Source organism: Indicator indicator, chromosome 16, assembly GCF_027791375.1.
Source record: "Indicator indicator isolate 239-I01 chromosome 16, UM_Iind_1.1, whole genome shotgun sequence".
Lineage (NCBI taxonomy): Eukaryota > Metazoa > Chordata > Aves > Piciformes > Indicatoridae > Indicator > Indicator indicator.
The window spans coordinates 17,643,966-17,703,512 of record NC_072025.1 but is presented as its reverse complement, the minus strand read 5'-3'; the positions used below and the strand labels follow the sequence as shown (position 1 = coordinate 17,703,512).

The 59,547-nt window shown below is 47.2% G+C and overlaps 1 protein-coding gene across 1 annotated transcript; it reads left to right on the top strand.

The window, feature by feature from the left end:
• The first annotated feature begins 4,564 nt into the window (after positions 1–4,564).
• CEMIP (cell migration inducing hyaluronidase 1) lies at positions 4,565–57,467 on the top strand. The gene is made up of 28 exons (XM_054387861.1): positions 4,565–4,640; positions 7,451–7,603; positions 8,280–8,418; positions 9,176–9,412; positions 9,766–9,945; positions 14,013–14,083; positions 15,162–15,257; positions 15,889–16,010; positions 18,180–18,321; positions 19,086–19,277; positions 28,152–28,327; positions 28,904–29,113; positions 34,427–34,632; positions 38,035–38,104; positions 38,865–38,993; positions 39,659–39,744; positions 41,691–41,822; positions 44,136–44,171; positions 44,262–44,417; positions 46,393–46,573; positions 48,771–48,986; positions 49,897–50,108; positions 50,580–50,765; positions 51,897–52,101; positions 52,738–52,824; positions 53,535–53,692; positions 56,496–56,596; positions 57,340–57,467. The coding sequence occupies exons 1-28, from the start codon at positions 4,565–4,567 to the stop codon at positions 57,465–57,467; spliced, it is 4,083 nt and encodes a 1,360-aa protein (XP_054243836.1).
• Positions 57,468–59,547: the final 2,080 nt, after the last annotated feature.

Sequence of the window (59,547 nt, the reverse complement as noted above, 5' to 3'; positions counted from 1 at the left end):
CATTGTTAAGATTTGCTTTAACTTCTGCTCCTTGTTCAGACTCTGGTTTTTCAAACAGCAGGAATCAGGGAGCTTGCAGTGATGTTTGTATGTGGAATATGTCAGCAGAACCTTCTTCCTTGTAGGGAAAGATATTAAGCTACACTTAAAAGAAACCAAGGTTCACTGGGGAAAAAAAAAAAAAAGTCAGAGTGCTTCTTTGGACTCCAGCATGGATCTCACTGTAAAATCTGTTCCTGAGTTTAATCCTCCTCTACTTGCAGCAGAAAAGAGCAGCTAATGGCTGGGTGGCAAGCATGAGGGCAAGATGAAGAGCAGAGGCAGCTATGCTGCTTCGTGAGCTGGGACTGGCAAAGCATTTTCATTAGTGATCCCTAGAAGTAATTTGTTTATTTGTAAAGCTTTAGCTGTGCCTTTGGCTCAGTGTGCAGAGGCTCCCCCTGCACAGGAATGTCACTGTAGCAAGAGCTGGCATGTCCTCAGGTCAGAAAGGCAAATATGCTTCTCAAATTCATCTTCCCAGCTGGGGCTAGAATGCAGAATTCCCTGAGCAGGGTGAGAGGGCAGGCAGTGCCGTGCAGTGTCAGCAGCAAGGTGGCAGAGGTGCTAATTAAACAGCTCCTCCCTCCCTCAGAAATCAGCTTCCAAACTCGTGATGTTGGGTTTTTGCATATGAATGAAGAAACCTGCAGCAAGGCTTCAGACCTATCCACCAAACCACGCAAACCTCAGCATCAGCTGTGGCAGTGGGAGAGCCCAGGTTTGACCACCTGGAGCATGAGGGGTGCACCACAGCCCTGGCACTGACCCTGCAGGGGCTCCTGGAGCACCTCACCTTGCAGAGGTGATCCCTGGGGAACACAGATATTACTCTAAGGTCATCTCAAGTTCCTGTACAAATTAGTGTCTGCCAAGAATCCACTTCCCACTAGGCTGAAAGGTGCCTTTTCCATGGGAGCTTTTCTTGTTCTCTGGGGATACCTCTGGTTCCCTGCTTTGGCCCCCTGTGGTCTCTCTTGCTGGGCAGCAGCAGCAGTAGGAGCTGTCAGGCTTCTTGTTGCTGTTTGACATCTTGAAGACCAGGCGGCTGCTGCTTTTTTCCTGTCCTTTCCCTTTTTGCAATGGATGGTTAATGCTCCCGTTACACCCTGCTTGACATACCAGAGAGCAGATGCTGAAGGTACATCCTCCAAAGGCTCCTGAGCCAGTCTTAAACAGCACTTTCAAATACCCAGTACTGGGAGCTGCCTTTTTAGTGTGGTGGTGTCAGGCTGAGTGGTTAGCCCAGAGTCATGTGAGGTGGGAGCCTTGTGTGTGTTTCTGAATGGTTGGAAATGCTGCTCTGGAGGGCTCTGCTCTGCTGTGCTCTGTTCTGCTCTGCTGCAGGGGTTTGGGGTGCCTGTCTACCCCACCATGATGCCTGTGACAATGCAGGTTCCTCAGAGCATCCCTTCACCTTGCTGCTCTCAGCACTGCCTGCTCTGTGCTGCCTGCAGCATTAGGGCCCCGGGCAGGGCAGTGCCCTGGGATTCCTGCCTGTGCATCACTGCTGACACCCAAGGTAGCACCCAGCTGAGGACTGATGGTTTCCTGTGCCTACTTTTAGCATTGCCTGCTGCTGTTGTTCACTTTTGGAAAGATCCAGCAGCTGGGAATCGTTTCAGGAAGCCTGCCTTGCCAGATCTAGCAATGCAAGTCCCACTTGTCATTGGCAGGCAGCTTTTAATGGCCAGATGAAAAAAGCTTTTCTCACCCAAGAGAGGAGTCCCAGATGGTATTTAAGAACCGCTGGAGGTGTTTGACTTAGGAGGACACTTGTGTGGCTCTATGCTCTCAGAGTGCCTGAATCTGCAGGGAGGTTTGTTGGGTTGCTGGTTACATCAGGGCTGGAGTCAGCCATGTGGCACCTGTTCAAGAGAGCTGTCGCCTGCGCTGCGTCCCTGCAGGGCTCTGAGCCAACGGCAGGGCTGCCAGGGGCTGCCTGCTCCTTAGGGAGAAGGGTCGCTGCTTCTGCCTGCTCTTGTGTTTAGCAGTAAAAACTGAGGTGCCACTGTTTGTGTCTAATCTTTGGGAATGATGCTTAACTGGGAGCCTTTGAAGGAAAGTTCCTGACCTTCTCCTCGGAGCAGCGCGTTAGTCAGAGCTGAATCGGAGCACTCGGAACCTCTTGGCCCTCTGGGCTCTCTGCCTCCCCAACCCCAGTGCCAGTTAACACTGCAGTGAACTCAGGCTTGCTGCATGCCCAGTCAGACAGCCCAGTTCTGCAACAAAACAAGCAGGATATTCTCTGGACTGTGGCAGATCAGACAGGACAAAAACACTGGAGCCTGGCACACAGCCGAGGCCTCCAGAAGCAGTGTGGCTCTGCAGTGTCTGATGCCTTGTTTGGATCTCTGCTGATGAAGATGGATGTGAGCAGGGAAGCAGCCCCTGGTCAGCAATGGGGATTTAGAAAACCAGAAGCTGTTTTGCACAGCCTGATGGTAAGTACTGTGCAGCTCTTGGTTCTAAAGAAAGCAAAGGCTCTGCAATTTCTTAGACTAATTTCCTACCCTTTTGCTACAGGTTACTGTCACAAAGAAGATCATGAGCTAGATGAGCAGAGATGCTCCTCTGAGCTTTTCATGGGCCAGAACATGCTACCTACAAAGCTACAGGAAAGCAACTGCATGCCATTACTGTCAAAAAAAGCAAACCCTTATTTTTGTTCCTGTGAACTCTTCTATCATCTGAGTGTGTTTTATGACCACCACCTTAGCAGCTGGATTCTGGCTTTCTGCAGCACTAGCACACAGCTGTGCCCACGCTGGAAGAGGCATTGCTCATCTGCAAGCACCATCCTGTGGTATTACCACTGGTTTAGTTTTTCCTCTCTCATTACAGCAGAGTGTAGTGACTGGGTTTGCAGGTTAGGCTGTGTAACAGTCACTAGTAAATCCTGACATTGTAATGGTGACTGCTGTGCTTTGATAATAATTTTAATAATGATAATAATGTTCCTGGCTTAAGCCCTGGCTTGCCAAAGGGTGATGGTGAATGCTGTTAAAATGTCAGCCACCTGCAGCCTGGTTGTGGTACAAATTCCATGGTGCCAGTGTTGCTCTCTGATGATGTGTACCATTCAAAGTCACACTTACTAAGTGCATTCCTCTTCTCTGAAGTTCTGGAACAGCATTTCAGCACCTGATGGACTGCAGCAAGCCCTGAGCCTAGGCTGTCTCAGAGCTCACGGCTGTCAAATACCCTGCACCAAAGCAAGCCAACACTTTCCTGCTGGAGTATGTCCTGACAAATCTATTCCAATGCTGTTTTCAATACACTCATTGAAGGAGGTGTGGTTTGTACACATCATTGTACTTGGAGCTCTATCTATCACTTGATGGGAAGTGTTCTGCATACCTACACAGTAAAATTTGCTCCAGACTGAATGCTGGCTTCTCGTGTGCCTTTTTTTCTTGTTTATCTTTGGTTTCCCTTAACAAGGGTTAGAAAGCTGAGGTGGGTTTGCCATAAAGAAGTAGGACACCCACCCTGGAGGATTTTTCTCTTGCTGTTTCTGTGCCTGGCTGAGCTGTTGAGCTGTGTGCGGTTGTCCTCTGCCACTGTGGTGAGGTGACACGACAGCTACCAAGAGATTCCTTCCATAGTGCTCAGATGCTGGCTGACATGATCAAACCTAATGGCTCCAAGGCCTAGCAGGGAATTGTAAGCAGTGCCTCATGAATACAGAGTGGGTGTCCTTGCCTCGGTGTCAGTACCTGTGTCAATAACTTGTCGTGAGCAGGGGGCACAGCTGCGGAATCGATCACTGGCGGCTAGGCAGGATCACACGAGTGCTGACTTTGACTTTCAGGATGCTGCCTGTTTGTGTTTGTTTTGTTTTGTTTTTTTTTTTTCTGGGGACTGGACTGGCTACTGAAAAAGGAAACAGTAGACAGACTGGTTTCAAAAGCAGGTTTTGGGTTTGCAAGAACATTCTAGGCTGGTGCAGTAAATGGACCATCTTGGGTCTGAAACCTCAGAAACTGCACAGTTCAGATTTGGAGTGCAGCTTCACCAGTGCCACCAGCAAGGTGTGGGTAGTGTGGGGGGACAGAGCTGCCAGGGGAAGGTCACTTTGTGAAACCTTGTCACTGTGCAGAGACCTTTTCTGTCGTCTTTCGTTACTTTTGTGCACGTTTGGATATGCAGCCCTGGAGAGCAGTGACGCTGGATGTGTTTGTGCTGCATTCCTAAGGAGGTTTTAGTTACATCTGGTGGTTGCTTTCTGAGCATCTATTGGAATTCCCAAGTGGGTTTGTCCTAAACCAAACAGAGGGTGAGGAGCTGCCAGTGGTTTCTTGCTCGACTCAGGCTGGTCCTGAAGCCTGTGAAGGTGTTCTCAGCCACAGAGCTGACTGAGAGGGGAAGTGCTCTGTCAGAAAGCTGGATATCACTTTTTTCCCTGCAGTGAATGTTTTCTGCATGAGCTGGAAGGAAAAGAAAAGGGAAAAAAAATAGAGTGACATTTGCTTGATGTTCTTTCTTCACAGGAAACCATCCAGAGAATTAAAAATCCTGAAGAATGGCTCTGCCTGCCTCCAAGTATCTGGCTGGAAATGTCATTTGTCTTCTGTTTGTAATCTCTTCTGTCAGCACAGGTAGGTTTTCCTGCTGTGGGGGGAAAAGGGCCTGGTTTGTCCCACTGTTTGCAAATAAAGGCATTGCTGGGTTAGATTGAGCAGCTTTTTAGTCCTCTTCATAGAGGAAGAGTCAAAGATAGAGTGAGAAATTCGGGAGAGAAGCAGTTCTCTGATGTGCCAAAGACTGGAATTGATGAGCAGGTGCAAGCACCCTCAGGAATCCCTCAGGCTCTGCCATGCCTTCTTAGAGCAAACCCACAGCCAACAAAGTGCCACAAAGAGCCAACAAAGGAGAGAGCTGTGGGTGTGGGTGGTGAAGTTGAGCGTTTATGCTGCATTGCCCAGATGTGGATAGCAAAAAAGCTTTGGAGTGGGACATGCCTGCCCTTTGGGTTTTGTCTCTTCCAAGCAGCCCTTTTCCCAAGCAGCTAGGGAGGGGGGGAAAAGGGAGTCTGGACATACACATTCTAAATCCAGCTAATTTAGGGCTTGTGTTTGTTTCAAACCAAGAGACCATATGTCTTTAGCCCACACACTGCAGTTGTGTGGAGCAACCGTTGGTTGCCATGCTCAGTCCCGTTTTGGTGAAGAAGCAAAGCATTCAGTTAATTCCTTGTGCTGGGTACAACTTGCACTCTTATTTAAAAAATTACAATGAGAGTAACAATCCAAGCTGGTAAAGGAGCCTGGACCAGCTGGCAGAAGATGCTCAGCCCTCTGGTGCCCTTGGTATGGCAGATGCAGTTGATGTGCATGGTTCCTGCTCTCTGGTACAAAGCAATTAATGAGATTGGGAATTGGGGTCCTTTGTTCTGGATTGTGCTGGCTTTGGCTGGTTGGCATCCCAAACATCAGAATGCATTCCTCCTGATTTCCCCTTAGGCTTCACTCTCTCCTTCTCTAAGTAATGAATTTGAGGGACACAAGTCATCTTTTGAGACTGCAGGAAGATCTTCTGGGCACTAGCATAATAAAGTGGATGGAAAAATGAGCAAGGTTTTATCTTGGCCACTTAATTTACCTGATAAAATGAAACCTCTGCATTTGAATTGATTCTTTTGATTTTATTAAGCTCCTTAATAGGAGCAAATTTTTCTGTTATCCTCGCTCCACTGGAAAGAACAGCTCATTTTTAGCAGTGTGTTGTCAGTGTGTCTATTGGAACATCTCTTTACAATGCAAATCCCATCTCCTGCCTGAAAGAGTTACTGTTTTGCAACTCCTAGCAATGCTCTCTGTCTTCTGGTAGGAACCCAGGAGCTCCTTGTTCTCCTCAATTACTGTAAACCAGAAAAAGTGCCTCTGATGTTACTGCCACGCTTCCAGTGGCACAGGTGGTACCAAAATCAGGTCCTGGGTGTTTATCAGTGTCTCAGTTGTTCTCGGGTGGATTATTACCCCCTCTGGATATGGAAAAGGTTTACAGAGAGCCAGAGCCCCTTGCTTACCTTGGATGGCTGGTATTGAATGAGCCCCTGGAGACATTAAGGCCCTGCCTGGTCCAGTTCTATTGTTCTAAAGACATGAAGCTGGTAGAGGAATCTGAGAGAAAACTGCATGCAGATGGAAAGATTTTGTTTCTGTTGTTGTGGAATGACAGATATCTCTCAAGTTTCTCAGGGCCAGCACACAACAGCTTGCAGTGAACTGCACCACTGCTGGGACGTGGCTCTGTGCATGGATTCCCACCATTGTCCTTTCCACTAACTGCATGCATTAGTAGTTGTGGGGCAAAACCTGCCCTGCTTTGCTGTAAGTGCGTGCCAGAGACACAGCCATGCTGAAGTCAAGGTGTTTAGCCCATGTCCTATTGATTTGTGGATCCTGTAGTTTTCCTATGGTGGTTTTGTTTTAATGGATACAAATTAGGCACCTGGTGAGAGCTCCCAACCCATTCTGATGGCAAAAAGCTCATTGTCCAAAATTCCACTGACCTCAGCTTCCTAGGATTAGAAAGGTTTCTACCCTCAGAAAATATGCATCACACATGGAGTTCTCTTACAGTTTTGCTGATTAGAGCAAGATGTGAGGCTCACATATCGAAAGAGATTCCATCAGGGAAATATTTTATCTTAAGTAAATACCTACAACATGAGACTCTGGGACCTGGCGTGAGAGCCCTTTAGGCTACCATGGCATGGCAGTCAGAAATTAAATCTGTGTGTGAAACCTGGTGATGTGTGAACCCAAAGGGAATGAATCCCTCTTGTTTTTGCCTGGAAATGTCAGGAGCCCAGAGTCTCCCTCTTGTGATATTCCTGTACTCCCCCTGTTACTGAGTGGACTGGGAATTCCTTGGTGCTGGCTGTTTTTGTGGTTGGTTGGGGCCTCTCACTTTCCATCTCCAGTGCAAACGCAGTGTGCAAACATAGTTTTAGAGCAGACAAAGCTTTTCAATCCTCATAAGTATTTGGGGGTCATTTCTAAAGGTAGCAGTTGTTTGATCCTTTCATCACCATCCTCCCTGGGCTTGTGCAAGGCTTTGTGTGGATGGTAGGAAGGGAGCTGGGTGTCCCTGCAGGAAGGGCTCGGTCACAGCCTCTTCTCGGTAGCTTTCTGCACTCTGCATCCCTCGCAAGGCTCCTTTGCATCAGGCTGCACTGTGTTTTTCCATGCCTCCAGAAAACAGAACCCCACACAGCTCAAACTCTTGTTTGTTTTCTTTTGGTCATGACCCACATGTACCCTGCTGCTCTGAGATCTTGCTGTGTTCCAGGAAGTCAGCAAAGGGGAGTGCTGAGAACGATACTGTAAAGATGCCCAGATATGGAGCTTTTTGTTTTGCACCAAAGAAGCACTGATTGTCTTCACTCTTCATCTCTAACCAGCAGAAGCAGCACTTGCATGTCCTGACAAGGATCCAGAGTTAGAAGACTGGAACCCAGGTCACAATGAAGAAAACCACATTGAAATTCGTAATAGCAGGAAGCTCCTCCTGTCTTCTTCTGCGACTGTCCACTCCATCCACATCACTGATGGAGGTAAAACGTGCTGGTGGCAAGGCTGGGTGGAGTGTCCTTTCCACTGGGTCTGTTTAAATCTCTTCATCTCGTGCTGGGAGAGCTTCCTGCTTCTTGCTGAGAACTGGATGGCTACTGGACTAGCACAGCTTTAATTCAGTACAAGTGTGGGTGGGAGCTGAGATGCTATCAGTACCTCAGCCATTAGAAACAAACTATTTGGTGTGCTTTCAGGAGAATTCACAAAAGCAGCTCAGTGTACTCATGAGTTCTCCTTCTGTGATGTGCTTCAAAAACATTTCTTTACAAAGTCATTGTCCTGATAACATTCTGCTGCAGTTGCTGTGTTCTCAGGATCTCAGGACAGGGCAGATGCATATGTGCCTCTGTCCCTAAGGACAGAGTCATGGTGCTGCTGGTGGCTGCTAGCATGAAGAGCTTTTATTCATCTTACCTCTGAGCTTCTGTCTCAGTTTGTAAGAAATTCTCTTCCACACAACCCTTAATCACGTTCTTCAGGAACTGTGCTGAATAAACCACGCAATGCCTCAGGACTTACACTGAGCTGCTTTGGGGTGAGCAGGCAGGACTTTTCAAAAGCTGAGATGAGAGCCCAGCACTGGCTCAGCACAGTGGCATCACAACCCCTGCTGAGCTGCTGTGTGTCAAACCAAGTGTCACAACCCTTCCTGCCTAGGCAAACTGGTCCTGAAGGATGCTGTGCAGCCGCTCGTCCTGCGCACCAGGCACATCCTCATCGAGGACGGCGGAGAGCTGCACATCGGCAGCGAGACCTGCCCCTACCGAGGCCATGTGGCTATCATCCTCTATGGGAGGTACGTCTGCATGATGAAATACTGTCTCAGAACTGCTCAGGATCCCTCTTCCACAACAGGGAACAAAAATGCTCCTTCCAGTGAGATTTTTCGAAGATACACTTGTCAGCAGTACTCGGTGCAAAGTTCAGTGGCTTTGGAAGCAATTTAAATGGCCCACCAAAAACTCATGTAGTTTTCGTCATGGTTTTCAGATCCTCCTGGGAGATGAACACTGGGTTGTTTGGGCATGCACCTTGCCACCATTCAGGCTGATTTTCCAGAACAGACTTAAAACCTGAGGAATTCTTCTATTCTGAAACTTCTCCTCCCTAAACACCACTTCTTTCTGCCTGAGAGTGGTGAGCCAAAGGACAATACATTTGTGTCTTGCAGACCGCTACAGGACCTCTTAGAATTTCAAGGGTGCCAAACTGATATTTAACAACCACTAGACCTCCTGGTTAGGGTCCTGACTTGCTCTAGAACTCAAAACCACAAAGGTGCCATTCTGCCTTTCCTTCTTTCCTCCTCTGGCTTGATGATAATGAGCAGACCACAGCTGATCTATGCTCAGTTGCTGCTGGTCTTCAGCAGTTACTTTAGATCATCTCTTTTCTGTACAATGAGGGCAGCTGCTGGCTCTTAAGTTACTTGAGAGAAGAGCATTGCAAATCATGACACTTGTCTCATTTGGCCATGGCAGAACAAGGAGAGAGGCTCCTTGAGTGCCAGATACAAACCCTAAACTGGTTCCTTTCCTCCCTCCCTGCTGCAGAGCGGATGACGGCAGCCAGCCCAATCCCTACTTTGGGCAAAAGTATCTTGGAGTAAGTAAGGGTGGCACTCTTGAGATCCACGGAAAGAAAAAGCTGTCCTGGACTTTCTTAAACAAGACTCTTCATCCTGGTGGCATGGAAGAAGGCGGATATTACTTTGAAAGGAGCTGGGGCCATCGAGGTGTCATTGTCCATGTGATTGACCCAAAGACAGGAGCCGTTGTCCATTCCGATCGGTGAGTGACTGCAGCTCTCTGGATGTGAGCACCTTTGGGACCATGCTGGGGACAGCAGCTGAGCAAGCTCAGAAACACATTTTAGCATCCTCTTCAAACGTACAATTCTTCCTAGATCACCAAAGAGTGAGTAACGTCACTGCCTTGCTGTGCTGTCAGCTGGAGTTTAACCAGTCTGGCTTGACAGACCTCCCGCCCCCGATACACCCTGCTAGAGAAGTGCTTTTTGGCACGGCATAGCATCATTAAACGATACAGGAGAGTCATTGCTTTGAGCACTGGCTCTTCAGAGCCTGCAGCTGCAGTCAATGGTCACTGAAGTCAATGGTTGTGGGGGGTTTTTCTCCCTCTAGGTTTGATACCTACCGAGCAAAGGAGGAGAGCATGCGCCTCGCCCAGTACTTGGGCAGAGTTGCTAGCGGCATGATCCTGGCGGTTGCAGTGAACGATGAAGGATCTAGAAATTTGGATGACTCGGCCAGGAAAGCAATGACCAAACTGGGCAGCAAGCATTTCCTCCACCTTGGCTTTAGGTATGTGCCAGTCCTGCCAGTTCTCCCAGCACAGAGGCTTTATTATGCTTCTGAGATGTCCAAATAATTCCGCTCTTTCAAAGGCACAAAGCTCTTTCACATGGGAAAAAGGGAGGAAAAAAAAAAAAAAAGAGGGAAACTTCTCCATGTGAAGTTTCAGCAGTTAATTAGATAGATTCAGATGCACTCAGTGCCTATATTGGGTATTTTTATTAGCAGATTGAGAAACAGCACATGATTCACATTAGAAAAAGATGGTTTCCCAAGATACTGTTCCCACAAGTTATTTATACCAATTTGTTTTGAAGCCATCCCCCAAAGATTTAAGCAGCACATCTCCACACACAGAGTGGATCCAATGGGCTGAGCACTAAGGAGGGCACAGCAATAGCTGTGTGGCCCTGGCTGAATCCATCTGGACACAGACATTGTACTCTGCAGCTTCTCCACTAGGTACTCAGGGACTTGTGCAGCACAGAACTTAGCAATCATGAATTTCTGCTGTGGACTGTAAATACTTCTGTGGCCAATACAGTGTCTATGTTGGCACATGCCCTGCTGAAAATATTTGCTATTTACCCAACTGCAGCCATTATATTTTTTTGCGTTTATCTGAATTTATGGAGGCTTTTTTTGAAGAGGCACCAGGAGGGTCACTACAGAACACACACAGAAAATAAATGTGTGGTGAGAAGTGATTCAATGCAGCAGTCTGTGGGAACAGGCAAGTGTCAGCTGGATACATTCAGATGGAGTAAGGTGTGGGGTGGTTGATCCTACAGGTGGCTGGAGAGGGACTTCTCGTAAGGGTGTCTAGATACAGGACAAGAGGGAATGGTTTGAAGCTGAGGGAGTGCAGGGTTAGACTGGGTCTGAGGAAGAAGTTCTTCAGTAGGAGGGTGGTGAGACTCTGGAATAGAGAGGCTCTGGCTGCCTCCCCCCTGGGGGTGTCCAAGGCCAGGCTGGGTGAGGCATTGAGCAGCTGAGTCTAGTTGAGAAGTGTCCCTGCCCATGGTGAGGAGGTTGGAGTAGGTGATCTCTGAGGTTCCTTTCAAACTGAGCCATTCTATGACGAAGAGATTGTGTCAAATATTAGAGTCTCTTGTGCACCAGGTAATGCATTTGAAGGAATCAACCAAGGCTGCAGAAAGAGTCTCCAAACCCAGACTGTCTCCATCAGTGTAGAGCTTGCTTTCAATACCCACACCCCATGTTAAACCTCAGTATCCTGCTGGGTTTCTTTTCACAGACTGAAACTAGGGAAACAGAAAAAGAGTTTTGAGCCTTCTGCTTCTTTTTCCAGTTGTGCAACAGGAAGGGTTTGATGGGTTTTGCATATGTTTATGAAAGTAAATTGCACTTAATGTTTTTAGGCTGCTGTGGTGTTTTAATGTGAGTTTCTCATCTTTGCCATAAATGCTTTTAATGGAAGTACCACAGAAATTCATCCATGAAGTATGACTTTAACCACTGCCATTGTTTGCAGTCACAAAGCTAATCCTTGCTGTGCTGTGCTCTGAAATCTCACAATGTTTTATTTACAAATATATTTAGAAATGTATTAGTTTATAGTAAAAGGGACTCTGTGGGTACCATGAAGTGGCAGCAGTTGGTCAATATTGCCTCCCACCAGCACAGTGCTGTGGAAAACACCTGCATTTTGGGGTGTTTTTAGGAATGCTCTCAGCATTAAAGTTCATCACCTTTCAGAAAACCCCCACTGCCTGGATGTCTGGGATCAGCTTCACAGAGGCAGTGAGAGGGCAGAATGGAAGGCAGCAGCTTTGTCAGGTGCCTCCAAGCTTTTATCCTTATGCAACCCAAAGTGGTGCTTGGCTCTAGTGTAATAAGACTTAGACCCCCTGGGTTACACTTCAGACATGTCTGCAGCTGTGCCTGGGGATACACCTGGCAGGTACAAACCCTGCTTGGAGGGGTTTGGGGAGATCTTGCAAAAAATCTCTTCAGAATGAGAAAATGACACACAGAGGTCTGGGCTCTAACCTGCGTGACAGAGGGAGGCTCTGACAGAGGAGAGATTTTTCTTTCCATCACACCCACGGCTGTGCTCTCCCTGTGGTGGGTTAGATATGGACAAACCCCTGACTGTCTCCAGCTGCTCCATATTCAACCAGATCAAAAAACTGTGCAGCTGCCCTTGCTGCAGCAAAGCTGATGAGCAATGCTGATTTACCCTGTGCTCCTGGCATCTCTTTCAGTTGCCTGTTTGCTGAGTCCAGAAGGTTAGGAATGAGTGGAAAGTCTTGCATTCCTCCTCTATTGTTGGCCTTTTGAAAAGGGAGCTTACTCTTTAAGTGAGAGCTTTTATTATTTTTTTCCCCCCCTTCTACTAATAAATGAAAAGAAAGCCTTTCTGCACTCGATGACATGGTGATTCTCTTTGGAATTCCACCCAAATATCACTGGTTTGGCTCTGGACTTCCTGGTCCCTTCATTTCGTATAGCCCAAACAGATTGCATGTGTCCTTAGGTGTCAGGCTTGGCTGACTTGAACACTATTTTTAGAGAGTAAAATAACTGGGAGAAACAAATACTTTAACATATTAAATGGGGCCAAGCCTTGAGTTGCAGAATTAGCTGCTTATTCTTGAGGTTATTTTTGCAATTATTTTTGGTCCATCCTCTTTTTTTTTTTTTTTTTTTGTCATTTGCTTTGAATTTGCTGACCAAAAATTAAAAGTCTATCTTGCCTGCTGAGTGATCAAGTGTCCTTCCTGCCCCCATCCCCTGCTCTCCCTGGATGGAGATCACAGCCCAGCAGTGCCTTCAGCAGTTGGCACCCAGGCAAGTTTTCCAGCAGGAGCATCTGGCTCCCTGGCAGGCTCCCCAGGCAGTTGTGCTGGCAGCTCCTGCTGAGCCCAGCCTATGCTTGAGCTGAGGACGTGCCAGTGGGACTGGCCTCCCTCTGAGGATTCATGTCCAGTGTGTACATAGGGCCTTGGCATGGCATGGCACACACCAGTGCTCACCCAGCTCCTCTGCTGCCACCCCCAAAGCCCATGCTGTGAGCCCCAGCAAGCCCAGCTCTGGCAGCAGTGACCTGTGTGTGTTTCAGAGGCTGTCTGCTCACGCTTGCTTTGGAGCTCCAGCAGTGCTTTACAACCAACTTACATCAGCAGATGGCAAACGTCTGGTGACCTGCAAGGCTCAAGGGTGAATCCTGATGCAGTCGAAATCCCTGGGTATTTATACCTGTAGACATGGTTTCACCTATGGGACAGTTTGCTGACTTCAGGTGACAGTCTGCCCACCACCCTAAAAGGATGTTTTATTGTGCTGTTAGTCATTAAGAGCAGATATGTCTGGAATTCTACTCTGGAGATCAAACTCCTCCCTCCTGAGCCCTGCTAATCCGATTCGCTTCCAAGGCTGGGAGGCACTTCAGTCTGCCTCCATCCCTTACTCACTCATGGGGTCCTTCTCCAGTGTTGCTGATAGATATTCAATGTACTCCACCCATAGCCATCAGGCTATAATGAAATTGCCTCTGACACAGGATCACATTTGAATAGTTTGGGCTCAGAAACCTTTGTCCCTGTTCAGTGTTCACACTGAGGAACCTGGGCATGCAGAGACTACCTAGCATTTGTTATTGTCCATTGCCATCCAGTCTGTCATGAGAAATTCTCCTGGGTCTCTCCAAAGACAGTTGTGACACAGGAGGTGTCAGCAGGAGTCGATTTGTTTAAGCAGGAGTGGTTGCTTTCCATGTCTTTTGGTGCATGTGCACACTCACAACCAAAAGCAAGACTTTCAGGCTCCCCCAGGAGCTGCCAGTGCTCCTAGGCTCTGGCACACAAACCTCTTTAAACACTCATTTAAAAGAGAAATAGAGGTGTCTCGAGTGGGGATTTGTCTTTGGATTTCTTTCTCTTGTGATATATTTATTGAAGCACTGCAGACTGGTAGTTTTGATTTTAGCTGAGGTGCCCGTCACACTGATCAGACTGTTGGAGTGTGGTGCCTCTGAGAGGTGCAAGAACGTTGGGCTGTGCAGAATATCCATCTCATACAGGACATGAGCATTTCTCATTTTCATTTTCCAGGCACCCCTGGAGTTTTATTACTGTTAAAGGAAATCCCTCCTCTTCTGTTGAAGACCACATTGAATATCAAGGTAATCCATGCACAAAATGCTGGCTTGACTTTAGCTCTGGAAGCTAGTGGAGTTATGGCTGAGATTAACTTGGTCAGTGGTGTTTCCAGCTGACTCTGCATCTCATTGAAGCTTTGAGCAGCAGATGGTTAGATGTATTTAATTGAATTCTCTCTCTAGATATTACTTCTTTCCTGAAGAAGCTAAGTGGAATACAACCTCTAGGTTATCCAAACCCTGAGATAACTGGTGAGAGACCCTGCACCAGTGTAAATCCATTGAACTCCATGAGCTCAGATACTGCCTCTCTTAGACACAAAGCTATGGAACAAATCCAGTCCACACCAGCTGAAACTGTAATCAGTGTAGCCTGCATTGATAGCCTCAAACACTCCTGCAAAACCATTTTCTTGCAAGCTGAAGGCTTTTGAGCTTGTGTGTTTTCATGCCATTTTCAAGAACCACTAACAACATGGCAATGTCAAAGGAGAATGGATTACACACCACTGGGAGTTTTCTCCCTCCCCTCCTTGTTCTGAAGATTTTCCCTCCTGATTGTCCAAGCAGTTATAAAAATGCCTGAAGCCTTATTCCAAGACCAGTACATTTTTCTGGAAGCTGTGCAGGGCTTTTAGCAGACATGCAAACACACACACACATGGACCAGTACCTTTTCAGTTCTGAGTTCTATCAGCTGAGAGGGGATCTCATCAATGTGTACAAACATCTGAGGGGTGGCTGTGGAGTGGAGGGGGCCAGGCTCTTTTCAGTGGTGTGCAGTAATAAGACAAGAAACAACAGGTACAAGCTTGAACATAGAAGATTTCACCTCAACATGAGGGGAAACTTCTTTACAGGGAGGGTGACAGAGCCCTGGAACAGGCTGCCCAGAGAGGTTGTGGAGTCTCCTTCTCTGGAGACTTTCAAAACCCACCTGGATGCATTCCTGTGCAGACCACGCTGGGTGATCCTGCTCTGGCAGGGGTGTTGGACCTGGTGATCTCTGGAGGTCCCTTCCAACCTCTAAATTTAGAGTACATTAGCACTGTGATATTGTGAACTGCGTTCACTGACTTTACCGATGTTTGGTTTTTCACAGACCACAGAGGATCAGCTGTGGCCAAAGTATTCAAACTGTTTGAGGCTGAGAATGGAGAACACTTTAACGTCTCTTCAACTAGTGAGTGGGTTCAAGGTAAGAGGTTTGTGTGTCATTTGGCTTGGTGGCAGACAGCTGACCAAGAGGGTGAACCATCCCTTTTGTGACAATGCTTTTCCATTTGGGGGGAGTGGCCTTGCTAGCTGCTATTTACATCACCACTAACCCAAGTAAGGAACACGCAGAGATTCTTTCCACGGTTGTTTCCAGGTCTCTCTGAATAACTGGGAGCCTTTTTCCTTTCCTGCACTGGGTATGAAATTCCATCTCTTGTGATCTAAGAGATCACACACAGCCTCTGACTCCTTCTGACTGCACAGTCATCACGTCGGTGTTTCAGACAACACACAGGAACTGGCTGTAACCTGATCTGAAGATCAGAGAAGGCAGCTAAGGAGGACACAGCCCCACAGCCCATGCCTGTTAATAATGCTCATTCTGGGTGCTCCAATTATGCAGCTTTTAATAACTCAGCCCTGCCATGCCTGGTGACACTTCACAGTTTCATTAAAAGTGGCTGACAGACTTGGCAGGAAGAGGCAGGAATCAAATCATCAGTGAAGAAACCTGTGAATGATACCTGAGACCATCTTCTGCTTTCTGCATCTCTGCTGCCTTCATTAAGCCTGACTTTCAAATGCCTCCTCTTGTTTGCACTTGTCTCCAGATGTAGAATGGACAGAATGGTTTGAGAAGCCTGACAAAGCGAGACCTAAGGACATGGAGAAGCTTTCTGCCTTCAAAGCTGCTCATCCTGATAAGATCTGTAGGCACCCCATTGACATCCAGGTAGGATACCCTACCACCCACTCCAGAGGGGCAGGTCCTCTCTGGGCTGACACTGAACCTCCACCAGGGACTGTTTTTGTTTCTGAATAAAAGGCACTGATGATTTTCCTGCTGTAGTACATAACCCACAAGATCAGGTATACAGTTTTGTATCATTCTCAGACAAAATTTATAGAGCTGAGCTCCTTTCGGTAAATTCTGGCTTCTGGCATGAAAAGAAATGCAGCTGGGGCTACAGACAGCACAGATGCTATCAGGAGCTGTGGTTCTCTGTTGGAGGATTAAAAAGGAAAAACACATTAAAATGTCAAAGTTTTTAAATGGTTCTGGGATGGACCCTACCTAAAAAATTACTGACAAGCTGTAATGAGATGGTAAAGCTTCCAGCTGGGGTAGCTTATCAGGAATATCAGAGAGCTTGCAGCCATTTCTTGAAGTCAGTTGTTTTTTTGTCCCATGGAATGATATTTGAATTCTGTTTGGGGCTAAGCATGACAATTATGCCATCAGGCCAGCATGCAGAGGAGAAACCATTTACATTTCCTGAGATTGCAAAAGCCTCCTGAAGGACAAAACCAAAACAGTCAAAAGTGAAGGTTTTTTTGCATCTGTTCCCCCTGTACTTTATCTGTCTACCTGGTATAACAACCACAGCAGAAGCACTGGCTAGCAAAAGACAATAAAATATTGATATCTGTGTGAGGCTGGACTCAAGGTTGCTGTGTACCCTGAGCCAGTGAAGTTGTCCTTCTGCACAAGAATGAGGCTATTGAAGTGACTGGGAATGCTGACAGTGTGAGTGAAAGTTTCCAGGGCTAGATGTTATAAAGGATCTTCTCTTGAACAGAAAGGAAAAACCTGCCCTCTAATCTTCTGCCAGGTCTTCTTAGCAAACCCACATTCATGTCTGCTGCTGTATTAGAAGCAACAGCTCAGTTCCAAGCAGAGGTGAGGTGTTTGTTATGACACAGCCCCTTCCAGCACGTGTGCTGAAAGGGGAACCAGGGAGATGTTCTTCTCTTCCAGAAAAACCTTTCCTCTCTTCTCTTAAATGACAGTTGCTTTTCCCCCATGTATTTTTTAAGGTGAAACAACATTTTTCAGTTTATCCTGCAGATCTTAGAGCACCTCCTCAGGCAGTGTAGTCTGGTGTTGCTCACTGCTTTCATAACATCACATTGATTTATAGCAGCTGGCCTGCTCCAGCTGTGCTACGCAGAAGGAAACTGGAGAGATGCTGAATAGAAAGGAAGTGTGGCACAGCCAGAGGCACATTGTTTCAGCTGCCAGTGCCAATCTGCACATGGCAGTGGGGTGTGTGCATTAATTAGGATGGTCTGCATGAGTGAGAAAACCAGGATCAGCCCCTTCATGGAGAGGTGGCTTCCCTGCTGGTACCTTGTTGAAGCGCAGGTGAGATTTGGGCTGCCCAGTGCAATGCATTGCATTTTTGTGGAAAGCTCAAGAGAACTGCAGGCTCTAGAGCCAGACTGTGGAATTTAGCATCACCCTGAGAGGTCATGCTCCAGGAGGAGCACAGGAGGGGCTACACATCATGCTGCCTTTTGGCATGAGACAGCCTTTTTTCTCAAGGCAGCTTTACAGGATGGTACTTGCATGTGAGAAAAGGCCACCTCTGCTAGTTCCAGTTGGAGCACTGGCAGCAGCTGTGCATTTTCCTTAGAGAGACTGACCTGACCCATGCAAAGAGCAAACAAGACCCCCACCTCTTTTTCTGCAAGGTTCAGACATAGCCTAGCCACAAGCAATGAAATGAGTTCAGTGAAGAGGTTTAAAACCATGAGTTCATTTGGGTGCAGAGGTGGGTGTTCACTGTACGTGTCTGCCCTCAAACCAATGGGCAGAGAAAATTGAGGGCACCAAGGCAGATGTTAGCAAAGCTCAGAATGCAGTTCCCCAAGAAAGTTATGTGGCCTTAATATAGACAGGGGAGAAAGGCATGCCCACAGCAATAATTTGTGCAGCTGAGGACAGAACAGCTGTCTGAGCACCCACTGCACTGCCAGCTGGAGAGCACAGAACAGTCACAGTGGTTTGCTATCCGCTGTTGCACATCACCCAAAGCAAAGCAAGAGCCTCTTCTGGTGCCAACAGCACTTTGGTGAAATCCCTTCACCTCAAGATGGTGTATTTCTATTCTCATTCCAGGCAATGACTCTTGATGGAGCTAATTTAACAACAGAGGTTTTCTACAAGAGTGGCCATGATTACAGGTTTCTGTGCCACGGCAAGGACCAGACGGGCGAGGGCTGCCAGAACTACCGAGTTCGGTTCCTGTGTGGCAGATCTGGTAGGTGCCAGGCCAGGGAGAAGCAGAAATACTTTCTTCCAATGGCTGCCTCTTGGTTGGTGCAAGAACAACTTGAGTAATTCCCCAGGCTGAGACTTCAGCTGGGCTACTGACACGAACACAGATAAAAAGGCAGAGATTTATCTCAGGAAGAATTCCTGATCGCTGACAGACACAGCAGGGTGGGGTCTCAAAACCCAGCAAAGCCTTGGCCAGGCCCTTCCTGTGAATACCTTGTCTTGTGCTAAAGCATTTTGGGATGTGTTGGGATTAGTCCATCACACATCAGCTTGCAAAGACAACAGATCTTGACAGCAATGCTTTATTTGGTAGGTATGAATTCCAGTGCCGCAGTCCCCAGACAGGTCGGTAGGACTTTTCGGCACTCAGCTGGCAGGAAAAGAAGGGTGAAGCCTTGTTTTGGTGGAAAAAACAGTCATTATGTTAAAGACCACTTGGCTGCTGCAAATAACAGTGCCCAGCACCCACAAGTGCTGCTGCTGCTAAGTGGGTGTGGTGAAAATGAGCCACTAAGAGCTACGTTTAAATTTAGTCCTGGAGTTAGTGGAAAATCCACCTGCCTGCAACTAGAGGAAAACACTTCCTTGTTTGTTCCTTTCCCAAACCAAAGTCAGTAAAAGTCACAGTTGGAAGAGTTAACTATTTTCTGTTGCATGAGGAATGATCAGTGGTGTTCCAGGACACGCACACACAAAATCCTGATAAGATTAGGTGAATTCTCCACCCTTTGTTTGGCTTTTCAGTGAAACCAAAGCTCACGGTAACCATTGACACCAATGTGAACAGCACAGTCCTGAATCTGGTGGATGATGTGAGCTCATGGGAGCCAGGAGACAGGCTGGTGGTTGCAAGCACTGACTACTCCATGTACCAAGCAGAGGAGTTCCAAGTACTGCCGTGCAAAGCCTGCAGGCCCACCCAGGTGAAGGTAGCAGGTAAGGTGTTCCTCTTGGCATTCTGGTGTGGCAGTTCCCAAACCTGCCATTTGTGCCAAGGTGACTCCATGAAGAGCTGCAGAGCTGAAAGACTCCTGAATTTGATGGCTGGTGCTTAGATGCTTTGGGAAAGCCTATTCTTTTAGTGCTTGATAGTCATCAAACTTGTCTCTGATTCCTTTTTGCCTTCCCTTTGCATAGCTGACTCCATGGTCTGTGCCCAAGCATGCTATTGAACAGCTGTCATTATGTAATAGGGACAGATGTGGGCCCTGTAGTGGAAAAGTTCAGGTTTAGATAACTGTGTTGGCAAATGTTTGGCTTGCTGGAAAGCAGGATCTGAGCACAGCTGAGCTGAAGAGTGAGCTCAGGCAGGAGGAGCCCAGGACAGACTGTAAGGCTGTGAGGTAACAGCTGTGGTTCTGAGGCACTTATGGTTAGCAAAAACTGTAACTGTACAGGCTAGAAGAATTGCTTTGTGCCACTGCAGCTACTGCTCCTCATTTGTTGCATTGCTTAGAGTTGAGGCAGGAACCAAATGACATGGCCAGTGAGCTGTCCCGTGCCACAGTGCTGGGGGAGATGGAGTTGATGGGTTCCTGCTTGAGTTAGCCTGAGCAGGGGAGGAGGAAGATTTGCAGAGCCACAGCATTTTTTCTTGAAGGTGACTAGCTTGAATCCAGAACAAATTGCATTTGATCAAATGACATTGTAGTGCCATGATTGTAAGGTGGCCTTCCAGTACTGAGTCCAATTAAGTAGTATCTGAGCATGAGGAAGCACTAACCAGTACCAGTATGAGCACGAAAGTGATGTCCAGAGTGGGAGACTTGAGTCTGTCAAGTTGTCTTTCCCTTCAAGAGCTGTACTGTGGCACATTGATAAGCAAAGCATGCACATACCATGAGCTGCCTCTTCTGTCAACAGAAGAGGAATTTCTCATTTCTATAATATACAAAACCAAAACTGGCTTCCTCCTTCCTGGGGGTGTCCAAGGCCAGGCTGGATGAGGCCTTGAGCAGCTGAGTCTAGTTGAGAGGTGGGGAGGTTGGAGTAGGTGATCTCTGAGGTCCTTTCCAACCTGAGCCATTCTGTGATCCTATGGTTATTTTACAATATAAAAGGATGTCCTAACTGAGGCTGTGTTTCAAAGGCAGAATCTGCCTGGTGGCATGGCAAACCATGCATGTTACTTTCTTTGCCTTACACTCTGGCACTTGTTCTAGGCAGAGGTTTTGTCTGCATTTACAGTAAGATCATTCTGAGAAACCATGAGGGCACTTGGAACACCCAATGCCCTGGGGACTTTGCTCAGTTCTTTGAAATTAGCTACTTGACCATGATCCCTGATGCAACCTCTTCTGGAAGGTACAAATACACTTCCTTTGGCAACTGCCTCCCCACAGAGCTCCAGCCATTCGTTGTTGGGTGACTCAAAAGAGGGATATTCATCAAGCCAAGAAAAATGTTATTCACAGTTTGAATGTATCACAGTCTTATGACTTAAAATGAGTAGAACTTTCAAAGAAGAGACATTTCCAAGTAGAATATTTCTCTTGAGCAACTTTTGAGCTCTTGGGAAAAACTGTACCAGACTAGTCTGATACAAGTCCCATCATGAAGATGATCTTGGAAGATGGTCAGTAAAAATAAAGATGACATAGGAATATCTCTCTTAGGCTTCCCATAATCAAATGGGTCTGCAAAAATCATGTAGTCACATTTATTTTCTACCAAAAATGGCAACTAAGTTAGTTTAAGGAAATAAACAGAGGGTTAAAAGAGCAAAAAAAGTTCATGTGAATTTCAAAGAAAGAAGTGGTGGAAACACTTGTTAAAGCAATTATGCTCTTGGTCTCTCATTACTCTTTAGGAGAATTAGGACATTCCTTTTATTACCACAAATTACATGAGCACCAAGGCCAAAGTCTGCCCTTCCATCCAGGCAGTTCCATTGACGTCAGTGGGATTTCACTGATTATATAAATCAAGGCAAAATCTGGTTCAGCAATAAAATTCACATCCAACTTTCTTGTCACAAAAGCACACTCACACTACCCAGAAAAACCCCCAAAAATAAATAAAGGAATCTTCCTGATTCTGAGTTCAATCTAGATGACATAAAACCTGAGCAAGTCTCAGATGTCCTCTGTCTTTAGGAACCAGCAGATCCCTGAGCTGCTCTGTGCCCAGCCACAGTATAACCTCATCCACTGGCCTGTGCCATGACATGCAGTTAGCTGGAGTAAGGACAACTAATGAGCCAGGATCTCAGTGCTTCTTTCCCTCCAAGGCACCTGCAGCTGTCTGCAGCCAGCACAGCCCTGCCTGCGCTCTGCCTGCCCTGCCAGGTGGGCAGCAGTGCGGTTTGCAGGTGTGCTCATCGCTGCAGGAGGCAAAGAGCTTGCACTGAAATCTGTGCACAAGGCAGGCATGTACAGATCCATGGCCCCGTGGTCAGGTGCTGACTGTGGTGAAACTTACTGGGATGCAATTAATTACCTGTGAGGCTTCTGTTAAATAAGGCTCCATTAGTCCCCGGGGCTCACCAAACGCCGTGTGAGGGGGAAACGACTGATGGAGAGCAAGCACCTCAGGAGAGCTGGCTCCAGCCTTAGCACAGCTGGACAGCCCCTGTGCCCAAGGGGTTGTGCTGGGCTCCTCATTGTGTGCAGAAGATGTTCATCATCAAGGTCTGCTTTCCTTTGGCTAGGTGAGGCAGGCAAGGCTGCTTGGCTCCTTCCAAGGAAAGACTTCCACACAGACACGTTTCCACACGGGGGCTCAGGGATGTCATTTGCAATAAGGAGAAGGACTTAATTCTCCTAAGAGATTCAATTTACCAGCTGAGCATTCCAGAACTCTGCCCTTCGAAGGACACATGATAAAACCGTTCCTACCCATGATGGTTTATTTTCCTTTTAATATTTTTTTCCCCTTTCCAATTATTTTTTAATGGATCCTAAATGTCAGGTCCAAATTACTTAAGAGTCTCTTTGTTTAAAAAGAGGTAGAAGACCTCTGCTTTGTGGACAGACAATTTGGTGTGGCAGCCGCTTGGCATACCAAGGTTTAATTATAATTGGTGCTGTCACTGTTTAATAATATTTTAATAGACATGGTTTAGTGTGTTGTGCCAAAGAAGTCAAACTCATTAGTGAGCTCAAGTCCTAGCTGTATTCTTTACTTGCTAGCAATGGATTGATTAGAGGCTGATCTTTTCAAAACAGCATGGGAGCATTACTACTCGATTGCCATCTGGATCTGGAAGGATTTAATTGCCTAACTTGTGGCCTTCTGGAAATCTCAGTGTAGAAAGTGAGGGAGGCAGCCAGGTGCTGCTCCTGTGCACTCCTTTCCTGGAGTCTGGTGGCAAAGCTGTGGCTCCCAGGAGCAAGTGTGGCTTGCAGGAGGACTCAGCTCTGCAGGTCCTGCTCCCAGTCAAATGGTTGCTCATATAAAGGGAACTTTTTCTCCCCTTGCCTCCTTTGTTTAGCTTTCTTTTTCACTTGTCATTTTTGTGCCTAGATTATTTTCTCTGTGGGAACAGATGAAAACTGTTTGATGTTTCAGTTTCACAAGGTCTGGGGAGGGAAGACAGTACAGGACAGAGGGAGGAGGAAGGAAGGAAGGAAGGGCTGTGGTGTTATGATAGAAGTGGATAGTAGGAAAGCTCAAGTATTTTGTCTATTTTCCCTGGGAAAGAAGTCTTATCTGCATCTTGGTTGCTCTGTATGAAGTTACTACTAATGCTGATAAGTTTCAGCATGGAACAAAAAAAATGAAATGCTCTTTTGTGCTCCTCTATGCTCTTGATAAAGCAAGATAAAGCTATTTGTGCCTGGCATAATTACTCCAGTGATCCCACATGCTGGTGAATCCATGATTAGAAACACACATATCTGAAACCTTGCTTACTGGGTTGCAAATACTAGAGAGAGATGAAGTTTACTGTGATCTTGTCCATGCAGGGAACTTGGAGTTAAAAATGTAAGTTCATAGGCATCTGACAGCTTCACAGGCTGTGTCAGCACTCATCCGGTGCTGTAAGGATGGGAGAAGTTACTCTGCTATTAAAATTCAGATAGTTTTAGAGATTTTGGTGGTGGTTCTGTTTCAAAGCTGGCATCGTTTTGGCTGCAACTTGCCAGAAGCTCTTTTTTAAGGCAAGCTTGATGCTTGAGTCCCGGGCAGGAAAACAGCCCTTTCTAACAGCCTTCCAGAGCTCTTCTACCTCTGGGCATGGCCTAGAGCAAGAGTTGACAGAAACATACTCAAGTTTATGTAGTAGTTCAGAAGGGTTGACTTTGGACCTCATTGAAATAAGGATCTGATCTATTTGTTTACCAAACCTGCCTGATCTTCCTATCCCAGCTGCAAGAACTTACATGTCAGGTTAAGGAGAGGGAAAACCTGGAAAGTCAGAGAGGGAAAACCTAACATTTACAGCAGCATTTCAGCAGACTGCCAAGTAGCTGCTTCAGGAAGAGGGCATGGGGGTGGGACAGGAGTGGGCTTAGGAAAGAATGACACTGCCCCTGGATTAAAACACTCAGAGATCTTGCAGGAAGCTCTCAGTGCTCAGTTAATGGCAGTGTGATGCACTGCCCTCAGTGCACATCAGCCCTCCTGTGGCACCTGTGCAGCAGGAAGAGCCTCTGGGAGCAGCCTTGGAGCTAACCAGCTGCAGAGGCTTCAATCCAGCATGGTTTCAGCACACACTGAACCATACCAGAGTGAACTGAAGGGTCCTTACACTCTCCAACAGAAGGTGTGTTGCTGACTTGTGGGACACTCTACAGTGGCTTGAGGGAGAAAAGGGCTGAGTGGCTCTAGCAGGTTGAGTGACTCAGCAGAAAACTGCTCCAAGCAGGCTTCATCACCTCTGAACTCCTTATAAAGTTTTGTCCATTTTGTCTTTTTACTAGAAACTTCATTTTCCATGTCAAAATCATGGATTTGAGGAATATTCATTCACTCAGACACCAAGTGGTGCTGCATGACTCAAGAAGCTGGGCAGCTCACCCTGATTGTGCTGCATGGCACCTACTGGCTTGTGGCTTAGGATGGCAACAGCAAAACCCCATCAAGATAATTCAGAATAATGAGGATTTGACAGGATGCCTGTGTGAACATCTGTGGGTTATTAAACATAAGCAAGAGGGGCATTGCCACCAGTGCTGACAAATGTTTGGCAAAAATGCTAAATCTGACAGGGTTGGCATCTGCAATGAGCTGCCCTGGTTTTAAGGATGCCCCTGAAGGGTTCTCTGTCACTCACACTGTGAGTTGGACAAAAAGGTTTGTGCTTAGCTCTTCCTTTAAAAACTGTTGTTTAGGCAACATTAAAAGACCATGAGGGAGAAGGTCTTAGCCTTAGAGAGAACAAAAGAGAGGGGAAAAAAAAACAAAACCCAACCCAACACCATAATTCAGGATCATCATAGCTCCAGTTTATTTTCACCAAACCCAGACCTCCAGGTGATTGTTTCACTTCTGCCAGAGAGATTTAGCAGTTTGTGTCATCTACAGCCAAAGCCTTCAGGAAGATGCCTGGCTGTACCTGGGAGGTTTTCAGAGACTCACCAGAGCTGAGCACTCTTCCACAGGTGTAGCAGCTGAAATAGTTTTAAATTTCCACCCTTCCTGGGTTTGGTAAGACCTGAGAGCCAGGTTTGATGGCCAGGTTCAAGTATGGGAGCTTGTCTGGTGCTTGGTACAGCTTGCAGAGACTCTGCTTTGGATTATTCTGTTGACATGAGCGTGCCCTTGCTTAGAGGGTCATCTCTGTTTGCTTTTATGTATCCTTTGTTTCAGTGATAACTGTGTCCTTACCAATGATTGGGGACTTCAGTAGTCACTATCTTGAGCAATAAGCATGGGAATGTGCTCATATTTTTGCCTAATCAAAACTTCTACCAGGCAAGGCCACACATTAAGGAAACTGTCCTTGTGAATTTTGCTAGCTGGAGGCACTGATGTGCCAAATACAGAGTGTTTGTCCATCACACAGACCTCTTGTGGGGACACATAATCTGTGTCACTGCAAGCCTGGCTCGCTGGCAGGGCAATGTCTGTCTGTGAGGGATGCATCAAGCCCAAAAGAGGAGATGACAAATGAGTGACCCCTGGGGTTGGTAGCAGTTGGGCAGCCACAGGCATTGGCTTTGATGCTGAAGCAGCAGACAGGTTTCTCCCACGTTCAAAGCACAGGGTTGCCTTTTTTTGGTATCAAACCACTTCAGTGGTGGTTTGCAGACCCCTGGTTTGGGTTTGCCTATGATCAGTGCTCAGGGTCTTAGATGTTGTGGCTGCTCTCTGGGCAGGCTCTGTGTGCTGGCTGTGAGCAGCAGCTTAACCTCACACTTGTGGCTCTGCTGAGTGAGACTTTCCTGCTCCCATGTGAGCTCACTCACCACGGAGCAGCCTTTCTTGAGGTTTGTTCCTGCCCATCACTAAACAGTGGCTCCCTGGAGGTGCCACGGGTCTGTAAATGCTCAACACAGTGCTCCAGCCACATGGGAAGTGCCTGGGGCTGGAGTGCAGATTCCCAGCAGGCATTTACAGCACTTGAGGGCTCCTGTGCCAGGTTCTGTCTCCCAGAGCCGTTTCAGGAGCATGGCCCCACTGCCATGTGGGGAGCTTGAATTTCTGGAGGCCTTGAGGAGGGGGTTGTTTTTCAAAGCTCTGTTAAAGGAGCTATTATTCAAAATCCACTTCTGTTCTGGAAAGGAATTGCTTTCCATCTCTCCTCTTATCTCCAAACCAGTCAAGTCAGCAAAAGCAGCAAGTGAAAAACATGCACCCAAGAAGTTATATTTAGAAGCTGGTTAGTCTGTATTTAACATTCCTGTCCCTGCTTCCCCTGCTTTGCATGTCTGGACTGGTGTGAAATTCAATCAAATACAAGCCAGCAGGGCATTTATTGTGCTAGGGCTCAGCACTTGAATACCAAACCTGCCTATCTGATGTCACTGCCACAACTGCTGGAGATGTGGCTTCAAACAGGATATTCTTACAGTTATCTCAGCTTCTTCCTGCATTTCAGTAAATCAAGGAAAGGTCAGCTCTGGGGGAAACAGAAAAACAACATCTTGAAAACAGTTTCCTAACTCAAGGCTGTGCTCCATAAGAGCTCAAGGATCCAGCACAGCGTCCTCATGAGGAGGACACTCACTGCAGTGGCTTTTTTGTTGCATGGGAATAAGGGAAGCAAAGCTGCTGTTTGGATGGGCTGGGTCTGCTTTGGCCACACACCTGATGAGGCTCATTGGCTTCATGGCAACAATGTGGGAGGCAGTTGCCAAACAGAAGGATGTGGAAGCTCATGGTCTCTTGTAACCTCTTTTTTCTGGGGCTGAATGTGGAGTGCAGAGGAACCTCAACTTCCTGCTGCAGCCCCAGATGAAAACATCCACCTTCTCCATTCCTCCAGTCAACAGAGAGGGGTTTTTTTTTTCACATAATCATTTTATTTTGAAGGCAGAGGGGCTGAAGCAGAGAGCACACACAGTGCTGTGAGCCCTGTCCTGCAACACAGCAGTGTCTGAGCGAGGCAGAGCATTCACCCTTCCCAGTCCTACCATCAAACTGCACACTCTCACCTGCAGGAGAAGAGGGAGTGAATGTTGTGTGCTTATTTTTGTTATAAAGTCAAAGCATGGTGTTTTGGTTAAACACAAGGCTGTTCCCCTGTTCAAAATCCTCCCCTCCACTTGGAATTTCTGCTTAAGCTTAAAGCACTTCTCAGCAGCAGCCAAGCTTCAGGCTTACCATTTGTTTCTAATTACAGATTTGAATGATTCCCCTGAAATGAAATACATGCAAGTGTAGCATTCCTTGCAGTTCAGCCTTTACTTAAAGAGTTTATTAGTTATTTTTACTGGAATCTTACAGAATGTAGTCAGTAAGATGAACCTTTCCCCAACTGCACTCTCTGCAGAAAGCTGCAGAAGGAAGGAGGGAGCAGGAATATGTTTGAATGAAATTACAGCATAGATCTGATTGTGCTTTCTAGGCATCTGCACTGCCTGGACTTCACCTCTCTCTGGTCATGCTAGGGAAAGCTTTCAGTCCTTTTAACCGCTCTGTGGAGCCAGGGGTGTGTGTGGAGGATGTTGTGAGCAATTTGGCCTGTCAATGGGTGTGTGGCAGGAGGCAAACAGTGATCCCCTCGATTCCAACTGCACCAGGGCAGAGGGAAGCTTTGAGAGCAAGTTGAAGACATCCAGGCAAATCTAAAATTGAGAGGTCTAGGAGGTCAGGCAAGGGGGAGGGTTTGCAGCCCACAGCCTGGATGAGGGATTGCAATTGTCCCAAGCCACAATTGCTACAAAGCTTTGTGCCTAGTCCTCTCTTTGCTCAGATTAATAGCCATGGTGTCAGCAGGAGCAGGCTCATGCTCATCCATGAGTATTGCTGTGGGCTCTGAGCAGCTTCGTGCCTCACTGGGGGAATTGCTGTGCTAACCTTGGGGATTTAGACTCTTCAGTAGCTACATCATCACTTTTCTTTGCGTTGGAGGTTCATTCCTGGCTGATTATAATCCAAAGTAAAAAACTCTTGAATGATCACAGTCCCTTCTCAAGGTGGGAGGTGTGTTTTGTCTAACAGACTGCTGGCTTAACAAACTGGCTAAATGAAGCAACTTAAGAGCAAAAATCCCACCTCCCCTGTACAAATATCCCAGCAAGACCTCGAGTGACACCTGTGCTCAAGCCTGCCTCTCTTTGAGGAGCCAGCCAAGAGTTTTTGCTGACTCAGTTACTCCTTTCATCATCATGCCAACCCCACACCAGCCCCCAGCACAGGAAGCACGAGGGGAAAGCAGCAGTGTTGGCAGAGTAACCCTGACACTGGGTTCTGTTCCTTCAGGCAAGGCAGCTTACCTGCACGTTGGAGAAGTCATTGACGGCGTGGACATGAGGGCAGAAGTGGGGCTGCTGAGCCACAACGTTGTGGTGATGGGCGAGATGGAGGGGACCTGCTATGAGTACAGCAGCAAGCTGTGCTCCTTCTTTGATTTTGACACCTTTGGGGGACACATCAAGGTAGGGTTGGAGCTGCCTTCTTGCACTTTCCTCCTCTCAGCCACACCTTCACATACCCAGGATGCCAGGATGCAGGAAGGGAAAAAATCCTTTATGTCAGCCACTGAGCAAATAGCCTCTCCCCACAGTACGCAGATCCACCCCACTGCTGCTCCCAGTCCTTTGGCATTGAAGTGCTCTCAAGTCCCTGCAGGCATTGCTCAGCCAGCCAGGCTGGTGCTCAACCCATCCAAGATAAGTTCTCCACATTTCAATTCCAATTTTCCTCAGCTTCTGGTGGCACTCAGCCTGGGGAGTTTGATTTGACCCAGGTGACTGCAGCTTGTTAACAGTATTAGATACAAATTGTTTTCCTTCTAAAATTAGGCTAAAGATAGCCATGGCAGCAGTGGTGAGACCAAGGAGCAGCTATGGTCCCCTCAGCTACTATGAACCCCCTTCCCTCACCCTCCAGCCATGCCACTCCCACTTGGTAACCCTATCTAACACAGTCAACCCTTCCTCTTCCTGTATTCCTCCTCCTCCTCACCCTCCACATCCTTCACGTTTCTTGACTGATGCTCTGTTGTTCTCCAGATTGGTCTCGATTTTAAGGCTACCCACATTGAAGGTCTAGAACTGAAATACATGGGCCAGCAGACAATGGGGCATTATCCAATTCATTTCCATATGGCTGGAGATGTGGATGAGAAAGGAGGCTACGACCCTCCAACGTACGTGAAGGATGTCTCCATCCACCACACCTTCTCCCGCTGTGTCACAGTCCATGGATCCAATGGCTTACTGGTAAGAAGCACCAATGTCTGCCTTAGACATGAAGGCATCAGTCAGATGATTTCCTCCCAGCATGAACACAGCCTAATTCTCCCCCTCTGATCTGCTCTGGTGAGACCCCACCTGGAGTACTGTGTCCAGTTCTAGAGCCTCTATCACAAGAAGGATCTGGAGGTGCTGGAAGGTGTCCGGAGAAGGGCCACGAGGATGAGCAGAGGGCTGGAGCTCCTCTCCTGTGAGAACAGACTGAAAGAGTTGGGGTTGTCAGTCTGGAAAACAGAAGGCTCCGAGGAGACCTTCTTGTGGCCTTCCAGTATCTGAAGGGGGCTACAAGAAAGCTGGGGAGGGACTTTTTAGGGTGTCAGGGAGTGATAGGACTGGGGGGAATGGAACAAAACTAGAAATGGGTAGATTCAGATTGGATGTTAGGGAGAAATTCTTCCCCAGGAGGGTGGTGAGACACTGGAACAGGTTGCCTGAGGAGGTGGTGGAAGCTTCATCCCTGGAGGTTTTTAAGGTCAGGCTGGATGTGGGTCTGAGCAATCTGATGTAGTGAGGTGTCCCTGCCCAAGGCAGGGGGGTTGGAACTAGATGCTCCTTGAGGTCCTTTCCAACTCTATGATTCTATGATTCTAATTACTGCAGGACTCGACCTGGTCTCCTGCCAGAGTCCAGGGCTGTCTCTTGCTGCCCGGGATAGATGTTGCAGGCATATTTCATGGCCAGTGTGGCACTGTGGGCTGTGCCTGACTCAGAGTGGGATGAGCTTTTGTGTGCAGTCATGTCTGCAGCCCAGCCCATGTCTAATGAGCAGTTGGATCTATCTATAGACTGCCAGCTTGCTATTTAAAGAGGATAATCAGAAGGTTTAACTGTGCTTCATCTTTCCTGTAAGGAAGGTTTCTGCTTGCAGTGCTGTTCACACATTAAGTATTCTCAGAGCTCTGATTTGTCAGAATTGCCTTCCAAAACCAGAAATTCTTTAGAGTAAATCTATAAAATCACCTTTGCTTATCAGACAAGGTACAGCACAAGAGATGGGAGAACATGTTCGGCTTCTCCCTGGAGGCAGGGATGCCACCTTCTTTGGGGTAAAGAACCAGAGGGAAAACAATGATGCCTTACTGACTGATATATAGTCCCAAAAGGCTTTCCTCACTCTTACCCTACCTCTGGTGGCTTCTTTGTACTCACATTCAAGAAATATGCAGAAATCTATCCCAAAAGCAGAGCTGCTAAATGTTTGAAACCAGCCTCAGGTTTGACTAGACAACTTTTCCCCAGGTATCAGCTCAAATCCCGTCTTCAAAAGAGCAGCTTTTATCTGCTATTTACAAATCCAAGGGGTTGGGTTTGACCTCTGTCCTTCTAGGTTTATAGCCTGACCCTGAAACCCTACCAAGTGAACAGAGCTTCTGAAGCAAAAAGCCATTCTGCTGTCTAAGGGAGCCAAGGCATGCAGGCTCAGGTGGCATCCTCCCAGTGTGAAGGCTCCAGGCAAGGGGCTCAGGGTACAACTAATGTGCAGGCTGGAAGGGCAGCAGTGCAGGTTTCATTTGTCACACCATCATGGGCTGTTACCAATGGCACCATAAAATACATTCTTTGGCTGCACAGAGGTTGCATAGCTGTTGATGAGCTGCAGACCAGCTAAAGCCCTGCTGCTGGATCTAGGAGCTTCATTCCCCATGGATTAACACTTGCCAAACCAAATACCCAGAGCCTGGCATTTTTCTTATCAGCCAGACACATGGGTTCATACAGAGCATTTGGAAATAGTTCTGTCTCTTGTGCTTTCTCCTAGTGACAGCTGGCTATGGGGATTCCATGACACAGGAATCTGTGTGCTCAGGCTTCACCAGCCAAAATGGCATGATGAAATTTAGATAGGCTGAAGTAGCTGATGAAAGGAGCTTGATTCTCTCAATAGCCACAAATCCCTACATGACCAAGCTTTGCCTCCACAACAAGGCAGCCAAGTGAAGTCTTAGAATTGAGGACATACACAATCTGAAATGAATATTAGCCCAGAACTGAATCCCTGTTGATTATATTTCTCAAAACATTTGAACACTAAGCTCTACTCCTGATACTTTAACAGCTGTTCATTTTAGCCATGTAATTCTTGCTGGCAGCTGAAAAGAAAGCCCCAGGCAAGTAATGCAACCTGAACAAGTTTGTTCAGTTGCATCACAGAAGGCACACTCCAAAGGCTGCATCACTTCAATGTTTGTTCAGTCCTTTGTGATAGGCATCTTCAGTCAGCAGGTCCATGCCTTGATTCATGAGGAGATTCCACCACTATCTTCCCATCTGCTTTCTGACTCTATTTTCCTTCCTTTCCTCTTCTTTCCACCCCAGGTTTACTCCCAGACACCCACACAGATCCCTAAGGATCACAACAGCTATTCTGTACATTTCCTAGTTGCCTGCTAGCTCATGACTGGGCCAACACTACCTGTCCCAGCCTGCAGGAGCACCTTTCAGTTCCATCTTTCCCCAGCTGACATTCCATCCCTCTGAGTCAGGTAGACCAAAGCACACTTTGCTGACAGGAGGAGGAAGGATGTGCACAAAATAGCCATACAGAGACTCTGACTGGACTGTTAAACCTCAGCACAGCACTTCATGGTGTTCTTAACATTCACACTTCAGAGGGGCTTCTTGCATGACTGTGTTTGGGTACCTGTGCAGATCCTTTAACAGAAGGGAGAGGGACATCAGCTGTCGGTGTCATCACAACAGGCTGGCAGTTCAGATCCAGGCTGCCCTGCTTGCTGTGCTATTGGTTTTCTTGTGTCACTGCAGACTCACTCACACTGGAAATACCAGGGGGAAAGAGTGTCCAGGTATCCCTGATGACAGGGATGTGTTTCTGTGGGCCTGCACAGTGTGCTAGCAGTCACTCTCTCGGCACCAGCTGACTTCCATTCATGGACTGTTCTGCACTTCTCTGCAAATTCATATCCACTGGAAGGCACAGAGGGGCCTTCTGCAAACAAATCTGTAGGAATTCCTTTCTCACCACAGTAATTGTTTGAAAATGAAATAATTTCCCACTGTTTTCTTTAACAGATTGGCCATAGAACCACCGAGTTGTGCCACTGCAATCCCAAGGAGGGAACTTTGCTCTGATTCCCAATCTCTCCACCCTATCCCAGTGTGCAAACTAAAATAGAATCAGCCACTGGGGAGGTCAATAAACTGTCTGGCAGAATCCAGGGCAGAGCTCTACTTCATGAACTAAGAGGCTGTGCTAATGGCTTCAGTGGTCTCTCTTTTAGTATTCCAGCTGTACTATACAACAATAGTTTTACCATGATGAGTATTATCTGGCCATAAATTACTCCTGGTTCAAGTAAGATTATGGACTGTTAGGAATGTTTTGATCAAAGGAAGAATTAAATCCATTGGAAAAGTGATTTTGGAACAAGCATCTTGCTTGCTATCCAAGCATTTCAGTGCTGGGCTTGTGAAAATACACACAGGAAACTAAGGCAGAATTGCCTAAGAGATGAGAAATGGGGAGAGCAATGAAACAGATGGAGGGTGACAATGGCTGGCAACTGCCTGGTGCTCTGTGGGCCTTCAGGGATGAGTTAGGAGGGCAAGTGGCACTTGCTGGCTTGGAGCCCCTCTCTCTGCTTCACTCCTCTCTCACTGTACTGGCAGATGGGCTCCTCCATGTACAAGAGATGAGCTTTGCCCCAGCTGCAGTCTGATCACTAAAGGCCTTCATGTCCCAGTGCTGGTGCAGTGATGGGAAGATGAACAGCCATGCAAAGTGGCTGACATTGCCCTGGGGAACCTTTTGCCATCATCCAAATGTCACAGCACCAGTACTTTATTGTCTTTCCAATGTTGCTCTTGTGTGAAGGTTTCTGTGTGGTTCTGGCATCTCTGTGCTTGAAAGACTTCCTCTGTCTGTTGGAAACTTTCTGCAGATCCCTCACTCTCCTGCAATGTTCTTCTCTCTGTAAACCTTCAGCAATGCAAGGCTCAGACAGCTCCTTCTTCCAAGAGGGGACAGTTCTGCCTAGTACTTACGGGTTACACCTAAAGAGGGAAGCCTAAACTTTGCCAGATCTAGCATCCAGTTAGCTCAGGGGGGCTAGCAGTGGATTCCAGTGAGCTGCCTCTGCAGGTCATTGGAGCTGTGTTCCATTCACTCTGGTGCCTTGTGTTCAGAGGTTTGCCTATTTACACTGCAGCATGGATGGTACAGAATAGATGTGTGTGCAGCTGTAAGCTTGTAATAGGCTTGGCAAGCAGAGTGTTCTTTCTTGTGTGAAAACATATTTGGAGCTATTTCAATGCCAGCCCTGGGATTTTGTTTGAAATTGGTTCTTCTTGCCTTGAGAATGAGGCATGAAGGTGGCAGAGGAATCTCAGGCTGTACAAAATCATTCAGGCAGTTGAGCATTCAGTTCTCTCAAAGGCACCACAGAGAATCTGCCTCCTGGCTGGTTTAGGATTGTCTTTTGCCCCTTGGCAATTGCTGCATCACCAGAAGCATTTGTAGGAACATCCTGGGGTTGGGTTTACCTTTGCCAGGAAGGTATCCCAAGTCCAAGGTGGTTGATGGCTGATGGGAAAAGCAAGGAGACAGACTAGGAGAGACCTGAATTTTCCATAGCCCAGACACATCCACTACCAACTGACTTGCTGGGCACAGTGAGTCCAAGTGCTGTTGTTTCCCAGCCACATTCCTGCTCCTGAAGCTGTTTCCTCTTTCAGCAGTGTGTTGGGTGTTGTCTTGCCCAGCACAATTGTGTCCTGACATTAGCAACATTCAAACCAAACCCAGAGCAGCACTGATGAACACCAGCTGATTTGTCTCAGGGTCAAGAAAAGCTGCTGTCAGCATCTTGGAAAGAAGGATCAGGTCAAACCTAAACCAAGCCAGCCTGTCTGGAAAATAACTTGCTGTCTCTTTGATAGGCTGAAAATGTATTTTTCAGCTCAGCTGTATTTCGTGGAGCTGCTCCTGGAGCTCCATGTGAAGGTGCATGGGCCCAGATGTGATCTGAACATGTAACATCCTCCAATAATCCCTTACCTCACGTTTTTTCCAGCCTCATGCTGAGACAGTCTCTGATTTCACAGGCTGACAAAAGAGTGGAATGAGCATTTCCTAGGTGATGACAAATTCTAATTAAATGTAAGTGCTGGAGTTATTGCTCTTCAGAGCAGAGAGTGATCTTGATTTGGGTTTTGCTTACACACCCTGAGCTCAAGAGGGTGCTGAGGGCACCGTGTGCCATTGCTGCCATTTCTCCTCACTCACAGGCAAGGTGAATGCTGCCCTTTGTTCTGTACATACAGGTGAAGGACGTTGTGGGCTACGATGCCCTGGGCCATTGCTTCTTTACAGAGGATGGCCCAGAGGAACGCAACACTTTTGATCACTGCCTTGGGCTGCTGGTCAAACCCAGCACCCTGCTCCCCTCCGACAGAGACAGCAGGATGTGCAAGCTGATCACGGAGGGTGCTTACCCAGGCTACATCCCCAAACCCAGGCAGGACTGTAGGTGAGTGGGAGCCTTCCTTTTCTTCTTTCTTTTCATTGCAGGGCTTAGCCATAAGAGATAGCATCACACATGTATGGTGTAGTCACCTGTAGAGGTCTGGGCTGCACAGCCCAGAGGCTGAGAACATTCTCCTGGGGATCTCCATACCTGTGCTATTCAAATTCCTATACACAGTAGAGTGTAATTTCGTTTTTATCCTCAAGTCAGTTGAGATGCTTCTTACCCCAGGAATAATATAAATGGTTATATAGATAGAGAGATGGATATTTATATTTATATTATATTTATATATTTAGATAATATTTATATTTATGTTATATTTATATTATATATAAATATATATTTATATGATATATAAATATATATTTATATGTTAATATAATTATATAAATAAATATAAAAAGTATAAATGTTTATACTTATCTGAGGGCTGGGTGCTAGGAGGGAAGGGACAGGCTCTGCTCTGTTGCACCCTGTGATAGGACAAGGGGCCATGGATAGAAACTACTGCACAGGAGGTTCCACCTCAACATGAGGAGGAACTTCTTCACTGTGAGGGTCACAGAGCACTGGAACAGGCTCCCCAGAGAGGTTGTGGAGTCTCCTTCTCTGGAGACTTTCAAGACCCATCTGGATGCATTCCTGTGCAACCTGTGCTAGATTCTATGGTCCTGCTCTGGTGGGGGGGTTGAAGTTGATGATCTCCAAAGGTCCCTTCCAACCCCTAACATCCTGTGATCCTGTGAACTCCTGAAAACTTCTCTTTGCCACAAACACTATATCACACTTGGAAAATGCCAAGTGCTTCTCATCTCCCTTTTTGCAAGATCCTTTCCTCTAAGTATCCTTAGAGATCTGCCAGCTGAGGTTTAGGTGAGGGGTGTAAAGGCATTTGCAACCAGAACAGATTTTACAAGTTCTTTTTGCAGTTTGGTTGCATTGTAGAAAGAAATCAATTGCAGTGCAGAAGAAACAAACCCAACTTGGCCACACAGATAAGCAGGAGGATTTTTTTTCACAGAGGAATGAGTTCTTCATTAGCAGCAATTCTTAAGCACAAGTCAGAGAAAAGGCAGTCACAAATGCTTTAGTTGTAGCTGACCCTGTCATAAGGTGGGATATGGACTCCCTTTTCTCCTGATGGCCATCCTTAGCCCTTCTTTCCATTTTCCAGTTGGTTTTCTGCCCCCCCAAAATCAAGGTGCACAGTTTAGGAATATGATTTAGTTACTAATTACTGCCTGTTCAGGGAACCTACTTATTTTGATGAATGTCAGGCACCTAATTAGCTTTCTTCTTCTTTCCACATCCCCCTGACTCTCCTTGAAAGAGCACTGGACTCCTGGAGCAGTAAATCTGAGCTTAGCAGCTTGGCAAGCAGATGCCCAGCCACAGTCCATGGAGCATAGCATGTGGTCTGGAGCAGATCTCTGGAACCATGCTGCATTCAGAGGGTTTGCCATTAACACCTGGATGTCAAGCTTGCCTCCAAGAGTTTGACACTGATGGTAGATCATCTCAAGGACAAGACCCCTGTGCAACAGAACAGGAGGTCTTCCAGGGTGAAGATTAGTCTTGAGCCCACAGCAGCTGCTGGGAGACAGGAACACTTTTGCCTGTAGTCCAGATTTTTCTCCAGGAACTTATTCTGCTGTAGGTGGGGCTGGGGGAGGAAGGGAACCTACACTTTTGAGAAAAGCTAAATTTCAGATCCACAAAAGGTCAATGAGAAAGGCTCTGGAGCCAAACATCCATCCTGAAAATCAGCTAGTTGGGAGTTGATCGATGCCTAAACTGCAAATCTTCAGGGGATTTCTTTTATTTGGAAACACTCTCAACCTGCTGAGACTGTATCAGTATCACCCAGTCTGTCCTCAGAGCTGGGGTTTTGTCCAAAGAAACATATTTTTAGATTATTAGTTTGGCAAGGGGAAGAGATGGACTCATGCAATGCTCTTTTCCACATCTGTGATTGTTTATAAATTACCCTGCACGTCTCCATTCATAAAGTAAGAGTTAATCAGCTGCTGTGCTCCTTGTCCCCTGACAGTCCATCTCATGGTCAGGGGGACATGTTTTGTGTCATTCTGAGGACTGGTTTATGACAGTGTGCTGGGACTGCTAGGCAGAGGTGTGATGAAGAGCTCCTGTGGTACTTTGTGCCCCCTCTTGCTTCATCAAAGAACTGAAGGGCTGATCAGAACAGCTCATTTGGCACTGGGCTCAGCCAGCCTGCAAGTGCCAGAGCACACTGAGGCTGCCCTGGGGCAGCAGCCCAGGCACCCTGCACAGGGACCAGCCATGAGTGCTGGCTGCAGCTCCTTTGCCTTGGAAGAGGCAGGCAAGGAGCTGCAGCCAGCACTGAAGACAATGGGGTTGTGCCAAATGCCACAGGGACCTGATGGGTCCACAGGGACCTGATGGGTCCACAGGGCTCTGAGGAGCAGGACAGGGCTGAAAGGCAGCTCACTGGGGAAACACAATGGCCTTGTGCCTGCAAAGCAGCAGAGATTTTGTAAATAATCTCAAATTGTTTCTTCATGCCCAAAATAGAAACATTTTGCTGTGCTTCCAGGAGAAAGTCACACAAAGGAGATTTCATCCTAGGACAGCAAAATCAGGTGGCCTAAATCCCCTGTGAAGTCCTTCATGGCAGATTCAAACAGAGATAAGATTTCCATAGGTTCACCCCTACAGGAGGCTGAATCTCAGCCAGTAAATTTGGGGAGGCAGTGTGCTGAGGGCAAGTGCTGGCTGTGTGCTCCCAGAGCTCCTCTGCTTGTTGCTTAATGAGTGCTGTGTGGCACAGGATGGACAGGGTGGATTGATCTTTCCTCCTTGATGGGAGCCTTTCAGTTAAGAGTCTTTTATGTGCATTAGGCAAATGGAGCCCTTTTATCTCAAAAGAAATGCATAGGAGGAGAGCAAATAAAGCTGATGAATTACAGCAGCTCTTGGAGAAGGCAGGTCCTGGGGTCCTCTTGGAAAGCCCTTAAGAGGAATTCCTGGGGTCCCTGGGCTGAAGGAGCCTCTAATGAATTTGAGGGCTTGTCTGGGGGCAAAGACTCTCTCTGCAACTTGTGAAACAACACGTTTTCCTCATAATAAAACCTGACTGGCATCTGACAGCTTCATAGCAGGCTTGGAATTGCAGTCAAAATTCCTCATTTAATACTCAGGGATTTAAAAGATAAGGGCATGCTCTCTGTCAAACCTCAGAGGACATGTGGTTGGGGAAGAGAAGGAAAACCCCATTCCCTTTTAACCCTAGGCAGGACCCCTTATCTGGGGAGTCATCAGCCCTGCCTGGACCAGGGCAGGAGGAGGGGGGGAGTTGTGTGGTGGCTCTGTGTGTGCTTGAAGCATCATTTTCATGTTCTTCTTTGTTCCCCTGCCCTGCAGTGCCGTGTCCACCTTCTGGATTGCCAACCCACACAACAACCTCGTCAACTGTGCAGCTGCAGGGTCTGAAGTGAGTACAGCAGCTCAAACCAGTTACAGCCCAGCATGGCTGAGGCTCTGCCTGGCGTTTCTGAGCCATGTGTCAATGTGGCTAGCTCCACAATACAACCCAGCACTTGTCCTTGTGTTCCACTCTTGTTGCTGCTTGCTGTTTCTCGAGCTGGATAGCTCTACCAAAAATTCCCAGCCTTTGCCCAGTGTGTAGCCTGAGTAAATTAAATAAATGTGACTGTGGAGTCTCAGTGAAGTCTTTGGCAATGATTTTGTTGATTGCACTACTCCAACTCTCGGTCACATTGGGAGCCTTTATTTTGCTACTGAGACAAATAAAGGAGTAAACCAAACCTTGACCAAAGAGATGTGGTCTCTCCAAAGCTTCCAAATCTGAGTACAGAGATTTTTTTGGCTCCTTGATATGTTTTTAGACAGCTAAATAAAAATTGCCTGTTTTTTTTAAGATGTGGATGTGCAGTGGTAGGACAGCAGTACATCTGTGTGTGTGTGTGTGTGCTCTGATTTTGAAAGTCTTGCCTATACCTTCAACATAGATGCCAAAGCCTGCCTTGAGGCACCTTGAAGAGGTGGGAGTGTGGATGCCTGTGTGTGTTAACCCCTTTGCTGCACACAGCCATGCAGGTCACTGCTGCTCGCTGCCGCTCGTCCTGAAATCTCTTAGCTTGCATCTGGTGACTTTGCTGAGGAATCCTTGGGCTAACGCTGGCCAGCAAGAAAGTTCCAGCAAAGCCTAAGAGGTCCATTGTCTTCCCCAGGAAACAGGCTTCTGGTTTGTGCTGCACCACGTGCCGACAGGGCCCTCGGCAGGGATGTACTCCCCTGGCTACTCGGAGCATATGCCCATGGGCAGGTTCTCCAACAACCGCGCGCACTCCAACTACCGGGTGAGTCTGCAGGCTGCCAGCACCGGCTCCTGGCTCCAGCTCCTGGGGCCTGCAAGCTGCTAATGCCTTCTGCGTTTCTGTGCTGTCTGTTTCACCGAGCACTGCTGCGAGCTCGCCGGTGTCTGCAGCTGGAGCAGCCTGCGTGCTGGCGTGGCCGCGCTCAGGGCAGCCGCTTCACTTGGCTGCTGTGCATCCAGAGAGGCTCTTCCCTCTGCTCAGGCTGCTTCTGCACTCCTAAAATAGTGCCTCCAGGAGCATCTCTTGGCAGCTTGTCTAATTATAGACCTCAACTGCCAATGGCAGCAACTAACTGAACAGCTTCTAGAGGGATGCAGGCTGCTGTGTCTAATTGCCTCTCTTCACCGATTTACCCTTGGCACGCCGTGCTGTGGGGCTGTGCCTTACTGCAGCAGGCTGCCTATGTGTGTGGGGATGGGTTTGCCAGAGAGAGGTGCAGTTTCTGGAGGTTTGCAGCCATTTTGGGGGGAATTATGCAAGTCTGGGGAGCCCTGGAAGCCCTCTGTTTCACAAGCTACCAAGAGAAGCAGTTATTAGGATGGTGCAAGTGATTCTGGTTTAGAACAATTGGAGGTAGAGCCTGGAGATGGAAGGAGCTGTAAAATATCTAGACATACTGTAATATTGCATTGCTTATTTTCTTCTAGGCTGGCATGATCATTGATAATGGTGTTAAAACCACTCCAGCCTCTGCCAAGGACAAGAGACCCATCCTGACACTCATTTCTGGAAGGTAAAGTGTTCTGCACACTTTGATTTGGAAAGGATTTCTCTATAGCACTGACTGAAAGCTGTGAAATTGCTCCTAAGGAAGCTGACAAGAATCACTGCCATGCCTTTGGGATGGCTCGGATTGAGGGAAGGTCTTCACGAAGCTTCACCACTTCATTCCCCTTCCTATGGGACCATGAGCACCCACAGCTTTCTAATTTGTCCTTGCTGTTTATCTCAGAGCTGAGCTGGCATGGGTGTTCCATCTGCTCAAGGGTGTCCCACCCATTTTCATTTTATTTTCTTTAGATAAGCAGCCAGCAGCTCAGATATCAGTTACCCTGTGAGCCACATCATCCCACTGCTCTCTCTGGCAGCTGATGCTAAAAGACATTGAAAATTAATATTATTTACATTATTTTATGCCCAATTAATTGAAATTATTGTTTCAATGATAAAAGCAACTGCTAAAACATAACTTATGAAGAGCATCCTGCTCTGCAAGTACCTTCAAATTCCCCTGGGAGGCTGATGCTGCTTCTCCATATAGCTGAGCACATGCCTTGGGACGCTGCCTGCTGCCACAGGCACAGTGAGTGATTATAAAAGGCAATTTGTCCCTTGCCATACAAAGGCAGGAATGACCTCTGGAAGCCAAGCAGTCATAATGCAATCATATTTATGCTCAGGGATCACCCACAAGGCCAGGCTGCAGCTCAGGTTATTTGTGGCCATTTTCCACTTTTCCTGTGTCAAGGCAAAAAGAGTAAGTGATTATAGCTGCACTGACTGGGGCAGGCTTGGAGGTAGGCTGGGCAGCTGCAGGGTTAGAGATTGTTCTGCATGCAGCTACTGCATGAAAGGCCTGAGTCAAATTCTGTAGCCTGTGGTGTTCCTCCAGTTACACACGAACGTGAAACTGGAATCCATCTGTATTTACCAGGGCCTGGGGAATCCACAAGGGCTGATACTAAATCTCCCCGTGATGGAGCTGCCAAAGCAATACTCATTTGGTGGAAGCCTCTCAGCCTGGTGCTCAGTTTTTGAATGATATGACAGCTTATTAAGCAAAGCAAAGCACTATTGAGTATCTGTTAGCCAAGTGACAGCTTGGCCTCACTGCCCTGTGGTGAGGCATGAATTTTAATCTTTGGACCATCCATTGCTGGCACTGTATTGGGTGCTCATCTGTCAGCTTTCCTAAGCTCTTTAGCATGAGGGAGGATGCTTCTTCAGCAGCAAATGGGAGAGCTGAGCCTCAGGACTGGGTAAATGATGGCCAAGTTCAGCATCGCCACAGGGAGCCAGATCCTTGCTCAGATCCTGTAACCTGAGTGGTGGCTGATGTGCAGCAGCTGAGGGCACACAGAGCTGCAGTTTGCACTTGTTTCTGCATCTTTTGTCTGCATCAGGCCAATATTTCATCATACTTGAGAACTTCAGAGTTCATAGATCTTGTACGTGTGTCCTGAGTACAGTGGGAATACTGAAGGACATACTTTCAACCCCTCTCCAAGATGTTTTGATTCCTTTCCATAGCAAAGAAGCTTTGGCAATGGTACTCATTGCCACAGTATAGCCAAGGCTAGGAGATAAGAGTGCTCCAAAGGGAAAACAAAAGGAGATTTATCTAAATAACAGGGATATGCTGAGGGATAACAGCAAGGGATCAAAAAATATCTCTGACTTTTGGGAGCAATAAGGAACTTGCCATGCTTTCTGCAATATATCAGCAATGCAATAAGGGAGATGTGGAAGGAAACTTGGAGTGGGTCTTTACAACTGCCTGGCGTGGCCTGGCCTTCCCTTGGCAGCTGGCTCTGGCCATCACTGCTTGACTAGACACGCCACTTGGGTGGACTCTTGTCCCAAAGCTGTTCCTGAGTTAGCAGAAACCAGATGTTTAGCAGGGCCATGCACTGAGCAAAGCTACCTTCCCTCAGCCACCTTCCTTCTCTCTGGTTGCAGATACAGCCCACACAAAGACGCTGACCCTCTGAAGCCCAGGGAACCTGCAATAATCGAGCACTTCATTGCCTACAAGAACCAGGATCATGGGGCCTGGCTGCGGGGTGGAGATGTGTGGCTGGACAACTGCCAGTGAGTTTTGCCTTACTTCAACTCTCAGAGTTCAGCCTGGTGTTTGTGGCAAGCATAGTTGTGGTTCAGACTATTTATATAGCTTTGCACCTTTCTTATGGCTGAGACTGGAATAAAGATGAAAGGTTAGGTAAACAAAGGCATTATTTTACATACATACACAGCCTGCTGTGTCTGAACCCAAAGATCCCTCAGATTCATAGAATCACAGAATTGTTAGGGTTGGAAGAGACCTCAAGGAGCATCTAGTTCCAACCCCCCTGCCTTGGGCAGGGACACCTCACACTGCATCAGGTTGCTCACAGCCACATCCAGCCTGGCCTTAAAAACCTCCAGGGATGAGGCTTCCACCACCTCCCTGGGCAACCTGTTCCAGTGTCTCACCACCCTCCTGGGGAAGAATTTCTTCCTAACATCCAATCTGAATCTACCCATTTCTAGCTTTGTTCCATTCTCTCTAATCCTATCATTACCTGACACCCTAAAAAGTCCCTCCCCAGCTTTCTTGTAGCCCCCTTCAGATACTGGAAGGCCACAAGAAGGTCTCCTCAGAGCCTTCTCTTCTCCAGACTGAATAGCCCCAACTCTCTCAGTCTGTCCTCATAGAGGATTGCTTTTCTGTGTGATGCTGACCAACATGCACACAGACACACAGATGCAAACAACTAAAAACAACACTTAAGTTTTTACATGAAAACCTAGATGCTTTAAAAAGAAAGCAAAATCCATCACTTTGCCTGGCTAAGCCTGGGTGCAGTAGAGTAGTCCAATGCTGTGCTGATTAAGTGAGCACTGACAAAGCAGACATAAAACTATGAATCATAGCAGCAAGAAAGAGAGTGGGCAAGTGTGCTGTGCTCATTTCCTGTGCTGGTCACAGCAGATATTTGTTTTGCACTTGAAAACAGATGACCTTCTACAGCTTCTTTTGCTGAGCCAGGCTCTTGATACCAACCTCAAGAAAGAGAAGGAAAAGGGGAAAGCTACTTTATGAGGCATATTGTGATAAGCCTAATAGAAATAGCTGTCACACCGTGTTCTGGCATCCAACTGCCAGCCAGAGGGACCCAAACCTCTTAAAGCAACTGGTGGTATGAGCTGGCTGCAGTGGCTGTTTGCATTGGTGAGAATGAGGCTGCAGAGGGGCAGCCAGAAATGTAAGCTGCAATAGTGCACTTTGTGCTTCTGATGAACTCAGGAACTGGAAGTATCTAGCCCACTCCAGAGCCAGCAAGTGCTGTCTTTGCAGATCATGCTCATGCCACTGAGACATTCACACTGCACATGGAGCAGATGCAGCATGTGGGTGTTGTAGGAGGACCAAGTCCTGGCTTTCCAGAAGCACACCTGAGTGTGTGAATTCGAGGCAGCAGCCACCGATCTGTAATCGTCTTTATAGCCACGGCCATTTCCACTTCTCACTGCTACAAACAGACTCGGCGTACACCAACAAAGCAGCTGTAAAGTGTGCCGTGCAGCGCAGGAGCTGCAGTGAGTGTGTGCGGGGCTGGAGGCGCCGAGGCCACGGCGGGGGATGGCTGCCACCTGCAGACAGCAGCGGGGAGAGCTGGCTTGGCGCTGCTGCAGCGTCCCCACTGCTGCTCTGCCTGAGAGCAAGTGACAGGCGTGTGAAGAGGGACACCCATGTGGACACAGCTTCAAACCTTCTAGTATCATATTAATTGGAACCTTCCTATGAGCAGCAGGTGTGGACCAGCAGCTGTGATTCATCTCACCTAAAAGCTTTGGAATTTCAGCAAAGTTGAAAGACTTTTTTTTTTTTTAAAAAAAAACACTTGTTAACTGTTAATAAGAAAGACCTGATCTCTGTCTTCCTGTTGATGAGAAGCCAGACTTCCCCACTTTTATAGCATTTCCTTTAGTAAAGTTATTTCCTGGAAGCAGTTTGTGACCCAAGAACGCAAGGGAGCAGAGAGGTGTGAGTAAGGCAAAGCACCATTAAATCATAAATGTAGCTGGAGTGAGAGAGAGGCACCATCCTTTGCCTGCCACTGAACAGAGTGTGGGCATTAGACAGAGGGGAAAAGCTTTATCAGACAGTAAGCTCTGCCCAGTAATCACTGACTTAACCTCAGCTTGGAACCATCAGGTGCGTGTCTGCTGCTTCATGTGATCTGCATACACTGAAGATGTGCCAGAAAAAGATCTTCCAACACTGAGCAGGGAACAAACCTGGAAAAGCCTGAGCTCCCCATGAGACCTGCTAACCTTCACCTCCTTGGTTGGGTTATTTTAGGTTGAGATGATAAAACAAATCAAACTTTTTCTGAAGCATCTCTCTTCTTTTTGCAGGTTTGCTGACAATGGCATTGGCCTGACCTTGGCGAGGTAAGTGTGGGGCGGGCTGTGCACAGCCTGGGGGCTGGCGGATGGGGATGAGTGTGAGCAGCCCCTTCACCTCCAGCCCTTCCCTCCTAGTGGTGGCACTTTCCCTCATGATGATGGCTCAAAGCAAGAAATCAAGAACAGCCTCTTTGTTGGTGAGAGTGGAAACCTAGGTACTGAGATGATGGACAACGAGATCTGGGGACCTGGAGGTCTGGATCACCGAGGAAGGACCCTGCCCATCGGACCGTAAGTTCAGCTCAGCACATCACTGTTGCCACTCTCAGTGCCAACTCCAGCCCAGTGTGCTTTCTTCAGAGCTGTTCAGTTTAATAATCATTACACAGGAAAGATTTGGGTTCATGTGTCCCAGTCCCAAAGTTCTCACTGTGCAGCTGCTGCTGGCAGGTACCCACTTGCAGGCTGCCAAGACAGCATCAAACTCCTCTTTCCTTCACTCTCTTCTTTGCAAAGAGAATTGAGAAAACAGCAAGAGGACTTTGTGCTAGCTGGGCACTTCTGTATGTGTGGCTGAGCAATGTGGCAGTCTCCATCCAAGAGAGCTGCCAGCAAAACTTGTGGAAGCCCTTCCCTGGACTTGAGCTGGCCCAAATGTGGTCATAGATGTCCTCAGAGCCGCTGTTGCTATTGTTGCAGTGCTACAGGGATTTGATGCCTTTGTTGGTTCTGAACTGGCCAATGAACTTCATGTGTGGCCTCTTCATAGACCTTAGCGCTGCAGATCAGTTTGCAAGTGCAGTAATGTTTTGTTGTTATTCCTGACAGCAGTTATCCTACCAGCAGCCCTACAAGCAGCTCAGCTGATGCTTTTCTGCCGTGTTATGCATCTCAACTTTGCTGTCGCTGTCAGTACAGGAGGCTTGTTACTAACTACAATAGTAGTGAAACCCCAGCCTGCTCCAGCCTTCCTGCTGGTATCCTTTATGTAGATACCTGTGGCCGTATCTCATCTTGAGTGGTGTGTGCAGAAACTCAGAGGGACAGAACAAATGCACCAGAGCAGACAAGTCTTGCCTGAGGGAAGCCATTCACATAAGGAAGGGATCCATTTTATATGTCATAAAGTGTGATGTGAAGCAACTTCTCTTAGGCTTTAAAGGAGTTGAAGCATCTTGTTCACTTAACCAGTGTGAAAAACGATGCAGATGGCTGTTAGGACAGGTTCTGCCCCTTCACCTCTTTCCAGCCCTATAGACTGTGAGACCTTTCCTTGTTTTCAAATCTGTTTTTTATTGCAGTTGGGTCGCTCTGTTTCTCTTCAAGTTCCTTTGAAAGATACGGTGGGACTTCCTTTAGCCCTGCTGTTGCTCAGCCAGAGAGTCTGCATGGCTCTCAAGAGTTTCAGGTTTCACTGCTGTAGAACTCATTTCTGATGGCAAACGTGAATTTAGTCATTTTTAGGTCAATGCTTTGGCATTGCTGTAAGTTCCTTCCCTTGGAGGAGCACAGACCAAACAAAGATGATCTGTTCAGACACAAGAGAACTCGAGCTGAACTTGTGAGGATAAGAGGACTTCACAGGCCTAAAAAAGGAGGGAAATCATAGAATCATAGAATCAAGAAGGTTGGAAGAGACCTCAAAGATCATCGAGTCCAACCTGTCACCCTAAACCTCATGACTACCTAAACCATGGCACCAAGTGCCACGTCCAATCCCCCCTTGAACACCTCCAGGGATGGTGACTCCAACACCTCCCTGGGCAGCCCATTCCAATGGCCAACCACTCTCTCTGTGAAGAACTTTCTCCTCACCTCCAGCCTAAACCTCCCCTGGCGCAGCTTGAGACTGTGTCCTCTTGTTCTGGTGCTGGTTGCCTGGGAGAAGAGACCAACCCCCTCCTGGCTACAACCTCCCTTCAGGTAGTTGTAGACAGCAATGAGGTCTCCCCTGAGCCTCCTCTTCTCCAGGCTAAACAGTCCCAGCTCCCTCCGCCTCTCCTCATAGGGCTTGTGCTCAAGGCCTCTCACCAGCCTCGTTGCCCTTCTCTGGACATGCTTCAGCAATTCAACATCTTTCCTAAACTGAGGGGTCCAGAACTAGACACAGTAATCCCTTCTCTTCCAACACATGAACTCCGGAGTCATCCTAAGGGCTGCCCAAAAAACGCAAGCAGCCGAGGAAAAGCGCTGCGGGACCGTGCGTGTCTGGAATGCCTTTCCCTGTGTCATGACCGTGTCTCTCTGTCTCCTCTGCACATTTCAGGGACTTTCCCATCCGAGGGATCCAGTTCTACGACGGCCCCATCAACGTGCAGAACTGCACCTTCCGCAAGTTCGCGGCGCTGGAGGGCCGGCACACCAGCGCCCTGGCCTTCCGCCTCAACAACGCCTGGCAGAGCTGCCCCAACAACAACGTCACCAGCATCCACTTCGAGGATGTCCCCGTGAGTCAGCCCCCTCAGAAAGACCTCTCCCAGCTGGCTTCCAGTTGGGAAACTGAGTAAAAAAAAGAGTTAGCAGCCTGTAGGAGGAAACACGAGGGCTGTGCCTGCTGGCCTTGGTGAAAGGTTAACTAAGAGAGAAGTGGATGGGTGGAAGAACCAGAAAATCAGATTCTCTGGCAGCTTTGCAGCAAGCCAGAAGCAGGTGTCAGTTTCCAAAAAGAAAATAAGATAGTGGCACACAAGTGAAACATCATTTCCATTGCTGTGTGTCCCAGAAATCATAGAATCACAGAATTGTTAGGGTTGGAAGGGACCTCAAGGATCATCCAGTTTCAATGCCCCTGCCATGGGCAGGGGCACCTCACACTACATCAGGTTGCTCACAGCCACATCCAGCCTGGCCTTAAAAACCTCCACGGATGAGGCTTCCACCACCTCCCTGAGCAACCTGTTCCAGTGTTTCACTTCCAGAATTTCTTCCTAACATCCAATCTGAATCTACCCATTTCTAGTTTTGCTCCATTCCCCCTAGTCCTTATCATTACCTGACATCCTAAAAAGTCCCTCCCCAGCTTTCTTGTAGCCTCATTCAGATACTGGAAGTCCACAATAAGATCTCCTCAGAGCCTTCTCTTCTCCAGCCCCACTCTCTCAAACTATCCTTGTAGGAGAGGAGCTCCAGTCCTCTGCTCACCCCTGTGGCCCTTCTCTGGACACGTTCCAGCACCTCCAGATCCTTCTTGTAATAGGGGCAGAATAGGGAGAGGAATCTGCCCCTTTATTTTAAGTAGTGGTATAATATTAAAGCAACAACAGAGGGAAGTCTCTTGTGGAAGATCTCACTGACCTAGAAGCAGAAAAGATGCCTTTGGGGAACAGGCAATGAAACTGAGCTACACTGGGTAGTTCTGCAGCCCCACACACCAGGGTGACTCCATGGACTCCAGTTCTGCAGACTTAAATGAGAGCAAGGCCAGTATGAACTCCTGGGTGCTGGTCTGAACCTGGCCTGGGTTATTTGAGTTATTTTTGTGTTTTCTTGCACAAATCTGTGCTGACTGGTTCACTGAGGTTCACCTCCAGCAGCTGTTAGGTCCCACTGCCAAACATTGCAAACAAATCAATAAATAAAGTGGTTGGGATGAAATTATTTGGGTTGCTTAACTTTCAAAAGTGAGACTTCTTCAGATGTCAGGAAAAGTGCTGACTAGAGCACCTTCTGCCAACTGGGATGGGAAAGGCAGAGTTCCCCTTAGAGGGCTGGTTGGTCACTCACAGGTCACCAAGCAGGCTGGTGACATGGCATTTATTTATGCTGGATAAAAATATCAGTCAGAAGTTCCCTGAGGAGCCACTTCCCAGGGGAAGCTGCTGATTATTCCCAGCAACAGTGTGATTTTATGTGGCTTTGGGACCTTAAAAAGCTTTCAGCAGAGTGAAGTGCCTGTGGTGAAATTGACCATCTCCTGAACCTGCCTCCAGATTTTTAGAACAAACCATCTCATAGCTGAGACTGAAAGTCTGCTTGGTTTGGCCTTAACCCCACGGTCAGCAGGCAAACCAAACACACCTCTGAAGTGTGTGCCCCAGCTCTGCACTGAGTTCAGGCTTAAGAAAAGCAGAGCCAATCACAGAATTGTCAGGGTTGGAAGGGACCTCAAAGATCATCCAGTTCCAACCCCCCTAGGAACACCTCACACTACAGCAGGTTGCTCAGAGCCACATCCATCCTGGATTTAAAAGCCTCCTGGGATGGGGCTTCCACCACCTCCCTGGGCAACCTGTTCCAGTGTCTCCCCACCATCCTGACATGCTTCTACCCAATGGCACTGATGTTCCCACCAACTACCAGACCATTTCAGATAACAATTGTCTCGATGCTCCATCTTTGGATGGTCACTTTCAGAAGCTCACAGTTTTATTACCATGTAAGTGCTGCCTCAGAGGACCTGCAGCCCCAGACTTCCTCTTCTCTCAAGCTGAGCAGCCAAAATCAGTGGCCATGTAAGAATGGTGGTCAGTACCTACACAGATCTCTTCATGCACAGGTTCACCCACAGGCCCAATGCTTTCCAGTGACAAATACAGTCAGAAAGTGGGTCCTTTGAGCCATCCTAGTGACCAAAGGCTTCCTTTGCTTTGTACTCTGAGTTAATTCCCTTCTGGAGATGTAAACACGTTTTACTGTTTTGTTTAGATTACCTCCAGGGTCTTCTTTGGAGAACCTGGACCCTGGTTCAACGATCTGGATATGGATGGTGATAAAACCTCAGTTTTCCATGATGTAGATGGTTCTGTGTCAGAATACCCAGGCTCATACCTGATAAAAGAAGACAACTGGTTAATCAAGCACCCTGACTGCATCGATGTGCCTGACTGGAGGGGTTCCATCTGCAGTGGGCACTTTGCACAGGTGAAGCTGCTGCCAGCCTTGCAGTTACCACTTTGTTGTATTTTCAATTTCTTGGCACTGTGAAGCTCAACCTTTAGCAACAGAGTTCCTTCAGGGTGCTGGGGGTTCATGTGGCTGCAGGTCAGCACAGGCAGTTTTGAACATGGGGATGCTGTGCTATGTTTTCAGATACTTTGGCCTTGACTGCTAACAGCTCAAACAACTTCTGCCTGAGGTCCTCTGAGAGCTCCACAGGCATTAACAGATTTATACCCCTGAATCTCTGGCTTGCTGGCTGGTTATTGCTCCTTGATTGATGGAGGGAAGCATTGCCTACAGAGTTATGGGAAATGTGCTGCACAGTAGAAATCAGACATCAGCTCTCGTGGTCTTTCGTCCTGTTGTGTAACCACCAAACCATTCTTCCTACCACACCAGCTTGGAGTGCTGATACCTTGTGAGAGTCCTCACTTTCCTCTGATGAGTAGCTCCTGTTTTTGTCTTGGGTGTTGCAGTGGTTGGTTTTGCTCTGTATAGTGCCCCTAAAGGCAATTTCTAACCCCTCAGCTGGTTTTCACACTTCTGACAGGAGGGTCCTTGTGCAGTAGAAGTCAGAGGTCTGAGGTAGACACTGTCCCACTGCTGAGGGGTGCCACCAGTGCTGTGTAGCACTTCAGCCCTGCCACAGGCCTGTTTTAAGTCTTGACTGGCACACACTCTTGACCTCAGTGGCTGGGGAAATCATCCTTTTTTTTTTTTTTTTTTTCTTTCCTGGAGAGTGTTTACTGTGTTGAGAAGAAAGCCCAAGAGCTGCAATAGCAGAGCATTGCACACAGGTCACTGCTGAGGCCAGTTCATGGCCATTGAGTAGCTGCAGCTTTCATGTTTCACTGTAGTTCATTAAACCCTTGGTGACCTTTTTCAAACCTAGATATACATCCAAGCCTACAAGCCAGCCAACCTGAAAATGAAAATAATAAAAAATGACTACCACAATCACCCACTCTACTTGGAAGGGGCTTTGAGTAAAAGCACTCATTACCAACAGTATCAGCCAGTTATAACTCTGAGGAAAGGCTACACCATCCACTGGGACAAGACAGCCCCTGAAGAGCTGGCCATATGGCTCATCAACTTCAACAAGTGAGTGATCCAACAAATTCCAGCATTCCAGTCGAGTAAAGTAACTGCACAGTTTTTCATTGATGAGGTCAGCACCTCCTGAGCTCTTCCAGAGTGCTTGTTCCAGAAAGTCCATTGAGCTCCCTAGCTTTCCATCTGACATCTCAGATTGCTCTTCCCACCCCCGGGGAAGTCCAACAAGATAACGTGGCTCATTTTTAAAAGCCCAGGCCTAATTAATTCCTGCTGCATCGAAGTCACAGGTGTGGAAGTCAGGAGCAGACCTGACCCATGCTGCTGAACTAACTCGTGGTTGTTGTGTCTAATTTATGTTGCATCGATCCATCCCAAACCATTACAATTTTGACTGAGCAGGAAAAAAAAAAAACAAGTTGCATTTCAGAGTGAATTATTTGGTTTGGCTTCTTGCATGCCCAGGAAAATAATAGTCCTGTGTCAACTTGTTCTAAAGTGTGTCTCTGCTATTTTTAGGAATGACTGGATCCAAGTAGGGTTTTGCTATCCTAGAGGGACGACCTTTTCCATTCTCTCAGACATCCACAATCGCCTCTTGAAGAAAACCTACAAAACTGGAACCTTCTACAGAACCTCTCAAATGGAGAAACTGGAGCACAGATATCCTAGCAAAGGATACTACTACTGGGATGAGGACACTGGGTAAGCAAGCAGGCTGTGCCCATTTGGACACGGCTTTGGGAATGCGGCTGGAATTGTGGCTGCTTCACTAATGCCATTAGGGAGGATCACAACAGAACCCAGAAAGCCTTTCTGGGAATGTGACCAGTGTTTAATTTTCCTGGGACTCCCAGGGCTGCCAGGCATTCGTAGCTTCTACTGCACTGCCAGCTTCTCTGGGAAATGGTGTGCCAAGTGAATACAAATTAGACAAGAGGGGGGAAAAAAAAAAAAAGAAAAAAGAAAAAGCCAAGTGCAGAGCATGAAGCTGAACGGGAGACACAGCCAACCCTTCTTGCTTTGAACAGTAACCATTCATAAACACCAGGACAGGGATGCACAGCAGCTAGGAGTTCTTTAATTTAAAGGATTAAAATAATGGGAAGGAAGGAAAGGAAGGAAGACCTAAAGTGCAAAGCATATATTTCTACATAAATGTATCATTATAAAATAATGCTCAAAGGGTTCCCTGGCCTCCTCAAACCATTCCTGAGACCATCCTGGGCTACCAGGATGATTGAGGGACTAGAGCACATGCCCAGTGAGGAGAGGCTGAGAGCCCTGGGGCTTTTTAGTCTGGAGAAGACTGAGAGGGGATTTAATAAATATTTACAAATATCTGAGGGCTGAGTGTCAAGAGGGAGGGGACAGACTCTGCTCAGTTGCACCCTGGGATAGGACAAGGGGCAATGGATAGAAACTACTGCACAGAAGGTTCCACCTCAACATGAGGAGGAACTTCTTCACTGTGAGGGTCAGAGAGCACTGGAACAGGCTGCCCAGAGAGGTTGTGGAGTCTGCTTCTCTTTCAAGACTTCTCTCTTTCAAGAGACTTTCAAGACCCATCTGGATGCGTTCCTGTGTGACCTGTGCTGGATTCTGTGGTCCTGCTCTGGCAGGGGGGTTGGACTTGGATGATCTCTGGAGGTCCCTTCCACCCCCTAACACCCAAGTGTGTCCCCTTGTATTTGCATGGGCAGCCACCAGCACTGGGAATCTGCACTGCCCACTATGCAAAGCATCAGGAAGGCACCCACCCAAGCTGGGAGCTGAGTGTCTTTTCGCTCGGGGGTTGCACGGCTGCTGCTCACTTTCCTCTCCTCCTGCCTGCAGGCTGCTCTTTCTGAAGCTCAAAGCCCAAAACGAGAAGGAGAGGTTCGCCTTCTGCTCGGTGAAGGGCTGTGAGCGGATCCGGATCAAAGCTGTGATCCCCAGCGCCGCGGGCGTCAGTGACTGCGAGGCCATGGCCTACCCCAAGTACATGGAGACGCCCATAGTGGAAGTGCCAATGCCTAAGAAGCTCTCCGGGGCACAGCTGGTAAAGTAGCTGCTTTCCTACCACACAGTTACTGCCAGAGGGAATATCATGCCCACAAACACAGAGGAACTTTCTACCAGGTTCTGTATAGCCTGGGTCTAATTTTCTAACATTAATATTAATTTTAATATTAACTAATTCTATTAACATTAATTAAGTCTAATATTAACTAATATTAAACAGACTCTAGCACGTGAAGAGAGCACAGGTCCTCGAGGGACAGAGCCACCCAAGACATTGGCTGAAATTGAGTACTCAGTCTTTGGGGGCTCTGTTGGGCTGTGCTGTGCTTAAAAGGACAAGGTAAAAAGTGATGAGCTGGAAGACACTCACCACTTTGTTTCACTCATCATCCATGAAGCAGGAATGCACAGCAAAGCATCAGAGAATTTTGTGTCCGCTCTGCAAAGTGAGGATCCCTTCTGTTCTGCCATGTGCTGAAGCGACTCAAGTGCTGACAGGACAAGCAGGGAGGTTCCCAGTGTGCCCAGTCTCTAGCAGTGTCATTTAGCAAGTCAGTGCTTATTATATGTAGCTCTCTTGTTGACTGATTTTCAAGTCTGAAAATGCAGGTAACGGCCATCCTCATCCTCACCAGAAAAATCTCTTTTCTCTCTCATCTTTTTTTGTGAACAGAAGACTAAGGACCACCTACTAGAAATGAAAATAGAGACCTACAAAAAGCAGTACTTCCACCTAAGGGATGATTTTGCATACATTGAGGTGAGCAGGTCCTCTTGCTGAACTTTATGAGACAAAACTCACTTCATTTTCATTCAAAACCTGCTTATGAAGTTACCATGGAGAGTTAGATTCAGGTCACTTCTGCTCTCAATTTTGCACCAAAAAAAATGTCTGTAACTTCCCTTACCTCAGCCTCAGAATTCTGGAATTCTGGCCTTGGCTACAAATAGCAGCTTGTGATTCAAGGCTTCTTACAGGAGCTTGTTTGCAATTGATAGATCAATAACCAGTGCTTCTGACAGGTGCTTGTTTGCAATTGATAGATCAATAGCCAGTGCTTCTTACAGGAGCTTGTTTGCAATTGATAGATCAATAACCAGTGCTTCTTACAGGAGCTTGTTTGCAATTGATAGATCAATAACCAGTGCTTCTTACAGGAGCTTGTTTGCAATTGATAGATCAATAGCCAGTGCTTCTTACAGGAGCTTGTTTGCAATTGATAGATCAATAGCCAGTGCTTCTTACAGGAGCTTGTTTGCAATTGATAGATCAATAGCCAGTGCTTCTTACAGGAGCTTGTTTGCAATTGATAGATCAATAACCAGTGCTTCTTACAGGAGCTTGTTTGCAATTGATAGATCAATAGCCAGTGCTTCTTACAGGAGCTTGTTTGCAATTGATAGATCAATAGCCAGTGCTTCTTAGAGGTTCTTGTTTGTGATTGATAGATCATCTTTCACCCCACACAGGTTGATGGAGTCAGGTTTTTCCTCACTGATGAAGGGATCCAGCTGGTTGTGATTGATGGACACCAGGGGAAAGTTGTTGATCGAGTAACGTTCAAAAATTCAATTCTGCAAGGAATTCCAGCACAGATAGAGAACTATGTCAACAACATCAAGGATCAGTGAGTAAATAACTTGTTGTGACTGAGGTGCAATGTACAAGAAAGCTGTACAACACCTGGCTTTTTCCTGAGTCCTGTCACCCAGCATGGCCAGGCTGAGCAGGCTGACAGTGTGGTTTTGTCCCTGCTGACTCCAGTGGGGCTCAAATAGGAGCAGGCCATGCAGGCAGTGAAGGATGCAGACCTTGATTTAGGAGCTGATCAAACTGCAGAGCTGCATTGGATTAACAAGCTGCAAGGCTGCATTTCTGTTCTGGGTTACAGCAAACTGCAGACTTCCATTCACAGAGCGCTTCTTGGAACGGATGTGCACAGGTTACGTTTTCTCATGCCTGCACACTCCTCAAATCACAGAAAATTCCTCTAATGAAATTGATTCCTCTTTGCATGTGCTCCCTGCCCAGACCTGAGGGCTGCATGCTTTTATTTTTTAAGTATGGGCATCCTGAAATGCAGAGTTTTACAAGTGGGTGGTGAGTAGCCAACACATGTCCCTGCATGCTGGTGGACAGCAGTTTTGCTGTAGTAAGAATGGGAGCAGCATCAGAAACCCTTTAACCCAAGGGGTGGTTCTCATGTTGGTTGGTGAAGTGCTGTTGGGAAGTGAATGTATTTCACTGTTAGTGAATCTGGCTTGATTTACTTGTTAGTAAATCTGGCTCACAACATTCGATGTGAGGGTGGTTGCTTGGTTGATGAGCCATCATCTACAGGCTGACCACGGGATATCATTGTGGCATTTTGCTACAGACTTGAGAGATGCTTCAGCAGAGGGCCAGGCAGGTGGGCACAGAGGAGTTTCTACTATCTTACATCATTCTGAAGGTAGTAGTTACTGCAGAGAAGTGTGGTAGTTGCTCACTTTGCTTTCATTTAAAAAAAAATCAGAGGGCTTTTCAGTAAGGCCAACATCCTCCTTTGCAAAAATCCAATATCCCTCCTGGCTAAATCCAACTCCTGGGTTCTTTCTTACTTTAGAAGATCAAATCATAATCAGACTTTAGATGCACTTAAGTCTTTCTGAGCCTCATTGTCTTCTCAATCAGGATTAGGATTAGGGTTAGGATTAGGACCAGAAATTGACCCAACATTGTCATCATTTCTCAGGTCTCACTCAGTGTCTTTGCAAGGATTGAACCCTCCAATTATTGTCCTTCTTTCACCAAAAGTTTTCCTAGCTCTCAGCTGTTTGCTGGATGGAAATGTTGTCCAGGTTTAGATGTGGCCACTGCAGCCAGAGGGGCTGCACAGCTCCCTGTCAGCAGCCCTGCTGTGGTAGAGAGTGCAGGCTGCAGAGAGAGCCCTTCTGACCCAGGGGAAGGGGGCAGCAGCTGCTTCTGAAGAGACTGCTGAACCAACTTCCAGCTTTACGGATCTGGGGTACAAGATGTTTCTAGCAAGGACAAGCCTCTTGCTTCATTTAAGCAACTCTCTGTGGGCCGAATGCCTTTTTCTTTTTTTTTTTTTTTAATCCATTTTTCTGATGAGTTTCCCAGGGATAAGGAAAACAAAACATCTGCTGAATTTATCATAGCAGGAGAGGCTTAATAGAAAGTAATGATTTTAGTGAACTGAAAGAAGAAAAATGAGGTGATTCAGCACTCACAAGGCAGTCAAACCCAGCTCAATCTGCTCTTGTAAGCACTGCAGCATTTTAACACCTCAAGTTTATTCTAGAAGTCCTGACCACTCTTAACTCTTGCTTCTCTCTTTCCCTGCCACCACCCGTTGCTCTTTTGCCCTGAGCAGCTGCAGTTCCAGCTGAGGTGTTAAGATGTAACTGCTGCACTCAATAGCTCTGAGCTTGAGCTCTGCAGGAGCTGCTGCCTAATTAATTTTAGTGACTTGTGTCCACTGTGATGCTGGAAAGCAGACCCAGCAAGGCTCTCACTCTGCAGGGCTGCAAGTGCTGCTTGAGTCAGGGAAGTTTCATTCATGGAAACCCTGCGAGGTGGAACGAAATGATTTCATCTAAGCCAGTGTTTGCTCAATTGCTCTCATGCAGCTTTAATTAAGAGGTGAACAAAGATGACATCCCAGCCCCACTCAGCCTAAAGCAAAACTCATTGGAGCATCACTCTTCATAGACAGGCACTGGAGGTGTTTGTGTGTCATGGAGGAACTGATGAGTTTAACCTCCAGTGGGCATCCTGTGCTTCTCCCAGGAAAGTGTCGCTACATAGTCATCTCTTCAGGTTTAAGCTGGGTTTTGATTCTACCCATCTAGAATTAAGCCTAGGCAGGCAACAAATTTTACCCAGGCTTTTGCAGATCTGCATTATCTTAAAGACCTTAGCTCATGTCTTGTTTATCACTTAGTGTTTGTAGAGGACAGCAAGAATGTTGAAGTGAAATGCAGTACATGCAAGTAAGGCAGCAGTGCTAACAATGATCATAAGCAAAAGCTCCCAAAGAAGGGAATTTCTTCAGGTCTAATCTAGGAGTGATAAAAGAACAAGAGATTACCTGAGAGTTGTTAAGAGCATCCCATGTTCCTTCCTGAGCAAAGAAGGTCTACTGATGAAACCACTGATGGAGCTACTGTTTGGAAGCATTTAAATCATCCTAGAAAACTGTGCTTACAAAAAAACAAACAAACAAAACCAACCAAAAACAAACCCAAAAAAGGTGAATTCTGTCTGCTTCCTAATGGCCAAACTGTTGGAAAGCATTGATAAAGCCATTCAAGCAGAAAACACAGGGGGAGTCTTTGAGTCCCAGGCAGTCACCAGTGCTCAGGAGAGCCAACCAAGGAATGTGTTCTGACTCTTCAGCTGGTTATAAATGTCTTTGTTTCCTTCAGCTCCATAGTGCTGGTGACATCTAAAGGAAGATTTGTTTCAAGAGGACCATGGACTAAAGTACTGGAGAAACTTGGAGCAGAAGGAGGTTTTAGGTTAAAAGGTAACCACTATTTAGCAACTCAGTTGTAACCCCCTTGATCTATTCCTCAGTCAGGGGAGATTTGCTCTGCTTCTATCAGCATGTGCTCCAACATCCCAGGAGCTGTCATTTATTTATTCAGTAAGGTTGTACCCACTGCAGCTTTGGATAACAGGCCCCAGCTGAATACTGTTTTTTCTCTGGAAACAAAATTCCAACTCGATGGCACAAAGCTCATGGATTTCAAAGCATCAGGATGTTGCTGTGTTGTGCACTTTGAGTTGTGATCAGCTCTAACTGTGAGCTTCTGCAATGCTTTTCTCTTGTCTGTGTGTTACACTTGCTAACACAGGTCTTGTCTGTCATCCTGTCCCTCATCATCCCCCCTCCTTTCCCAAGCAGGAAAGGGTTTGGAGTACAACCACCATCCAAACAATGATAGGTTCTGCAGACAGCTCAAGCTGCCTGCTGGGAAGGGCTTTCCCTTCCCTCTTTCTCCTTTGCTGTGCATCACACATACAATGGAAGCATGCAACATGTAAACAAAACTTTAATTAAGCATCGTTAGGGAATGAAAAATAATATAATACTAATAATCAGGATTATTTCTTTAATATCTGGAGAATGCATGATTGACAAAGTCTGTGTGCACATATGTGGTCTTGTGCACCTGCATCCACCCAGCCACTGGCTATAGCCACAGACAAGGGTGGTTTGCTGGTGCAGCCCTGGCACCTTCCTAATGTGTTTGCTCTGATTTGCAGACAAAATGGCTTTTGTCGGCTTCAAAGGCAGCTTCCGCCCTGTCTGGGTGAAGCTGGTCACTAATGAGGACTCAGCTAAAATCTATCAAGCACTGCCAATTCCTGTGGTGAAGAAAATGAAATTATGAGGACAGGCTGCTCTGCTCTGGCTGCCAGCACTGCCCCGTGGGATGCACTACTGACTGCTCACCGCAGGCACCTGGCCAGCCTGTGCCAGAGGTGCAGCAGCTCCTTCTTGTTGTTGTTGTTCCAAAAGAAATCTTACTGTAAGTAGCTAGAGTGGCCACATGTGACAGAAAAGCCTTCCTCTGTGCTCAGCCTGTGTTCTGCCATCACCAGCTCCTCACTGGCTGACTTGCTCACTGGTGCCATGGTGACTCTCCTGTTACTAAGAAGATTTTACCTGTTCTATGAGGTGCTGGTTTTATCAGCACCCCTGGGACAGCCTTAACTGATATCCTGCCTCCCAAAGGGGGAGTTCTAGGTCTTAAGACCATGGAGAATTATTGCTTTGACCAGCCTCAAAGTTGTCCAAACACCATTTTCTTTTTCCCAACCAGCGCTCACATAAACATAGAATGGCATTTGGGAGGCTGCTTGGAAATCCAAGAGTCCAGTTGAATGGATACCTAGGTGCTGGGAAACATACCTGGACAGTAAGGATTCACCCTACAGATTCTGTGATGTTTGGGATGTTTGTACAAGTTAACCCATGGCACATAGCTGGGGAAGAGATGATGGAAGGAGCCAGCAGAGACTGATGAACCCACAGACTCCTGCTTGCTCAGAAAGCGTTGGTGTCCGATGGATCAGGGGTCAGTGGTGGTTGCTCAGCCAGGAGGCTTTCCTTAACCAGCAGCTGTAGGTAGAAGAAAAGCTGTGCCAATCAGCACATACATTTTCTCAGCCTTTCCCAAACAGCCCTTCCATATTACAATGTCGAGGATCAGGCTAGAGGGTTTATGATGGCCAGTCAAAGCCATCCTGTTGGAGGCTTCCAGTTTTTAACTGGGAATCCTGCCTAATTCAGCCTCCAACGGGGTGAGCAGCTCTCACCATTCCAGGGAGGTCAGAGGGAACAGGGTTAGGCTTCTGATCCTGTCCTCAGGCTTAAAGGCATGAGTGCCTTGGTCCTCCTGGAAGAGTTACATGAGATCTGGACAGAAGGTGACAGAGATGTTACCCCAGGTAGGGGGAAAATGAGAGTGGGAACCATCCACACAGCAGCTGGATGGTTTGTACCTCCTTTCCTCCTTCTTCAAAGCAGCACCTGGGTGATGAAGGCAGGACTTCTACAGGGACCTCTTGAAGTTGGGAAATGAAACATTATCTTGTCAAACATTGTGAGCTCCTCCAGTGCTCAGAGATTCTTCTTCCTGGTGCTCAGAAATGCCATGGAGGCATCTCTGGAGGCTGTGGCTATTCTAAGACACCCGGGGGGTGTGTTGGTAGAAGATCAGCTGGTGCTGTTCAGAGTGCAGAGAATGTTGATTTTGCCAATATCTGGGTTTCATTCCTCAGTTTGTCTCTGCTTGTCCCCATTGCTACATAAATTATTCTAGTTGCTGATGGTTACTTCATTTTGCTCTGTTTTAATTAAATCTTGTGCAATTAATTTGCTTTTTTTTTTAACCACAGCATCCAAAACATTCTCTTGCAGCTAGAATGAAGGAGTAGGGATTTTGTGTGATTCCAAAGGCTGGGGTCCTGTTGTACTCTCTAAGCCTGGTTTGGATCAGTTGCTCTGGAAGTCAAACCAGCCACGAGCACGATATAGTACTGTAGGTTGCATTCCTCTCCAGCCTCTCCTGGGTTTTGAAACTGGAAATGTTCTTTTCAGTCTTATTCTGTAGTTGTTGTGAACTGACTGAATGTCATGTGGATTGTAGTTGAAAAAAAAAAAAGAGCCAAGCCTTCCCTCTCTTGCTTCTCAACAGGACTGCTGTTGCCCTTTAGGCATCTGTGCTGTACCAGAATGAGTGACCAGCACTTGTGAAAGGCAAGCAAGGTTTCTCCCTCAGTGGCTTAGGATTTATTCGGGGACTACTCCTTGAAAAATTCAGTCTCACTCTTAGCTCAACCATGATTATCCAAACATCATTTCTCTGATGTTCTCTGATAGCCAAAGGAGAGCCAGATCCCTGGAGCTGAGCAAACAGAAGGAAGAAAAGTCCCCTGAATATGTTAGGCTGGGTTGTACAAACCTCT

Bases quoted from the DNA above. Each gene is read 5' to 3' on its own strand.
- CEMIP (XM_054387861.1), top strand. From the start codon at position 4,565: ATGGCTCTGCCTGCCTCCAAGTATCTGGCTGGAAATGTCATTTGTCTT. The intron at 19,278-28,151 runs GTAAGGTGTTCC...CTGTTCCTTCAG, and splicing joins CACCCAGGTGAAGGTAGCAG to GCAAGGCAGCTTACCTGCAC. The intron at 46,574-48,770 runs GTGAGTCAGCCC...TGTTTTGTTTAG, and splicing joins TCCACTTCGAGGATGTCCCC to ATTACCTCCAGGGTCTTCTT.